This window comes from Lissotriton helveticus, chromosome 6, assembly GCF_964261635.1.
Source record: "Lissotriton helveticus chromosome 6, aLisHel1.1, whole genome shotgun sequence".
Lineage (NCBI taxonomy): Eukaryota > Metazoa > Chordata > Amphibia > Caudata > Salamandridae > Lissotriton > Lissotriton helveticus.
The window spans coordinates 1,771,049,655-1,771,121,743 of record NC_136067.1 but is presented as its reverse complement, the minus strand read 5'-3'; the positions used below and the strand labels follow the sequence as shown (position 1 = coordinate 1,771,121,743).

Sequence of the window (72,089 nt, the reverse complement as noted above, 5' to 3'; positions counted from 1 at the left end):
AATCATGCATGTGGTTTGCATTTGCCCCACCTTCAACTTTCAACGCAGGTGCATGCTCAGGTCAGAATGGAATAGGCTGGGAGTTCGGACCTATAGGCATGCCATCATTGCCGCCCTGTCTACGGATAACACTGTTTTAAACCTAAAATTTGCTAAATTTATCCAGCAAGCGTATCGTAATTTTAATACAAAGAAACTGTCTTGGCTTTGCCATCCACTATTTAGATCAAATAATGTACAGTAACAGTCTTTTTCACGACAATGAGGGCCGCAACTCAAATTGAAATTCTGTGTCGGGTATGCTTATGGTTCGACTTTATCATTTGAAAATAATGGGAGCCGCATGAGAGACGCTAGGTCATGTTATACAAAACTGTTTAAATTTTTATTATTTTATGTCATTTTTGTGTGCCAGCATGGGTTCTTTGTTTTTAACTATTTTATATGCAAAAATTGTACACAATGTGACTTGGGGAAAAACTTTTAAAGATATTGTTTTATATCTAAATAAAGATTATTATTATTAGTCATATATCCTATATAATTACCATGTAACATGTCAGTTACCATAGTAACCATCCTCTGCTACCAAAGAATTGATCCAGCGCCCCTATAGAAAATATGTCTCAACAACACTACCTCGATACTCACCATTAATCATAGATCACTCACAAGGCCCATAGACTAACGGGACAAATTTTTGGGCAACTGAATCATGTGACCTAATTAAACAGAACTATTCACAAACTATTTACACTTTTATATACAACTGCAGTATAACGTTTCTTACCATGATTATTATAAAACCTTTTTATTTAATTAAGTCACTTAGGCAAATGGATCAACTGATGGTAACAAGACCATGAATAAACAAGACCAGCTTGTCGTTTCAAAAATCCTTACGTGCTCCAACAAGTCCTTCAGCACGACACGCCCTTCAGGAATCGGAAAGTGAGAAGCACCCTCCTGCTCAAGGGGGCAATTTTTATACCTTTCTAACTAGCTAAAGTAACCAATTCTTGCATACTTTTCTGAAAATCCGAACTTTCGATTGGCTGAGCCCTGTCAGTCCACCATTAGGTCATGCACTCCTGACCAAGTCCGGGGCCTCATCATAGCCCTTATTGTTCTTAGTTTCTCCATCCTTTTTGCTTCCTCAAGAATGATACATTTGTCCGAGCACAAAACTTTACTTCCTAATCTTGGCAGGCCTTGCCGCATCCTGTCCTTGGAAATTGTCATCAAGAACACATTCAACTCGACCAAAATTGCTTCTGCATTAAACGTTGATTCTTCCTCAAACTTGTGCCACATAAAGACGAAAAGACATAACATAAGCAAACACAAATAAGCAAATGCCATTAAATTAACAGCCGCATTTAATACTGACAAAGACAATAGACAAGGTTAGTTCATTATTTTTCACGTACTTGCATTTGCAACATAGAGCACATATATTAGTCCCTTGTGTCGTGTATGCAATTAAATCTAGGTTGGTTAATACATTTCACTTCATGCTGATTTATATGATTATTATATTATGGAAGTTTAACTTTGCGAGTCAAAACAAAATATTTTTCTGAAGCTCGCTCCATCAACTGCATATATAAAATTCATGTTTGGCTTCCTTCGTACCGATTTAACTGTGGCCTGCAATTACTTGTATGGGTATCATGGAGGGAGGGGGCGTGGCTGACGTCCTGGAGATCTTCGGCACTGTGTTATTGAATTGCGCATGACAGACTAACAGGTCTCTGGACTCAGCCAGCCTGACATGCATACTTCAGAACTGTGAGTTATAATGCACTGTGTGTCAAGGTTGGGGGTTAGGGGTAGCAATTAGGGAGAGGTGTGGCGCCGCGGCCAGGGAGACTGACGCTGGAATCTGGGGACCACGGTTCGATCCCCGGCTCCGGCGGCAGGTTAGCCCAGCACCATGTGACTCTGGGCAATAGCTCGCTTAATCTTCCCGACGGCCCCCAGCGCCTAGAGACCCTTACGGGTGATTGTGCGCTTTACAAATGTGGACTTTACTTTACTTTACTAATGCTGCTCTCATTACTTCGCTTGGGCACTGGGTTGCTTTATTCAGTCAATATCAATGTAGTTCTCATGCCATTTAACATTCTAAACTCCATACGAGCTGCGTCGGCATTGGCTCTTTGCACAAAGCAGCCTCTCCAAGCTCAAACAATGTGGAGCCAGGGATATGGGAGCCGGAAGAGCACATTTGTAGGTGTGCCTTTATTTTGAAGTGTACAATTGGCCATTTGCGTGAGCTGGGAGATACCTGCTAAGAGGAACATGCCGACAGCTGAGCTTTGTGTGTTCCTAAGCACTCGTGCAGGCTTAGGTTTGGTTGCCTCGATGTAATGCTTCATTGAAGTGTGACTACAGACAAGGAGGCTACAGCCACAGTACTAAGAAACACAAAGTGGATGTTCGAAATTGCTAGCTCAGACTGCCATAATGACAAAAAACAGCGTGTAAAACAGACACATTGCGAAATCCCTTTTATATGTGTTCTTTCACATTTTTTTACCCAATTATTTCATAAACATGTACATATAATAGTCAGAAATTAGGCAGCAATTAGCAACATCAAAAACGAGATGCTTATGGCTCACAGATTAAGAAAGTGTTTATTTAGCTAGGGCATTTTGTGCCAGGGGCCAGAAAATAATGTGCACACTGCTGAAGAAACAAGATTCTTATGGAACTCTGCAGCAGAGCCAACATAAAGTGCCCATTTCTAAGGTAAGGACAGCCTTTTACATTTCAGTCAGAGGTTGTGTGCATTTTAAGTCATAAACATGTCACAAACTATTTCTAGTTATAGTTGACGTTAGTCTGTGTGCTTGAGATTTAAAACACCCTGTGGCATATTTACAAGCCTCTATCGCCACCACAAAGTAACTTTTTCAGGCGTTGTAGTAAGGATAGGGGCTTCGCCTTATTTACAAGGCAACGTTAAGCCACTTTACGTGGCTTAACACTGCCTTGTAAATAAGGCATCCTTTGAAGCTACACTTAGTGTGAAAGGGGAGGGCAGTGGGTGTTGTGGTGGGCATTTCACAGCAACACCCATTGATTTTGAGGCTGTCCCATATTTATAAGGGTGGCTTAAATATGGGGCAGCACTAAAATTAAGAACGGGGAAAACCTGGCCTTAAACTGGTGAAACGAGGAGAAATGCTTAATTTCTCTTGTTTTTGCTGTTTCGATGTGTGCTGCGTTGTGCAGCACACATAGAAACGGCAAAACACCATTGATTGTTTATTTCCAGGAAGGTGTCCCTTCCTGCACATAAACAATCATTGTATAAAAATTACATTTTGCATCTTCTATGTATGCTGCATTAAGCACAGAAGTTACAAAGTGCCATTACTTCAAAGGGACACTTTCCTGCACATAAACAATGATCCCCCTGCAACGCAGACACTCTTGCACTATGGTGCAAGGGTGCCTGCACGATCACTAGGCAGCTAATTTATCACCAGTGCAGGGGGAACACAGGGCTGCACCATATTCTTTTAAATACGGTGCAGCCCTGCATTTCAAAAGTGGCAGAGCATGGCGTTTAGCCAAGAAGGCTAACACCGCAGTCCGCTACTTTCTTGCAAATATGCCCCACTGTTTCTTAAACCAACTTTTAGAGTATTTGAGATGGACAAGTTGCTCCCGCTATGCCTGTAATAGGTATGCATTGAATATGCAAGTAGAAGGACACCACCCTAGGCATGTAGTAACTGGGTGAATTATGATAAAGACATAAAAGTTATCTACCATTTAACTATTTAGGCTGTTCAATATTGCTCTTCCTAACATTCCAGAGTTACGTTGTGAGTTTATGTTAATGTAAAGACAATCCCCAAAAATGTGCCTGCATAATGAATGTGGAAATATTGACCTAGAGCCTGCAACCTCATAGGGTCCATTGGTGCCACTTGCTTTGCTCACTCTGTGAAATTTGAAGATCACTTTTACGCCTCACCTCTTTCAGAAATCACCAGCTGCTACTGCAGGATGCTTAAAAATGTGAGGAATCTGCAGTTAAAAATATCCATCAGAAAGAAAGGCACTTTATACACTATAGTGCATCAACATCTTAGTGAGATAGGAAATAAAAGGAAAATGTGGCTGTGTCAAGAAGATTTCTGTCATAACTGTAGTGAAGTTCCTCAAGACCCCACTTCCCCAAGTTGAAAGGACTTTTGAATCCTGGCACTAGTTGAAATGGGTGTTGTGTGTCCCAGTCATCACATATGACTTGGAGGGGGTTGCCAGTTGCTTAAGAATCAGCTGCAGATGCATGTGACTGCTGTCTTGGCTGTAGACTCGATTATGAGTTTTTATATTTTCATTTCGTGGCTGTGTGGTGTCCACTGTGATGTTTCTTACTTAAGTTATAAGTTACCATTTCTAGTGGGCACTGGCTACCTCTATTAAATGCCTATTAGAGTTGCTGGTCACTGACTCAATGGTTGGCAAGCTCCCCAAGATATGGTACAACTTATTGTGGGCACCATAAACCCCCATCAGGATTATTCTGTCACACACAGATTTGTTTCATGTCCAGTAGAGATGGACAACTTTAGGAGAGGGGTCCGGGGCACTGGCTGTAGCTCACTCAAATCAGAAAGGTTTCCAAAAAATGCCTGTTTGCCTAATTGAGATGTAGCAGAAGATGAGCCAGGCTATTTCCTCTGGAGGGAGAGTGTATAAGGTAGAGAACGATCGTAAAATATGTTTGCAAAATCAGACTCCATGGGCAGGGGAGTAACAAAAACCACCGCAGCCCCACGGTGCAAGGGGCCCCAGGCTTAACCATAATCAATCAATCATTCAATCAGGACATTTGTAAAGCGCACTACTTACCCCTGAGGGTCTCAATCAATCAATCTATCAATCAAAGCATTTGTACAGCGCACTACTTACCTGTGAGGGTCTCAAGGCGCTAAGGGGTGGGGGAATGCTGCTACTGTTCAAAAAGCCAGGTCTTGAGGAGTCTTCTGAAGGTCAGTAGTTCTTGCGTCTGCCTTGGGTGGATGGGGAGGGTGTTCCATGACTTGGCGGCGAGGTGGGAGAATGATCTGCCGCCGGTGGTCACTCTTCCGATGCGGGGGACAGTGGCGAGGGCATGGTTGGCGGGGCGGAGCTGGCGGGTGGGGGTGTAGAAGCTGAGTCGGCTGTTGAGGTATGCTGGTCCGGTGTTGTGGAGTGCTTTGTGTGCATGGGTGAGGAGCTTGAAGGTTATACTCTTGTTGACGGGGAGCCAGTGCAGGTCTCTAAGGTGGGGTGTGATGTGGCTGCAGCAGGGGATGTCGAGGATCAGGCGTGCGGGGGCGTTCTGAATGCGTTGGAGCCATTTCAGGAGTTTGGCCGAGGTTCCTGCGTAGAGGGGGTTTCCGTAGTCCAGTCTGCTGCTGACGATGGCCTGGGTGACCGTCCTTCTCATTTCGGTGGGGATCCACTTGTAGATCCTGCGGAGCATGCGTGTGTGGTCGGTGGGCATTGGAGCTGTTCCTAGTGCGGTCGGCCACCAGGAGTCGTCCCAGGTCAAGGGGGTGGGTCCGAGGATGAGGACCTCCGTCTTGTCCGAGTTCAGCTTCAGTCGGCTGTTTCTCATCCAGTCGGGGACGGCCTTCATTCCTTTGTGGAGGTTGGTTTTGGTGTGTGGGGGTCTTTGGTGAGGGAGAGGATCAGCTGGGTGTCATCGGTGTAAGAGATGATGCTGAGGTTGTGCAGTCGGGTGACGTGGGCGAGCGGTGCCATGTAGATGTTGAACAGCATTGAGCTGAGGGATGAGCACTGGGGTACGCCGCAGATGATCTCGGTGGCTTCGGAGCAGAAGGGGGAGGCGGACGCACTGTGTTCTGCCGGAGAGGAAGGAGGTGGTCCAGTCCAGCGCTTTCTCTTGGATCCCGGCGTTGTGGAGGAGTGTTCGTAGTGTGCAGTGGCAGACCGTGTCAAAGGCGGCTAACAGGTCCAGAAGGATGAGGGCTGCAGTTTCTCAATTGCCTAGTAGGGTCCTGATGTCATCGGTGGCGGCGATGAGGGCAGTTTCGGTGCTGTGGTTGCTGCGGAACCCGGACTGGGACGGGTCCAGGATGCTGTTTTCCTCAAGGAATATGGTCAATTGTTTGTTGACGGCGTTCTCGATGACCTTCGCCGGGACCTGAAGCAGGGAGATGGGTCGGAAGTTCTTGAGGTCCTTGGGGTCTGCCTGGGGTTTCTTGAGCAAGGCGTTCATCTCGGCGTGCTTCCAGCTCTCCGGGAAGGTTGCTGTCTCGAAGGAGATGTTGATGGCTTTCCGGAGATGGGGTAAGATGGCGGTGCTTGCTTTGTTGAAGATGTGGTGTGGGCATGGGTCTGACTGGGATCTGGAGTGGACGGAGTTCATGATCTTGATGGTGTCTTCGTCGTTCATGTTGGTCCAGGAGATCAGGCGGTTGGTGCGGGTGGTTGTCGTGGGGGCGGAGGTCTCGGTGGTTGCCGGGGCGGTCGTGGCATTGGAGCTGTAGTGAATGTCTGCAATCTTGCGGTGGAAGAAGGTGGCCAGCAAGTCGCACAGGTGTTGCGAAGGAGGGATGTCGTTGGTATTGGAGCTGGGGTTGGGGGGTTCCTTCATGATGTTGAAGAGCTCTTTGCTGTTGTGTACGTTGTTGTCTAGGCGGTCTTTGAAGGAGGCCCTTTTGGCAGATCTGATGAGGTGGCGGTGTCTGCGGGTGGCGTTCTTGTGGGCTGCGTAGCTTTATGGTGTTCGGTCACTGATCCAGTTTTTCAGTAGCTTTCAGCAGGTTTGCTTGGAAGCCTGGAGATCTTCAGAGAACCAGCTCGCTTTCTTTCTGGTGTGGCTGTTGGAGGGTTTCTTGAGCGGGGCAAGGGTGTTGGCGCAGTCGTCGATCCACTGTCTAAGGTTGCGGGCGGCGGTGTCGGGGTCGGTCGGGTCTGCGGCTTGGCTCCAGGCGAGGGTGGTGGTTAGCTGGTCTTCGGTGACTTTGCTCAGTCCATTGGAGTTCGGTGGTGTGGTTGAAGAAGACGTGGGAGCATGCTGAGAAGATGGGGTCGAACGTGTGACCGGCGGAGTGGGTGGGTGTTGTGACGAGTTGTCTGAGTCCGAGGTTGGCGAGGTTGTTGATCAGGGTGGAAGCGATGGAGTCGTTGTTATTCTCGAGGTGGAAGTTCAGGTCCCAATCAATCAATCAAAGTATTTGTACAGCGCACTTCTTACCCGTGAGGGTCTCAATGCGCTAAGGGGTGGGGGAATGCTGCTATTGTTCGAAAAGCCAGGTCTTGAGGAGTCTTCTGAAGGTCAGTAGTTCTTGCGTCTGCCGTAGGTGGATGGGGAGGGTGTTCCATGTCTTGGCGGCAAGGTGGGAGAATGATCTGCCGCCGGCGGTCACTCTTCCTATGAGGGGGACAGTGGCGAGGGTATGGTCGTTGGAGCGGAGCTGGCGGTTGGGGGTGTAGAAGCTGAGTCATCTGTTGAGATATGCCTGTCCGGTGTTGTGGAGTGCCTTGTGTGCGTGGGTGAGGAGCTTGAAGGTGATCCTCTTATTGACGGGGAGCCAGTGCAGGTCTGCCATGTGGGGTGTGATGTGACTGCGGCGAGGGATGTCGAGGATCAGGCGAGCAGAGGCGTTTTGAATGTCCTGGAGTCGTTTCAGGAGTTTGGCCGAGGCTCCTGCGTAGAGGGCGTTTCCGTAGTCCAACCTGCTGCTGACGAGGGCCTGGATGACCATTCCTGTTTCCGTGGGATCCACCTGTGGATCTTGCAGAGCATGCGGAGGGTGTTGAAGCAGGAGGGCGAGACGGCGTTGACCTGCTTTGTCATGGAGAGAGTAGAGTCAAGGATGAACCCTAGGTTGCGTGCGTGGTCGGTGGGTGTTGAGGCTGTTCCCAGTGCGTCGGCCACCAGGAGTCATCCCAGGCCAAGGGGGTGGGGCCGAGGATGAGGACTTCCGTCTTGTCCAAGTTTAGCTTCAGTCGGCTGTTCTTCATCCACTCCACGATGGCTTTCATTCCTTCATGGAGGTTGGTTTTGGCAGTGAGGGGGTCCTTGGTGAGGGAGAGGATCAGCTGGGTGTCCTTGGCGTAGGAGATGATGTTGAGGTCATGCAGTCGGGCAACGTGGGCGAGCGGTGCCATGTAGATGTTGAACAGTGTTGGGCTGAGGGATGAGCCCTGGGGTACGCCGCAGATGATCTCGGTGGCTTCGGAGTAGAAAGGGGGAGGTGGACGCTCTGGGTTCTGCCTGAGAGGAAGGAGGTGGTCCAGTCCAGAGCCTTATCTTGGATCCCAGCGTTGTGGAGGCGTGTGCGTAGGGTGCGGTGGCAGACAGTGTCGAAGGTGGCTGACAGATCCAGGAGGATGAGGGCCACAGTTTCTCAGTTGTCCAGCAGGGCCCTGATGTCATCGGTGGCGGTGATGAGGGCAGTTTCAGTGCTGTGGTTGCTGCGGAACCCGGACTGGGATAGGTCCATGATGCTGTTCTCCTAGAGGTAGCGGGTCAGTTGTCTGTTGACAGTCTCCTAGATTACCTTCGCCGGAAACGGGAGGAGGGCGATGGGCTGGAAATTCTTGAGGTCCCCTTGGTCAGCCTTGGGTTTCTTGAGTTAGGCTTTGATCTCAGCATGCTTCCAGCTCTCCAGGAAGGTTGCTGTTTCGAAGGAGATGTTGATGGCTTTCCGGAGATAGGGTGCGATGGTGGTGCTGGCTTTGCTGAGGATGTGGTGTGGGCATGGTTCTGACGGAGATCCTGAGTGGATGGTGTTCATGATTTTGATGGTGTTGTTGTTGTTTATGTTGGTCCAGGCAAGCAGGGGTTCGGTGCGGATGGTGTCCGTGTGGATGGCGGTCTCTGTGGTTGTCGGGGCGGTCATGGCGTTGAAGCTGTCATGGATGTCAGCGATTCTGCGATGGAAGACGGTGGCTAGGGAGTCGCACAGGTCATTGGTGTTGGAGAGTTCCTTCACGATGTTGAAGAGCTCTGTGCTGTTGTGTGCGTTGTTGTCTAGGCGGTCTTTGGAGGGGGCTCCCTTGGCCCCTAATAATGTGAGTGTGAGGGGCCCCATCCGAACATCTTGTCGGGGAGACTCTTGACGTTTTGTTAGGCCACTGTCCATGGGTGCATTTTGGAGCACACATTTCTAAATATTTAGGTACAATATAGCATAAACGTTGTGTAATAATGTCTATTCATTTAAGGTAGTCTCATTCTTCATTGGAAGGGTCTAAGGGTGCCAATAAGTTACCTGAACCAACATCCAGGCAGCCCTGTCTTGGCTACTTGACAGAAATTATAAAATGTGCTTTTAAGGGAAAGAGACCTTTTGAATTCATCAAAAATAGCACAATTACCAGCAGTGCCTAGATGTAGAAGTCTTCAGCAGCCCATTTACTCTTCTATGCGCTCATGAGATATGTTGTTCCTAGCTAGATGGACTTCTGTTAGACTTGGCTTTTTAGGCAGGTTCACCCCCCACACTTTTTGCTTTTTGGCCTCCTGTGTTTGACCCTGTTTTTTGTTGGCTATAGGGCTCTGGGCACTCCACCACCGATGATTAGTGCTAAAGTGCATATGCTCTCTAGTTAAGCTGTGTTTATGGATTGGTGTTTCCATGATTGGCTACTTGATTTACCGGTAAGTCGGTAGTACAGTGCACTATGTGGGCCCAGGGCCTGTAAGTCAAATGCTACTAGTGGGCCTGCAGCACTGATTGTGCCACCCACACAAGGAGCCTTGCAAAAGGTTCTCAGAACTGCCACTGCAGTCTCAGCACACATAACCCATATTACCCTCACAGTATGTTTCTAAATGCTCCCTTTGGTTTCTACCACGCCCACACGTCACACCATACAGTGAATATATAGCTCCTTGTGCTTGAGATGCTTCTGCTTCAATAAAAACATCTCTATAAAGCACTTAACACTACTTAAGGAATGGCTTTCACAATATCAAACGAAATAGATATAGTAGGATAATAAGTTATATATTGAAAAGAATGTGGAATTTACAGAATCAAAAAAAATGTGTAAGCATGAAGATAATTGATAATAAATTATTAATCTGATATGAAAATCAAATGTATTTGTTAATCTTTAGTTGTAATTTTTATCTCAAAAAGAATGTCTTCAAAAGAGAGCAATAGTAAACCCAAGTAAAATGAACGTGCCTTGGTTTATTTCTGACCCACCTTGGAATATGTGTTCTCATCGCACACCCACGTTGGAAGGCACTCACTATACGTCATTCGTTTCTCCATTGTTGACAGTATATTTAAAAAATGCTTGTGATCTATAAAAAGGAGGCGGCTAGTTGTTTTTGCATCAGTTGGGCTTAGTTACCCTTTGACCCAGCCTCCCCTTTTCACCTTTTTCGTGAACTCAGTAACATAATATACCACAAAAAATATTCTTTTTTTAATTCAATATATGTTTTGTCAAACCGATTTTACATGTAGAAATGCTTAAAGTAAAAAATGCTCTTAATTTTCAGAAATGGCTACTAGATCTGGGTGAGAACAAAAAAAAGTGTTGTAGTTAGTAGCAAACAGTTGCTCCCTGATTTAATTACTAGCAGGTTTTGACTTTCTACCTCTTATTCAGCTACAATTATAGCACATTATCTGGGGGTGCTGTAGAACCTGTTGCACCCCTATATCTCTCAATGTACCATCAATCTGATGATTCACCCCTATCAATGACGGTGCATAGCTCCAACCATAAAAGCAACAATAAAAAGAGCATCATTTTTGGACAAAGAAAGAGGACACGTGGCACGTATGTGTGCAGCTTACCTTCTATTGGTTGTGTGCTCTCAATCCTATGTACTCGCGTGCTTGACTCAGGGAACAGTGAACAGGTTAGTGTGTTCAAACGCAAAGCGCATGTTGTCTCTGTTTACCTTTCTCTTTGTCCATTTGGGTTGCCTTGAAATGGCAGTGTACGATCAGTCGACCTGCGCGACTGCTGTCATGGTTTGAAAGAGCAATTTCAATCCAATCCATATCGTATTTGATGAAATATACTTTATTATGATTCGTATGAATTACACTATTTTGGAAACATATTACATTTTGCTATTTTCTGTCTTAGTAGTATGTTCTTGTCACAATTTATTTGTGATCGAATTGGCTTATCCACGTTTTCTTTGTTTGTATCTAAGCATTAGGGATTACATGTAGCAGTACTTTTTTCTTCTTGTGCTGTCTCTTTTTATTATTATTTATGTTTGCCTTTGTGTGTGTTTCTCTCTTCCTGTTGCCCTCTTTCTCTCCCTGTTTCTTTACTGTGCTCTTTCTCGGGTTTTCTATTGCTCCTTGCTCACTCGCTCCTTCTTGCGCTTTCTTTCTCCTCTATCGCTCCAACACTCTCGCTGTTTTTGTCTCTGTTTTTGTCTCCTGCTCTTTGTACATCTGTCTCTCTGTGTTTCTCCCTCAGGCTCTTGGTTTCTCTTTCTCTCTTTTTTCTATTTTCCTTTCTCACGCTCTTTTTGCTGTGTGTTCCACTCGCGCTCTCTCATCTCTGTCTTTTTCCCCCTCTTTCTTTCTGTCACTCAGACAATTTCTGTTTCTTTATTGGGCATCCTCTGTATTTCTCTCTCTCTCTCTCCATCTCTCCCTCTCGTATTCGCAATATCCCTCTCGATCCCTCTACTTCCCTTCTCATTTCATATCGTAGTAGCCTATTTTGAATAAAAATGGATTCTACAGAGACTCTTTGTTGCAAATGTTTTTTATAAGGCATTTTGTATAATGAACTTCTTTCATACAAAATATGCATCTGATAGCAAAAAGTGAAAACCTTGATTTATCGGAGTTTGGCAAAATTTCATGTTTGCATTTACTTGACATTCTATGTGCATCTGCATGACCCGTGTGTGACTAGTAAGGGCAGACGTCCAGAAAACCACGTGTTGCTGAAATGATGCACATAGCCCGCAGTAGTAAACACGTGATAAGGAAGAAGGCGCATCAGAGCAGCGACTAGCATCTGGGCTGTGGAAATGGACAACACGCACGTTCTGGTAAATGTCAGAGTGGAACAGAAATGCAGCCATGTGTACGAGTACCCGGAGGCCCTGAGTGACACACCCTAATAACAGCCAGTACCTACGAGGCAGTGGTAATTGCACGGTTCCTCAGGCCGCAGCGCTGAAGCTGTCACCCTGCAGAGAATACGCGGGTCCCGCCGTGACGCAAGTGTGTGACAGGACCTGGAGGCAGCTCCTCTGAGTCACTTTTGATTGATCCTGTTAGTGGCAACTGCATCTGCCTGTGTCCACAGATAGCATGTCCTTGCGGGCTATAAATAGCTGATTTTGCAGCGAGGTGACGTTTGAACCCCTTGGACTGCTCACCCTCTCCCTTCTCAGCTAGGTTTATCCGTCATGATTTAACTGAACATGCGAATTTGCTAGTAAGTGCGCTCGAAGTTGCAATTATAGATCACAAAGTGTATACATTTGCGGAAATGTGCTGCGTACAGAATCTGGGTATAATGGATCAGCCGACTGTTGGGTTAAAGTGCCGCATGATGCTCAAAGCGCTCCGAAATGGCTGTTTCAGTGTTCTTTTCGGTATGAATACGTTTAGCCAACGCTATCACGTTGTTGTGATAGCGTGATCACTAATCACGTATTCCAACCCGTCAGCAAGTAGTTTTATATTTAATTCTGATTCTTTGGTGCAAGGTTTTAGGAAAATTGCACCCTCTACGGGCGCCCTCTAGTGAGCAGTATTAGTAACCAATGTAATACTAATAATGAACTGAACATTTGCTTCCTAACGCCTAAGTAGCTCTCTTCTCATTCTCTTTACTGTAACTTCAGTTTTTGCTGCTCTGGTTCCATGCTATATTTCTAAACTTCCCCTACAGGTCCCATTGGGTTTTCTGGTGCTTACCCGCGTCCAGCATAAGTCTACATCTTTTTTTAGGTGTTGGCTAAAGATAGCTTTACCTGTCTCTAGGCAGACCTATTGTTTCCAGTATGTAACATAGGCGTACAGTAGAATCTGTAACAGGCCTTTCCTTGTGATTGGACGTCTGTCTTGTGAATCTCACAGCATACCTTCTTATTTGCTGGCATTCCTCCCTATTCTTGTGTTTGTCCAATCCTGAAACATTTTTGTCTCATAGTGCCTGACTGGATGAGTTGTTTCCTTCAATTTTTCTATTTTATTTTCAGCACTCCATTGGAGTGCATTTTCACTTTTCCATAGCTTCAGCAGGAGCATTCTTTCCCTCTCAAAAGTGAGCAGCTCTTTTCTTTCACTTCCACCAGCCACTCTCTTCACTTGTGGTCAGTGCTGTCTCTTGTCCTCCACCCAGCTCTCCTTCTTCAGTGCACCCAGCAGTTTCCTTTCACCTGCTCTCTTCAATTGAGGCCAGCACACTCCCTTCTTTTCACACTCCTCCGATGGATTGCTCCTATTTTATTCAAAGAGCATTTGGGAAAACTCTTCCATAGGAAATTGTTTTTTTTTGCCTTGCTAATAACTTTGGAGTTGTTAAAAGAATCTTCAGGAAACTTTCCAAAAAAGTTAATCTGCCTCATCTCCTTCTTGGAAAGTTTTGGGGTGATCTTTCAAGCAGGGTCCGAGAAACGCTGGGATCCTTTGACCTGTTTTCCCCATGCAATTTCTCATAGGAAGTTTAGACACAGAGCTACAGCCAAAATGGCTAAACAAAATGTAACCAAGTTTGTCAGAATGTTAGATCTTTAACCAGAAAGTATGCTTTTTGTGATTTTGCATAAATCTGTTCAGTAGTTTCAGAGAAATTAGGGTTAAAAATGTATAAATATCTAGAGACACTGGAGTACCACAGGACTGTCATATCAAAAGTTAAGATCTGATTGGCTTCCTTATGTCAACAAAAATGCTTAGCGGTCATTTTGGAACTCAGAGAATCAGTCCTGTGTCCAAACAAAATAAAATTACATATGGCGAGGTGCATGATGGGCATACCCTTATCACCCTAAGCCCTGTAGTAGCCTCTGGGACAACCCCGAACTCCTGGGGCCAGTCGTGCAAAAATATATATTCTTAAAAAGGCCCGGACCGCCCTTTACATTATAATCCCTCGGGGCAGACCAGGGCCTGGGAGGTAATTTTTCACATATGGGGTGGCGGAATGTGCATCCTCCCCTTCCTGAGCTACCTATTGGCCCCAGGGACCCCATCCACAGGCCACGATGTCAGGTTGTAAATGGGGGAGTTCACCCCCCCGAGTGGCAGTGTGCCGCTCTAGCTCCCTGAGCCTGTTTCCGGGAGCAGCAGGTCTACCACTGTAGGCCAAAGACCAATTCCTCATGAAGTAGGCAGGGAGAATAGAGATGCCTACTCCCATGCCAGTAATCAGCAAAGTCAGCCTGGCAAAGCTGAAGTGGAAACCCATGGGCTAGAATAAATTATATGTTTTTGAGAATAGGATCCTTTGGCATGAGTGATTGGACATAATGTTTGAAACTGCTGTGTATTGGACATACAATTTGGATATGGTCCCCATATGACCCCCATTTATTTCCGAGAATAGCTTTCAGGTGTTGTAAATTAGCATTTTCAAGCATACATGAGCCTGCCCATTCCCGTCTCACGCATTCATTAATCCATCCACCCACTCATCCATTCATTTACTGTCTTACAATTGGGTCCTCCTGTCAGCTGTTAAGCTGCCCATTTATCCAATTTATCCAATTATTCCATTCACCCATTCATCAATTAATGTTCAACATTTCTATTGTCTTTGCATGCCAGCCACCCATTTAGCCATTCATCCATCTACTCCCCAAGTTGTACACCTGCTCACAATTTAATCCCCCCATTGACCTCACTTAGACCTAGCACCATTGGCGTGGGTCTCAGTTCCATTTTTTGCTGTTGCCTCATGTATTTTTGCTGGTGTTAGATGCTTTGGGCACTGTGCCACAGCTTTCCAGTGCCACAGTGCAAGTGCTCCTTATTGTAAATTGATATATTATTCAGTGTTTCCATGTTTAGCTATTTGGTTTACTTGTCAGACCCTAGTACAGGGCACTGAGTGTGCCCAGGGCGTGTAAATCCAAATGCTGCTGGTGGGCCTGCAGCACTGGTTGTGCCACCCACAGAAGCAGCCTTGTTAAATGTGTCTAAGGTCTGCCATTGCAGAGCTTGCGGCAAGTCTGGTACTGTCATGCTGACTGGGCAAGTGCACTCACTTGCCAGTCCCTAAACCTTCCCTTTTACTTCATATCAGTCACCCCTATGGTAGGCCCAAGGGCAAGGTGCATTGTAGGTATAAGGTAGGACAAGCCCTGATGTGTGTGGCATGTCCTAATAGTGAATTACAGCCATTTTCGTTTTTCACTATTGTAAGGCTACTTGTTCTCCATAGGCCAGAATGGGCTGTTAAAGTTATTACATTTTAAAATACTAACTGTCTCAGTGAACATGGTAGAAATTCGAGTTTAGTATGCCTGAACTCAGAATAATAAAATACATCTTTTAGTGAAGTTGATTTTAATATTCTGTGTTTGCAAATACCACTTTTAGAAAGTAGGTATTTGCTTGTCTAACCATTCAAACCTGCCTCTGCTAGGTTGTGTATTCCTATGTCTGGTTTTGTGAGTGACAGGGCTGGGGAATTCCAGAAGACAGGCTGAGTCACCCGGTGGAAAATATAGAGATCTGCATCTAGATGGGAGGGAGGAGTTGAACCTGAACCTTGAATAGGGCTGTGCCTTCCACAATGCTGGCTCCACCCCCTGGGGAGCGGCGGATGTCTCTGCCCTGCACACTGAAAGAAGAGGAGTCCTGTAAACAAAGTGCTCCAGGACTGTACAGGTCGGAGCGTGTCGCCATCGCTATACCTGCCGTCGCAACTCCGAAAGACGGTATCACCGCTGGAATTGTCGTATTGCACCGCATCGACCAAGAGCACCTCACATCCTCGAGGAGCGCGCCGCCGTAGGATCTGCTGCTGTCGCATCTTGGATGTTGCTGCTGTAGTTGTCGCATTGAGCGGAAGCTTCACGCATCGTGGGAGAAGAGCGTCGCTACTGGAGCTGTGGTCGTCGCATCGTAAGGGTGTCGCCGCTGCAGTCCCCTCATTGAACCGAGGACTTCTCGCATCCCCGAGAAGCGTGCTGCATCTGGAAGATCTTCCCGTCTTTATTTCTTTGTATCTGAACTTTGCCGCATTTCCCATCACTGCGACATTGCTTGTCGTGGTAGTGCAACGCAACCTAAGGTACATTGACGCAGAGTATCGCATCTAAGAACTGACCTGAACTAAGCTTAACTCCTCCATCTTAATGTAATCATAGTGTGTATTTTTGTTGTTTATGGTCTTGTGGTAACTCTATATAAAGTCTACTTATTTTTTATATAAAACCTGTGTGGTGTCCATTTGTAGTGTTGTCACTGGGTTACTGTATGTGGTCACAACTGCATAACTTACAGCGCCTCTGAAGTAAAGCCCTTCTGCTCGTGCCAAGCTACCAAGGGGGTGAGCAGGGGTTATTTTAGGAGTGTAATCCCCTTATCTTGACTAGACGAGAGGGTCCCTATTTGTCACAAGTACCTACCTGTGCCAACTAGAGACGCCCAAATATAACATTGTTGGCAGTGGAAGGATTCTGGATTTGCATTTGTGACTCATGTACAGTGACTGGTGAACACTACTTAGTGAGTGCAGACCATAACGATACCACATACTTTTTGGTAGATTTCTTTTTGGGATTTTTGTTCTATTTTTGAAAAGATGCCTGATTCAGTTGTAGTAGAGAGAGCAGAATCCGTAGCCTCTGTTGATCTTGAATGGGAAGAAGAGAAATTGGAAAGCTACAAAGTTGCACACCTGAAGTACTTTTGCAAAAATTTCAATGTTTCCACATCTGGGTTCAGAGTAAAGGAAGAATTCTACAAGGCGCTAAGGGGCCTGGGTAGAAGCAAGGTAAACCCCTGCAATTGAGGAGGGGGATGACTTGGCAATTGTGCAATAGGAAGGGCCATTGGGCCCAGGAGGAAGGAAGGCACCTTCCCCCGCAGGTAGCATTGGTTCTAACAAAAGTCTGTCTCCAGAGGAGTTGGAGGACGGAGAGAGATCAAGAAGGCATGAAATGGAGATGACCAAGTTCAAGGTGAAAAGGCAACTGGAATTAGAAAATAGAAGATTAGATCTTGAGGAAAAGAAAATGCAGTTTGAGCATGAAAATGTTTTGAGGGAGTTGGAGTTTAAAACCAAAAGTTTAGAAGTTACTCCCTCTGGTGGCAGCATACCATCAGTACATACAGAAAGTAGAGTGTATATTCCCAAGGATGTGGTGAAGGAGTTTTACAAAAATGATGATATTGGTCAGTAGTTCAGAGCCTATGAGGTAGTCATGTCTTCCCACCGGGTCCCTGAGAGAGATTGGGGAGCGGGGTTGTGGGGAAGGTTCCTTAGTGAGGGACGGGATACATTGTTAGACTTGCCTTCTGAAGTCCACAATTCATACAGCCACATGAAAGATGCATTGATGTCTAGATATGGTTTGACCACTGAGCTCTAGAGGCAGAGGTTCAGGAAATGCAGAAATTTAGAAAACAGTACTTGGGTTGAATATGTCACTTTCTTTTGCAGAGCATTGGATGGTTGGGTAAAGGGCAGCAAGGTTAAGGATTTTCAAGGTCTCTTTGATTTGATTGCATTTGAGCACTTGTCTGAAAAATGTTTTCCAGAGCTGCGCCAGCATCTGATAGATAGCAAGCTGACTAACCCTAGGAAGCTTGCTGAGGAGGCGGACCGCTGGGTGAGCACCCGGGTCCACAAGGGTCACGTGGGAGACTCAGCCAAAGGTGGGCAGGGTCCCCAACAGAAGAGTGGGGGGGACAAGGGTAAACAGAAAGAGCTCCGCAAAGGGCCCCAAAGTAGTCCCCAGGGGAACCCCGTGAAAGATTCCCAGCCTCTCCCTGAGAGAAAGCAGGAGGCCCCGACAGTGAGTCCTATTCCCCAGGGGCCCCTGAAGTGTTACAAGTGTGGCGACCTGGGTCATAAGGCGAATGATACCAGGTGCCGCCTGTTTAGTAAACCAGCACCCACTGGTGCTCCGCCCCGGCAGATGGCTAGTCTAGCCTTGGGGAGGAGATCAATGTCCAAGGTGGGTGGGGTTCTGCACAGATGATCCTAGTTTCTTCAGGAAACTGTGAGATGGTCTCAGAAGCTCAGATGCCCAGGAACACTAAGACATATGGGTAGCGAGCGACCATCAATGGCCAAAAGGTGGAGGCTCTTAGAGATACAGGAGCCAGTGTGACAGCTGTCAAGTGTCACCTGGTGTCTCAAGAGCAGATTGTCCCTCATGCATTTTGCCGAGTTGTTAACGCCGACAACACAGAGAGTCATTGTCCAATGGCTCAGGTTCCCTTTAAGTGGGGGGGCCTCTGGTACTCTTCAGGTAGCTGTGAGGCCCGCCATGCCTGTAGACTGTTTGCTGGGAAATGATTTGGAGAGATCCCGTTGGGAAAAGGTGGAGAAAACAACTCACTTTAAGATGGTTGGAATGCCTGACTGGGCGTGCGTGACCACCCAGTCAATGTCAGCCAGTAGGGGTCCTCAAGAGGACCTGGAGCCTGAGAGGAAGGCCCAGGAACCTGCCGAAGAGAGAAGTGGCGGGGCGCGGGAAACCGGCCCCTGAAGTTCCCACGGCCCAAGAGGAGGTAGACCCTGAGGGGGATGCCCTGGAGCCTACCGGGGAGCAAGTAGCTGGACTGGGGGACCTGCCTGAGCTGACCCATTGGCAGCAAGAAGGAGGCGCCTCCAGGGAGGAATTTTGCAAGGAGCAGAGAGAGTGCCCTTCTCTTGTGGGCTTGCGGCAACAGGCTGCAAGCCAGGCAACAGGTGATCAGTCAGGGTCACACTTTTATTTTATTTTATTTTACAGGATTTACTGGGAGAATTGTCTCCTGTATAGTGAGCCTAAGGTTGCTGAACCTGGGTCAGCCCTTTTGCTGGTGGTACTCCAGAAGTTCAGAGCCTTCCTACTGGGGCTGGCTCATGATGTGCCATTAGCAGGACATTTAGGGCAGGACAAGACATTTGAGAGGCTTGTCACCCACTTTCATTGGCCCCAAATGCGCAAGAGTTCAGATGCTCATTGCAGGACTTGTCAGACTTGCCAGGCAAGTGGAAAGAGTGGGAGGAAGCACAAGGCTTCTCTCCAGCCATTCCCTGTGGTCAGTACCCCCTTTGAGCAGGTGGGGATTGACATTGTGGGGCCACTGGACCCCAAGACAGCCATGGGCAACAGGTTCACCCTGGTCTTGGTGGACCATGCCACCCAGTACCTGGAAGCCATACCTATGAGGACAGTGACAGCCCCCGTGGTGGGACGAGCACTGATGGGAATTTTCTCCCGATGGGGATTCCCTCGCGAGGTAGTGTGGTGTAACCTACAAGTTCACCACTCCTTACCACCCCCAAGGAAATGGACTGGTTGAAAGGTTCAACCAGACCCTGAAGGGCATGATAATGGGTCTTGAAGAACCCATGAGGCGTAAGTGGGACATCCTCTTACTGTGCCTACTGTTTGCATACCGTGAGGTGCCACAAAAATCTCTAAGGTTCAGTCCCTTGGAGCTTCTCTATGGGCACCCAGTCAGAGGACCTCTGAGTTTGGTTAAGGAAGGCTGGGAGCAATCTCCCAGGAAACCTCCCCAGGATGTATATAGCTACATGCTGGACTTCAGAAACCAGACTAGGCGTTTCAAGCAACTCGCTGAGGCGAATCTGGAAGCCAGTCAGGAGGAGATGAAGCGCTGGTATGACCAGAATGCCACTCTGGTAGTGCTTCAACCTGGCCAGAAAGTGTGGGTCAGGGCCCCAGTGGAGCCCTGTGCGCTCCAAGATAAGTGGACCGGACCTTTTGAGGTTGTGGAGCTCAAGAGTCTGGTTACCTACTTGGTGGTCTCTTAGGAACCCCTTGAGGGTCCTACATGTCAACCGCCTTAAGCCCCACATAGAGAGGTCTGAAGTGGGCATGCTCTTGACAACAGATGCTGGGATGGAGGAGGAGACTGAGCCTGTCCTGACCTCCTGTCAGCCTCAGAGCAAGATGGGTCAGTGGATGGTGTTAACCTCTCTTCCACCCTGACCCATGAGCAACAGAATAACTGCCGCCAGTTGCTGGGACAGTCTCCTGATCTGTTCTCCCTGGTTCCTGGTGTCACAGATTGGTGCGTCCATGATGTGGACACAGGAGACAGCTTACCTGTGAAGCACAAGTCTTACAGGGTTACTGACAGGGTGAGGGCTTGCATCAAAGAGAAAGTCTCCAAGATGCTTGCGCTTGGGGTGATTGAGTCCTACAGCAGTCATTGGGCCAGCCCAGTGGTCTTATTCCCGAAGGCTGCAGCGACGGGTGCCACACCTGAACTCTGGTTCTGTGTGGACTACAGAGGGCTCAATTCAGTCATGAAGACTGACGCGCACCCCATCCCCAGAGCTGATGAGCTAATTAATCGGCTAGGGGCTGCACGGTACCTCAGCACGTTTGACTTAACGTCTGGGTACTGGCAGATCGCCTTGACTGATGGGGCAAAAGAGTGGTCAGCATTCTCGACAACAGATGGACATTTCCAGTTCCGGGTTATGCCCTTTGGGATAAAGAATGCCCCTGCCAACTTTCAGAGGTTGGTCAACCAGGTGTTGGTTGGACTGGATGAGTTCAGTGCCACCTACTTGGATGATATCGCAGTGTTCAGTGCCAGTTGGGAGGAACATCTGCGCCATCTCTGGGAAGTGTTGATGGCGCTGCAGAAAACAGGCCTCACGATCAAGGCGAGTAAGTGCCAGATCGGGCAGGGTTCCGTGGTGTACATGGGACACCAAGTTGGGAGCGGCCAGGTGGCGCCCCTACAACCCAAGATTGAAACCATCCTATCCTGGCTTGGGAGCCACCCAAAACCCAGACAGAGGTGAGAGCCTTCTTAGGTCTCATAAGGTATTACATGAGGTTTGTCAAGGGGTGTGGCAACATTGTTGTACACTTGACAGAGCTGACTTCCAGGAAGCAGCCCAAGAAGGTGATCTGGACTGACACCTGTCAGAAAGCTTTTGAGGCCCTGAAAGCTGCCATGTGCACGGCGCCCGTGCTTTTGGCACCCAACTTCTCAAGAGAGTTTATCGTTCAAACAGACGCTTCAGATCATGGTGTGGGGGCTGTTCTGTCACAGATGAATGAGGAGGGCCTAGATCAACCTGTAGCCTTTATCAGTAGAAGATTACATCAACAGGAACAGAGGTGGAGTGCTATTCAGCGTGAGGCATTTGCTGTGGTTTGGGCACTGAAGAAGTTGAGACCATACCTGTTTGGGACTCACTTCTGGGTTCAGACAGACCACAGGCCCCTCAGATGGTTGATGCAGATGAGGGGTGAGAATCCAAAGCTGTTGAGGTGGTCTATTTCCCTACAGGGTATGAACTTTATGGTGGAACACCGCCCTAGTACAGAACACGCCAACGCTGATGGTCTGTCCAGATTTTTCCGCCTTAGTAAAGAGAACTCCCAGGAGTTAGGGTATTTCTCCCCACTTTTCAGTAGGAGGGGACATGTGTTAGACCTGGCACCATTGGCGTGGGTCTCCCTTCCATTTTTTGCTGTTGCCTCATGTATTTTTGCTGGTGTTAGATGCTTTGGATACTGTGCCACTGCTATCCAGTGCCACAGTGCCAGGGCTCCCTATTGTAAATTGATGTATTAATCTGTGTTTCCATGTTTGGCTATTTGGTTTACTTGTCAGACCCTAGTACAGGGCACTGAGTGTTCCCAGGGCGTGTAAATCCAAATGCTGCTGGTCGGCCTGCAGCACTGGTTGTGCCACCCACAGAAGCAGCCTTGTAAAATGTGTCATTGCAGAGCCTGCGTGCAGTCTGTTACTGTCATGCTGACTGGGCAAGTGCACCCACTTGCCAGTCCCTAAACCTTCCTTTTTCTTCATATCAGTCACCCTTATGGTAGGCCCAAGGGCAGGGTGCATTGTAAGTATATGGTAGGACAAGCCCTGATGTGTGTGGCATGTCCTAATAGTGAATTACAGCCATTCTAGTTTTTCTCTATTGCAAGGCTGCCTGTTCTCAATGGGCTGTTATAGTTATTACATTTTATAATCCTAACTCTCTCAGAGAACGTGGTAGAAATTTGAGTTTAGTATGGCTGAACTCGGAATAATTAGTGAAGTTGGTTTTAATATTCTGTGTTTTCAAATACCACTTTTAGAAAGTATGTATCTGCTTGTCTAACCATTCAAACCTGCCTCTGCTAGGTTGTGTATTCCTATGCCTGGTTTTGTGAGTGACAGGGCTGGGGAATTCCAGGAGACAGGCTGAGTCACCCGGTGGTGAATACAGAGATCTGCATCTAGATGGGAGGGAGGAGTTGCACCTGAACATTGAAGAGCTGCGCCTGCCTTCCACAATGCTGGCTCCAGCCCCTGGGGAGCGGCTGATGTCTCTGCCCTGCACACTGAAAGAAGGAAAGGAGTCCTGTAAACAACGTGCTCTAGGACTGTACTTGCCTTCCACAATGCTGGCTCCACCTCCTGTGGGGCGTCTGATGTGCCCGCCCTGCACCGTGAAAGGAAAGAAGAAGTCTGGTAAACAGAGTGCTTCAGAACTGGTTTGGACTGGGCAAAGGCCCCTCTCTCCTCAGAGAACAAAGGATTTTGGGGTATACATATTGGGACCCTGATCCCATGAAATTAGATCACTTTTGGACTACAAGAAGAAACCTTTACTGAGGAGAGGAACCTGAAGAAACTGAGGGGAGACTATTCTCAAGCTGAAGTGCTGCTTGGGGGATTGGCCTGCAGTGTGGTTCCCTTACTGCCAAAGGAAGGACATAGGAACTTTGTGTACTTTGCTTTCAACTAATGAAGGATCTCCAAGGGCTTGGAAAAGAGCTTGCCTCCTGCTGAAGTCTCAGGGACAACAGACTTCGCCCCCCAGCTCCCCAGAGTTCTTTGAAAGTGCCGGCTGCTGTTTTTTGCCTTCTGAGGGACTGCGTGTCGCAAGGAGCTGGAAGTGCGACTCAACGAGAAGAAGCGTGTCGCCGTCGCTGTGCCTGCCATTGCAACTCCAAAGGTGGGTGTCGCCGCTGGAACTGTCGTACTGCATCGTATCGGAGAGAAGCGTGCCGCAACGAAGAAGAAGCATGTCGCTGTCGCTGCTGCTGCGGTCGCAACTCTGAAGGAGGGTGTTGCCGCTGTAGTTGTCGCACTGCACCGCATCAGGAGAAGAATCTCGCAACAAGGTCGGAGCGTGATGCCATCGCTGTACGTGCCGTCGCAACTCCGAAGGAGGGCTTTGCCGCTGAAATTGTCGCCTTGCACCGCATCGACCAAGAGTACCTTGCATCCCCGAGAAGTGCGCCGCCGTCTGAGCTGCTGCTGTCGCATCTTGGATGCCGCTGCTGTAGATGTCACATTGAGCGGAAGTTTCGCGCATCGTGGGAGAAGAGCGTCGCTGCTGGAGCTGTTGTCATTGCATCGTAAGGGTGTCGCCGCTGCAGTCCACGCATCAAACCGAGGACTTCTTGCATCCCCGAGAAGCGTGCCGCATCTGGAAGATCTTCCTGTCTTTATTTCTTTGTACCTGAACTTTGCTGCATTTCCCGTTGCTGTGACATTGCTTGTCGTGGAAGCGCAACGCAACCTAAGGTACATTGACGCAGTGTCGCATCTAAGAACTGACCTGAACTAAGCTTAACTCTACCATCTTAAAGTAATCATAGTGTGTATTTTTGCTGATTATGATCTTGTGGTAACTCTATGTAAAGTCTACTTATTTGTATATAAAACCTGTGTGTTGTCCATTTGTAGTGTTGTCACTGAGTTAATATATGTGGTCACAACTGCTTAACTTACAACGCCTCTGAAGTAAAACCCTTCTGCTCGTGCCAAGCTACCAAGGGGGTGAGCTCGGGTTATTTTAGGAGTGTAATCCCATTATCCTGACTAGAGGAGAGGGGCCCTATTTGTCACAAGTGCCTACCTTTGCCAACCAGAGACCCCCAAATCTAACACCTCACTACTGAACTATTCATGCACACACTAATCCATCCTTCCACAATACAGTCAATCACTTGCCCAAAATCTCACCCATCCGCTAATTAAATCATTCACCCATTTCTCTATGTGTCCACCTACCTATTGATTGGCCTTCCTCATCCATTAAATTATGTATTTACATATTCACACACCTCGGATTACCTATTCATCTGTCCACTCATTTCCCCTGACAATCCACTAACTCCCCTATCTACATACTAATCCACCCACTAGCCCAACTGCTCATTCACATGTTCATCTATCCATCAACTCACCTGTTCATGTATATAATCAGCATGCCATCTAGACTCTTAACCAGCAGCACAACTATAACCCAAAACAAACTCACTCTTTAATATTTTCACAAACATCAGTAATCCACAGCATGCTTCACCCATACACAACACAGTTAAACCAGGGACCAACTCAATAATTCATAAATACATCCGCCTATCCATCAACTAACTTTATCACCCATTCACCAATCAATTTACTCATGCATTCAAACATCCTCCTATGTAATTCACTAAAGTATCTGTTCACCCAACTTCTCCATTCATCCGCTCTCCATCAAGCCACTTGGTCATTTACTTCCACATATAAAGACATCCTCACACACAGACGCACACACAAACACACACACACTAACAAATCCATAAATTATCACATTCAGATGTGAGCTTCAAAACTAGACAAACTATGCCAGATATGGCGCCAGATCTGAATCCAATCCGCAGAATTTGTGGTTAGAACTAGACATAATACACCAGTCATGAATTACTCATTAGGACATAACACTGTACATAAAGCCTCTGAATTGGATAGAATACCAGATAATTGCCCCCGTAATTGAACACATGCCTCCAAACGTGGTCTCCAGAACCGGAAAAATATAGACAATGCTCTTGGTGGGGCTTTCAGAATGGGACACAATATAACATAAGCCAGAGCGTGAAGCAAAATGACTGAGGTGGCTGTAAGAGCTGAAGCAATATGCCACCTTTATTACTAGACACAATATTCAAGGTAAAAGCTCCATAATTAGATGCATCCCTCCAGACTCAGTATTCAGACCAAAACATAATAATTCTTCATTCACCGCTTTCCCAATTGTTCACGCCACCATCTACCAACATATACACAGACAAGCCCCACAAACATAAAGGCGCGTTTGTGTGCGCATACACACACACACAAGCACACACACACACACACAAACACACACACATGGATTTGGTAGAACTCCTAATAGGTGGCTCAAGAGTATCATAAGCTGTGCAAATTACCTGTAACATATATTATATTTTCAGATAAGAAGTACTAACCCTTAGCCACAGGGAAATAAGATATTTTAAAAATGTAAAATGTGGCTTCCTGGCTTCAGAATGAAGTAGACTGTACCTAATGCCTAGGATGACTTGAATACTAACCGATGAGCCATAAAGAGAGTCCAAGAATGTCTGTAAAATAAGGGACAAGAGAGGCAGAGCACAGCAAGCTACAAACAGTATAAAACTCCTAGAAGAAATAGGAAAACCCTGACGTAAAGGAAACAATCCAACCTAATTGAGGTAATCAAAAACAGATGAGAGGTAGCAACTGAAGCAATGGTCAAATAGCAGCTACAGTTGCCAGATGCTGAGTTACATGTGGCAATTCAACTATTGATGACTTTTCTCCTGGTGATCTGGGCATGGATGTGTAACCTTCAAGGGTTTCCTGTCTGAGCTAGACCTGGGCAGTGACCGCTGCTCTGTTCGTGGTGTTTTCCACATACCGCGCTCCACGGACCAAGCGGAGTTCGCAGAGCAGCGTTTTTTACTCACTTGCGCTCGCCACTGTTAAGTTGGTGAGCACGAGCAAGGAAAGTCTAATGCTAGACCACCTCCTAGTGAGATTTCTCAACACGTGCGGTCCCATTCGCTTTGAGGAAGCTGCAGCTCGGGTAGAAGCTACTCAAACGTCAGAAAGAAGCAGCCCCCTCTTGTGCTGCACATGGTGCTGATCGTGCTGATTTTCCAGAATGGGACAAACACCTGATGCTAAAAATCAGCGTGACCTAACCACTCCAATGCTTGTGGAAATCACTGGCTAAACAAAAGTTCAAGGGGCCCTCCTGCAAGGTACACAGAGGGGCCCGCTCTGGATTTAATCTGGAGCTCTCAGGCCTGAGTATTGTGCTGAGGAGGCACCCTGCAGCTCGGCCCCCCTGCACCGCGGAGGCCTGTGTTACACCCCTGGTGGAACTCCGTATTGCGCAGCAGAATTTTTGGGTCATGAACTCCACCCAGGCTTTGTCTGAGTCATACCTTCTCCTGTGCCCCAGATGTCACTGTCTTGTCTGCCACTTTCTCCTACCTAGTCTAGTGGTGTATAACGCTAGAGAACTTTCGTGTCTTGACGTGTCTGAAATGCATTGTTTTATAGAATCATGTATATGTCCCAATGTTCTTGGCAATACACACCTTAATGTGTGACATCCAGAACTGTTGAGTAAATGACATATGCCACAACATGAGACAATATGAGTATCAATGCATGAAGACCTTGAGAAATATGCCAGAGTTGACCTCCATTACTAGGCACACTACTCCAGGAAAGTTCTCCAGTAATGGACATAATACCCCAGATTTCGTTTTCAGAGCAAAACACAATACCCCAGATGCGGCATTCAGAGCTGGACACAATATGCCACAGATTGCCTGCAAAATTGGCTAGAGCATTGCATGCATGGCCCCTAGTACAGTACATCATATGATAAATGTAACATTTGAAATAGTAGGAATATTCGTTGGTAACCTTCCAAGAACCGGACACCACATTCCAGGTGGGAAATCAAGTACTTCACACAACTTCCAGAGGGTAATTCAACAACTGGACACAATACTCTACATATAAAGTCTACAAGTGCACACACTAAGACAGCTAGAGACTGGTATACAGTATTGCAACCGGACACAATACTCCAGATACAAAGTCCAACAGTGCACACACTAAGGGGTCAATTAGGATGGTGGAGGGTGCACATGGGGGGTACCTATGGTACCCCCCTGCAGTTGCATGCACAATGCGGCAGGCACCGCGCGGTGCCTGCCGCTTTGTGCATGCATTTTTAACATTGCGGCAGGTGCTGCTTAAAGCAGCACCCGCCGCAATGTTAAATATACGGGATGTGACCGCCAGGGTGGCGGTCACATCCTAATTCCAATGGAGGGAACGCCGCTGCCCCTGCGGATGGTCCCTCCACCTCGGGGGTGGCGGACGGACGCAGGTCTGTCCGCCATCATAATCGACCCCTATGACAGGAAAATTGGTATCTAGTATTTTACACAATATTCTCTATACGACTTCTGCTGGGCACAATAAGGATATGATACACCTAATTGGCATCCATACCTAGATACAATACTCCAAACCGGTATACAGTCAAAATGTTGAGTTAAAAATATAGAATTGCAGTAATATCGAGTTAAAAATATAGAATAGACAAAATATCGAATGGACAGAATATAGACCACAATAATTATCGAATTTAATGGACAAAATATCGAATGGACAGAATATAGACAACAAAAATATCAAATTTGAGGTAAGTAAGTTAATATCGATCTACATAAATATACAAAGTCAAAATATCGAAGTATATAATAAAGGTATTAAATATATCAATTTTTTAATAATATCGAATTTTCTAAAATGTTTTTTATGTTAGTATATGTGTGCAAAGTGTATATTTATTTTATAATTTATGTAATGAATTTTATGGTATTTAATTTTGCGTAATTTAATTCTGTAGCGGGTTGTGGGTTTATAGGGGAATAGGGTGGAAAGTAATTTAATTATAATTATTTAAATGTTCTAATTTATTTATTGGTATTTATCTTGAATTAATTGTTAATTAATTTTTTATTGGTAATTAATTAAATTATAATTGGTAATTAATTTTTATTAATAGATTATTGATAATTATGTTAATTTGATCAATTTCTTTTCTGTAGCGGGTTGTGAGTTTATAGGGGAATAGGGTGGGAAGTAATTTCATTGTAATTAGTTAAATTATTTAATTTATTTATTGATATTTATTTTGAATTAATTGTTTATTATTTTTCAATTGCTAATTAATTAATTGTTAATTGGTAATTAATTTGTATTAATAGGTAATGATTTTTAATTAATACTTTTTATTTGTATTTTTAATTGATTCATTATTATATTATATTAAATTGGTAATTATTTTTAATTAATTTGTAATTGGTATTAATATTTAATTTATTTTAATTAATATATGTATTATTTACTTTCCCTACTGTTGCACTCACTGGAGTGGGAATAGTAATTTTTACCCCTACGCTATCGAACGCTTTCCCTACTGTTGCACTCACTGGAGTGGAAATGGTAATTTTTACCTCTAAGCTATCCAATGCTTTCCCTACTATTGCACTCTCTGGAGTGAGAATAGTAATTCTTACACCTACGCTATCCAACGCTTTCCCTAATGTTGCACTCACTGAAGTGGGAATAGTAATTTTTGCATCTACGCTATCCAACGCTTTCCCTACTGTTGCACTCTCTGGAGTGGGAATAGTAATTTTTAGTCCTACGCTATCCAACGCTTTCCCTACTGTTGCACTCACTGGAGTGGGAATAGCAATTTGTACCCCTACGCTATCCAACGCTTTCCCTACTGTTGCACACTCTGGAGTGGGAATAGTAATTTTTACTCCTACCCTATCCAACGCTTTCCCTACTGTTGCACTCTCTGGAGTGAGAATAGTATTTTTTCCCCTATGCTATCCAACGCTTTCCCTACTGTTGCACTCACTGGAGTGAGAATAGTAATTGTTACCCCTACGCTATCCAACGCTTTCCCTACTTTTGCACTCTCTGGAGTGGGAATAGTAATTTTTAGTCTTACGCTATCCAATGCTTTCCCTACTGTTGCACTCACTGGAGTGGGAATAGTAATTTGTATCCCTACGCTATCCAACTCTTTCCCTACTGTTGCACTCTCTGGAGTGGGAATAGTAATTCTTACCCTCCCCCATCCAACTCTTTCCCTACTGTTGCACTCACTGGAGTGGGAATAGTAATTTTTACCCTCCCACTATCCAACGCTTTCCCTACTGTTGCACTCTCTGGAGTGGGAATAGTAATATTTACCCCTACGCTATCCAACGCTTTCCCTAATGTTGCACTCTCTGGAGTGGGAATATTAATTTTTACCCCTACGCTATCCAACGCTTTCCCTACTGTTGAATTCCCTGGAGTGGGAATAGTCATTTTTACCCTCCCGCTATCCAACGCTTTCCCTACTGTTGCACTCACTGAAGTGGGTATAGTAATTTTTACCCCTACGCTATCCAACGCTTTCTCTACTGTTGCACTCACTGGAGGGGTAATAGTAAATTTTACCCTCCTGCTATCCTACGGTATAAATATTGTTTTTTTTATCAATATTATGTTCATATATATATATGTATTAAAAAATCAAATTGTATGCTTTTTTTTAACTTACATTCATTATTTATTAATTTTAAGGTTATTTAAGTATTTTAAGTATGTTTAAGTTAATTATATTTATTATTTCATTGATTTTTAATTACTTTTAAGACATTAAAAAACAATTATATTTTGACTAACTATATTTTTTACAATGATATTTTTTATTAGATATTTTTGTACTTACCTGTTTGGAGATAGGAATTCAATATTTTTGCATTCTATATTTTTTCCTCGATATTATGGTAGTTCTATATTTGTGTCATCGATATTATGTCAGTGATCCCTCCAAACCTCTAGAACTACGGAACCCTCAGAACTATGCACAATTTACAAGTTGACTGCCAGAACTAGACTCAACACTTCAAAAACACTTGCCACACACCATAGCACCAGCATCAGTGACCCATGCCTCCTCATCAGGATCCCTCTGCATTCTCTGACACTATTGAGCATCAGAGCTTACTCGACAACATTTTCACAAGAACAGGTTTTGGTGGCATTGTACTTCAGCAGCAGGAGCGACCCTTGACCCTTCTAGGTAGGTTGCTCCCCCTCCGCACAGCACCGCCTCTGCCCGTTCTCTCCCTCGCTGCCCCTGTGTCTCTCTGCCCGGTTTCCCTTCTGTTCCCCTCACTGCCCGTGTCTCTCTGCCCGGTTTTTCCTTCTGCTCCCCTTGCGGCCCCCGTGTCTCTCTGCCCGTTTTTGCCTTCTGTTGCCTAGCTGCCCCTATATTTCTGTGACCTTTCTGCCTTCTGTGCCACCCGTTTTTTGTGACATTTCTGCCCTTTCTTGTGACCTTTGTGCCTCTGTGCCACTTGTTTCCCCCCATTTTTTGGGACCTTTTCTGCCCTCTCTTGGAACCTTTCTGCCTCTGTGCCACTCGTTTCCCCCCATTTTTTGTGACTTTTCCTCCCTTTCTTGTGACCTTTGTGCCCTCTGTGCCACTCGTTTCCCCCGTTTTTTGTGACCTTTTCTGCCCTTTCTTGGGACCTTTGTGCCCTCTGTGCCACTCGTTTCCCCCCGTTTTTGTGACCTTTTCTGCCATTTTTTGGGACCTTTCTGCCTCTGTGCCACTCGTCTCCCCCCGTTTTTTGTGACCTTTTCTGCCCTTTCTTGTGACCTTTGTGTATCTGTGCCACTCGTTTCCCCCCGTTTTTTGTGACCTTTTCTGCCCTTTCTTGTGACCTTTGTGTATCTGTGCCACTCGTTTCCCCCCATTTTTTGTGACCTTTTCTGCCCTTTCTTGGGACCTTTCTGCCTCTGTGCCAATCGTTTCCCCCGTTTTTTGTGACCTCTTCTGCTCTTTCTGTGACCTTTCTGTCTCTGTGCCACTCGTTTCACCCCATTTTTATGACCTTTTTACCCTTTCTTGTGACCTTTGCGCCCGCTGTGCCACCCGTTTCCCCCCATTTTTTGTGACCTTTTCTGCCCTTTCTTGGGACCTTTCTGCCTCTGTGCCACTCATTTCCCTCCGTTTTTTGTGACCTCTTCTGCTCTTTCTTGTGACCTTTCTGCCTCTGTGCCACTCGTTTCCCCCCGTTTTTTGTGACCTTTCTACCCTTTCTTGTGACCTTTGTGCCTTCTGTGCCACTCATTTCCCCCCATTTTTTGTGACCTTTTCTGCCCTTTCTTGGGACCTTTCTGCCTCTGTGCCACTCGTTTCCCCCCATTTTTGGTGACATTTAGTGCCCTTTCTTGGGACCTTTCAGCCTCTGTGCCACTCATTTCCCCACATATATTGTGACCTTATCTGCCCTTTCCTGGGACCTTTCTGCCTCTGTGCCATTCGTTTCCCCCTCAATTGTTGTGCCCTTTTGCCTTCTGTTTCCTTTGTCGCCCCTCACCGCTGCGTCCCCGCCCCCTGACTGCCCATTCGCTGCCCCCACCTCCCTGCTGCTCCTCCCTCCCATCCCCCATATAGGCCTTCTGCTGCGCGGTGAGGAGAGCGACACTTGACCCTTCCAGGTAGGTCGCTCCCCCTCCGCACAGCACCGCCTGTGCCCGTTCTCTCCCTCGTTGCCCCTGTGCCTCTCTGCCCGGTTTCCCTTCTGCTCCCCTCGCTGCCCCCGTGTCTCTCTGCCCGGTTTTTCCTTCTGCTCCCCTCGCGGCCCCCTGTCTCTCTGCCTGTTTTTGCCTTCTGTTGCTTAGCTGCCCCTGCATTTATGTGACCTTTCTGCCTTCTGTGCCACTCGTTTCCCCCCGTTTTTGGTGACATTTCTGCCCCTTCTTGTGACCTTTTGCCCTCTGTGCCACTCGTTTCCCCCGTTTTCTGTGACCTTTTTGCCCTTCCTGTGACCTTTTTTCCTTCTGTGCCATTCATTTCTCCCTGTATTCTTGTGACCTTTTCACCCTTTTTGTGACCTTTCTTCCCTCTGTGCCACTCGTTTCCCCCTCAATTGTTGTGCCCTTTTGCCTTCTGTTTCCTTCGTCGCCCCTCACCACCCCCACAACTGCGTCCCCTGCAGCTCCGCACCCCTGATTGCCCATTCGCTGCCCCCGCCTCCCGCCTCTCAGCTGCTCCTCACTCCCACCTCCCCACACATGCCGGCCGATGTGCAGTCATGCCGCTGGCGCGCAGCAAGCCTGTATGCACGCGCCCGCGCCTGTACCGCACCAAGTGCCAGAACCCCTGGCCTCCGCACCCGCCACCACTACGACACCAGCACTCTGCACGCTCTCAACCCCGGACGGACCCACAACTGCTTCAAGGCTGCCCCGAAACGCACACACAGTCCCTTCACCTGCCGGAACTGCAGCTACCCAGCCACAGAGCCGACAAACCACCCGCCAAGGAAGACCTCAACCACCTCCGATGCATACTCCTGAACACCCGCTCCGGTGGAGCAAAATCACCGAAGACCAACTACATGCAAACCTTGCTCTCAGCCCACCCACCGAACCCTCCAACACCGACGTCGCTGCCCACAACATCAGATGCTGGATCGAGGACTGCGCCAATATCCTCACCCCGCTGAATAACCCCCCCCCACCGCGACACCAGCAAGAGGGCCATCTGGTTCACCCCAGAACTCCTAGATTCCAAGCAAGCCTGCTGGAAACTAGAGAAGAAATGGCACAGTGAACAAACTCCAGACAGCCACGCAGCAAACAAGGATGCCTTCCGCAACCACCACCACCTCATCAGGGCTGCCAAGAAAACCTCCTTCAAAGACCGCCTCAAAAACAACGCACACGACAGCAAGGATCTCTTCAACATCGTGAAGGAACTCTCCGACCCCAGCTCCAACACCAACGACATCCTGCCGCCGCAAGCCCTGTGCGACTCCCTTGCCACCTTCTTCCTCCGCAAGATAGCAGACATCCCGACAGCTTCAACACCCAGACAGCCCCAACAGACAGCAACACAACAGACCGTCCGCACACTATCGACCACATCCCCTTGCTAGCCTGGACCAGCGTAAGCGTCGATGACCCCATCAAGACCATGAGCACAATCCACTCCGGCTCACCGTCAGACCCATTCCCGCATTACGTCTTCAACAAAGCAAGCAGCTCTATCGCACCCCACCTACGCAAAGTCATCAATCTCTCCCTTGAGACCGCGACCTTCCCAGAGAGCTGGAAACACCCCGAGATCAACGCCCAACTCAAAAATCCCAAGGCAGACCCAAGAGACCTCAAGAACTTCCGACCCATCTCTCTGCTCCCCTTCCCGGCCAAGGTCATCGAGAAAATTGTTAACAGACAGCTAACCCGATACCTCCAAGAGAACAGAATCCTGGACCCTTCCCAGTCAGGGTTCCGCAGCAACCACAGCACAGAGACCGCCCTCATCGCCGCCACCGACGACATCAGGACCTTGCTGGACAACGAGGAGACTGCAGCACTCATCCTCCTAGACCTCTACGCCGCCTTCGACACCGTCTGCCACGGCACACTACGCGCACGCCTGCACGCCGCAGGGATCCGAGACAAGGCTCTGGAATGGACCACCTCCTTCCTTTCCGGCAGAACCCAGAGCGACCACCTCCCCCCGTTCTGTTCCGAAGCCTCCGAGATCATATGCGGCGTACCTCAAGGATCCTCCCTCAGCCCGACACTGTTCAACATTTACATGGGCCCGCTCGCACAAGTCACCCGACAGCACGACCTCAACATAATCTCCTACTCCAACGACACTCAACTGATCCTCTCCCTCACCAAGGACCCCATCACCGCAAAAGCCAACTTCCATGAAGGAATGAAGGCTGTTGCCGACTTGATGAAGATCCGCCGTCTGAAGCTGAACTCAGACAAGACGGAGGTCCTCACCCTCGGCTCCAACCCGTCAGCCTGGGACGACTCCTGGTGGCCAACGGCACTGGGGGCAGCCCCGACACCCACCGGCCACGCACGTAACCTGGGAATCATCCTCGACTCAACTCTCTCAATGACCAAGCAAGTCAACGTCATCTCCTCCTCTTGCTGCAACACCCTCCGCATGCTCCGCAAGATCTACAGATGGATCCCGACAGATACAAGAAAGACAGTCACCCAAGGCCCTCGTCAGCAGCAGACTCGACTACGGAAACACCCTCTGCGCGGGAGCCCCGACCAAGCTCATCAATCGACTACAACGCATCCAAAACGTCTCGGCACGACTGATCCTCGTTGTACCAGGACACGGCCACATCACCCCCACCGGAGAAACCTACACTGGCTCCCCGTCAACAAGAGGATATCCTTCAAGCTCCTCATCCACGCACACAAGGCACTCCACAAGACTGGCCTAGTCTACCTCAACAGACGGTTCTCCTTCTACACCCCCAACCGCTAGCTACGCTCCACCGACCTCTCAGTCGCCACCGTCCCGCGCATCCGAAGAACAACCAGCGGCGGGAGATCCTCCCACCTCGCCACCAAGACATGGAACACCCTCCCACTGAGCCTACGACAGACCCAAGACCTGCTGATCTTCAGGAGGATACTAAAGACCTGGCAGTTCGATAGGTAGCGGCCTCCACCTCCCCTCCCCCAGGGCCTTGAGACCCTTGCGGGTATGTAGTGCGTTTAACAAATGACCGATTGATTGATTGAGCAGTGGGTATTCTACCTGAAGACAGATCCCCGTTCCTCAAGATGAAGACTTCTAATCGCAATGCATGAATGTGATATGCATGGCCCTTCTAGGATCCATCCCACCTCCATTTGTCTTCAACATTTACATGAGAGTACTGGGAGCTCCCTGGCTGATGAGAACATCAAGATCTATCAGCATGTGGAAGACACCCAACTCAAAGATTTACTGACCCTCTTCAAGGCCTGGATCCCAAAGGTGAACTGGAAGATCAACCCTCTGATGACAGAGTTTAACCAAATGCAATGTGTGCATCAATGACTCCCCGCAATGAAATTTGATGGCATCATTCCAAATTAGATCAACTGCAGCAACACCCTATGAATCCACATCAACAACACTTTCAGCGTCAGAAAGTACATCTAAAAAAGGACAGAAACCACCGGATACCAACTCAACGTGCTCCCTAAAGTGAAAGCTTATCTCATTAATGCATTCTTCAGAAGAGCCTCACAAATCCTGGCCCTTTTTCAATAAATCACATTTAACCCTCTGAAAGGTGTCCTTTTGTACTACCATCGAATGATCAAGGGTCTAAGGAAGTATTAAATAATTTCACCCACCATCAAAGAATGTAATTGTCTCCCTCCACCTGCTTGTGTAACCCTGAAAGTCTGCTGCCCTGACTACAAAGAGGTAAACTGCAGCACTCTATAATATCCAGCAATCAATATCTGCTAAAGGTTATGTAAAATGTGCAGCAGCAAAACCATCAGGACTGGAAAGAAAAATTCAAGAAGGAAAAGACAAGAAGTGTACTCTTGTAATTCTTATAGGATCTGCACATCCATTCCTATCCTTATGATGCATGCTTCCTCTCTCCTGATGATCAAGAAGGGATCGAAGGCCTTCTTCTTCAAGCAACAGCTCATATCCACTGATAACTCCCCTTGTACAGCCTGCACCCCTGCCTATTGCCCTCATTCATCTGTGACTGGTTTGTGTGTATGAGGGAGGCTTCCTTTGCTACTGCCCATGTGGTCCCTGTGTTGTGTGTTTTAGCGAAGTTTGGTATAACTTTTTGATTGTATGTTCACAATGCTTTTTGTGTGTTCAGTTCAGCTAATTTTTATTGTTGATTCATTACAATCGTACAATATTTTCTAGAAAAAAGAAAAAAAAATGATTGATTCAAATTTTAAAAGCAGTTTTCAAATACTTAAAGAAACTATCAGCATAACGGGAGTGCAATCATATTGAAAGAGCATGCTAAATATGCATATGCTTACTACTACATGAATGTCTTTTGAGGATTTTCTCCACTACTCATTGCCAATCTCAGAGCCTCTTTCACTGGGCAGCATCCTTTTTCGATAACGACCTAAGCCATTTCCGCTTTTCTGATGGAAGAGTTGGACAAATTAACAATTAAAAAATGAGTAATTTTTGGTTGTAGCAGCACAAGCAGCAACAGATAGAACAATGTTTTTAAACTGTCCTTTATTGTGTTGCCTTGAATTCTTTCCCCACAACATAACTTATCATTTGCTCAGGAGGGGTTTTAACAATAACTTTGGAATTTATTTGTGGACTATTTCTACCTTGTTTCTTTATTTCCGTAACGTGAGTTGTCTCTCCACTCTTGAAGCTTCTGAGGATGTTTTCTTCTCATTTGTTTCTAGAATTTGCAAGCCATGCTGTTGTCTAGTCTACGCTATCAAATACCATTAGCACCCCACATAAGTCCCCTTGAGGGTAAGATTGAATGCGTTCAATAAAGTGGTACAAAAATGCACAAGAACAAGTGCTTCGCTTGTAAACATAAATAAATAGGTGTAGGGGCCTTAAGCTTTTCTTAGGACCCCATGGTTACTTAACATCAGTGTTCACCTGTCTTGATGCCACCTTCCTGTTTCTTTTCTCATTCTGATTTCAATTTTGTCAATATATTTCTATCTTTCTTTGCCTCCTTTTTCCCTTTCGGGCTTTTCTCTTGCTGTGGGTCTCAAGTCTGGTGAGGCAAAAATAAGTCCTGTTCTTCAAAAAAACGAGTGCCAGCCACCTACATTGGCCTGGATAAAGTAAGAGCTGGTTAAAAACTTTGGGCCTCATTTATGAGAAATGACGCATCGCTGCGTGAAAGCAGTGATGCATCACTTCTCATTGCGCACTCCTTGCGTCATGATTGATGCTTCATATTTATAATATGACGCATCATGTCGCAAGGAGTTACAGATACGTCAGTATTTCTAACGTATCTGTAGGCGCAAAAGTGACGCATTGCAGGAGTGTGTCACAAAAGTGACGCAACTCCAGCAATGTGTACTTTCACATGGGCAAGTCCCATGTTGTTAGTGCCTGCGTCAGTCTTACGCCTGCCATGATGCAGGCGTAAGATTTTGACGCATTAGCGGCCAAGAAATGGCGCAGTGAAATCTTATAGATTTCACTGCGTCACTTCCATGACCCTTTCTTTCGTCAAAACGCCCCCCCTTGCATACATTATACCTAGAGCAGGTATAATGTGGCGCAGGGGTTTACAAAGTGACGCATCTACCTAGATGCGTCACTTTGTAAATATGGCGCAACAAGGCGCATTTTTTACGCCACTGGTGCGTCACAAAAAGTGACGCACCGCTGGCATAAAAGTGACGCACAGCCTCATAAATGAGGCCCCTTGTTTTTTAGGTCGAGCATTCGAGGCCTCTTGTATATACTTTGTAAACACTTATTATTGTCAGAGATGGGAACATTTTCGCTGGATTAAATTCCCCTCTTCATTCCAATTTAGTTGGGATGCTAAATGTATGTCTTTCTTAGTAATAAAATCCGTTCCAACCTAACTCTGAAGCCTACGGTTCGCGCGCCTGACCCGCAGCGTTCTTCTGAAACACAAGAAGGGAAGTCTGAAGCCTGCACACTTCTAAAGATGCTCAAGGTACTGCCAAAAAAACAACCCAATCTTTCGAAAAAAATGCATGAAGCATGGTAATAATACTTTTACAGGATTGCACACGGAGCCGTCATGCCACGATGAGACAGACTGCCGTCTCATTCACGTTTAAATGCGGCATACTATTCACAATCATGTGCTTACGACAGGGCGCGTGCGTCTGCCTTCCTAGGGCCTTTTATGCCAAGTCTGTCCGCGCCACAGGGGTCCCATGGTCAACCAACAGCATCCGCGAAACAAATCAAGCTTTTCAAGGCTGAAAATCTGATGATCATGGTAAAATGAAAAATGCGACACGTTAAGATTTGTTTTGAAGAGAAAAGAGGAATATCTGTGCTGTTAATGCAGGAAGCATGGCTGATTGGTTCCAGAACGAGATCCCGTCATCAGGAGTCTTACCTTTTGTCCACCTACGCACTTCCTGTCTACAACGACGTTGATTCAGAAAAGCTGCAACAGTAGACAATGTGGTATATCACGCCCTGTTACAAGAACCCTCCAAGACGTCGCAAGGTTGACCTCGTGATTCCCCTTTAACCCCTCAACATTCTCGTTTTTTGCTGGTAAAGTGCTAGGGCGGGAGGGCAAGGCGTGGAAATACGAGAAAAACCACCTCTCTTGGTTTCTCTTCTTGGTGTTGCCTACATGCGCCCTGAGGCCTAGGGTATCTAAAGGTAAGTTCGGGGTAGCAGCTGTTACCCATAGGGACCTCTAATGTATGTATTTGCTGTCTCCCAAGATTCCTTTAAGTGTGGAAAGTTCCTTGTAGGTACGCTGGACCAGTCTTGGAATTGTTTTCAGTTAGGTTCAGTGAGAAAGAAAATACGTGAAGCCCTTTATCAGGCATGCAGAGCCTTTAATAGTCATTTTATTGGGTCGTACTGCATTATTAGATCAAAGTTCGCTTTTGTACTTAGGCAAGCTCACTGTGTTGCTCATCTGCTGAGGTTATCTGCATATATTCTGGTAAGTCACTGGTTTAAAACTTAGTAGGGAGAAATTCTGCAATCCTTCCCTAGGTTACTAAAATAACCACCATTGAGCTGTGTCGTAATAACACATATTATTTTAGTGCCTACATGTAAAAGCCAACTCCAGAGGCTCATCTCTCCGGGAGGGTGCATGTAGCCATGGATTAGCACCATTGACACAAATATACACCAGTTTAGGTTTGTGCTAGATGTGCCAAGAATATGCTCTGGTGTGCTAACATGGGTTAGTTGTAAAGGAAGACATTGAAGCATATCAGAATCTGGAGATACACCATTGTAACTGGATATAGGTGGAAAGCTTACAGACTGCAAGGATGGTGTAATAATTAAACACAGGGTTTTTTTCACCACTGGCACTGTGGACCTTTTAGTGCCATTGGAGGGACAAAAATTAGGCTGGAAGAGTAAAGCATATAATTATAATCCATTACGTTTTGCTTCCAGAATTTGAGATAGTGGGTAACGTTTAGCGGAAACCTTGGGGTCGGGGGAAGTTTTCTTGAATGTGGGTTTGCTCTAGGGCAATTTAGGATAGCATTGATATGGCCATTGAAGACGCTCAGATAGCAAAGAGGTATTAGGCTGGAATCAGAACGGAACTTAATTGAAGTGAACAGTAGTCATTGCAAACATCCAGCAATGCACTGTTTGTCCGATGAACCATTCTTTGGGAGTGAGAATACTGCTCGGTCTCGACAGAGATACAAGGCTGGACTGAACGTTAATTGAACTTCATGTTTCTTCGGAGGTTTGTTAAACGTGTTTCTGTGGAGTGATCCCTCGTTTCAGAGTGACAGCATAGGAATTCAGTTTCTGAGTGTATTTAAACAACAGAAGATCGTCTAAACTTCAGAATGTTCTCCACTTCCTTAACTTCTGACGAAGAGCTGTTTTCTTGACAGACAATGTCTTAAGAGCATCTTCTCTTTCTGCCTTCCTTTCAGATGGAAAAACTTTAGGCTTGCGTCAGGGAGCCAAGCAGTTCAGTGATTCACTTTGTGAAGTATTTATTGTTCCTTGATGGAGTCTCAGTGGGAAATTTAGGGCTGAAGCGCACTTCAAACATCTATGGGGAGAAGGATGCTTTAGAATATGTAATTGAATGAAGCTTGGTGGAGGAGATCACGGGATGTGCAATGAAAATCAATTATTCAGTGATGCACCTTATAACCATAAGACCATTTGTGGATGGACTATTTTCAGTGAGGGAAGAGAGGTGGAACCTATGGTTGCACTCTGCAGTATGTGAGAGCGTACAGGCCATATTTATATTTTTTTTACTCAACGCATTGCAGCAAGACACCTTTCTGCACTGCGTGAAAGAGAGGGCAGGAATGCTCCATATCTACCAAGATATGGTGCATTACTGCTCTCTCTGTGCACTGGCGCACTTTTGGGTTGCCTAGCACCAATGAAGTCACCCTTGCACCACGGTGCAAGGGTGCCTGAATTGCAGACACGATTGTTTTTGTTCAGGAATGGGCACTTTCCCGTGCAAAAAAAATAATTTGAGGCTTTTTCTTTCTATGTCTGCCGCAGAATGCAATAGATGTAGACAGAAGGAAGAACAGAGAGAAATGAAGATATTTTTCCTCGTTATGTCCCCCCTGAGAAAGTGTAGCAATATAGCACATTTCCAGATCTACCACTCACGGTAAATTTGGAAATGCACCAAAATCCATGGGTGGGTGCTTGAGAATTCTCCTGTTGCACACATGGAAGGTCTTTCTGGTGAAGAGTAACGCAAGGCAGTGACTTGCACAGATTGCATTACTCCAGACTTACCAAGCATTGCAAACCTTGCTTGGCTTGGTAAATCTCATCTAGGTTTTACATCTCCCGTGTGGTACCTTCTGTGGCACAAGGGTGACACAAAAATTTGATAAATATGGCCTTATGTATCCACTGACGAAGGCAAGTTGAGGTGATAACATTAAAGAAAAAGGTGGAAGAGGGCTTCTTCATGAATATATTGAATGTTCTAGTTTAAGTGATACATGAATATTTCACTAGATTCGTTTGGATCCTCCTTGATCCACATGGCACAGGTTTCCCTGCTCTTCCCATTGCTCCTTATAGGGTCTTTCTCGAGAGTGATATATGTGCCTTTTGGAATATAGAAAAACAATACATAATAATAAATGTTAATGATAAGTAAAGGGACTCTGGACCAACCCCCTTCAGCCACTGCTTTATTCCTGTGTCATTCACTTTCTCAGTTCACCGTCAGTTAGCACACAAAGGCCATGGTTATTAGTGCTCAGGAAAATTGTGATCGCTGGGCAATGACTTTGCACTGGGATTGCAATTATAACTGGTGCGATGTTTATGCACTAGGTAATTACCAAGAGCAATGCAGTTTACATCCTCATTAAACCATGCCATATAAGCCAAGTGTATAGACCAAAACTATGGAATAGGCACTCAATAAGTCTTCATACATGCACTATGTCACTCATGTTTTCAGCCAAGCATCCATTCATTCATCCACTAGCCTTTTTCCTGCATTCTTCTTTGACAAAACCACTATAAAACCCCACCCAACCTCAAAAATATATGCAAGATATCTCAAAGGGACACAAATAGAAAAACAAAACATGCTGCTGTATAACCAAAGTGGGCATACATTTGCAATAACACAACTAAGCAGTGGCTGTCTGTATAGCAGTGACATTGTAACCAGTTGTTGTTTTAAAGCTCCAACATGGCTGCCTCATTGAGAACGAATGTCTTATCCACCTTGAAATGGTACAACAATGATACACTATAGACAGCAGCATTCTGTATTGTTCTGCTGGTTTGAGGAAGTGACCTGCAACTAGAGTAGTTGCTCTGATTCAATCTTAGTCAAAAATATACTCACTCATTCATGACCTTCCATTGAGTAACAGTACAAATGATATCAGAGTATCTATACACACTCATGAGTGTATAGATACTCTGATATAATTTGCACACATTTCTAAGCTTTATTAAAGGCCAAAGCATTGCATCCCTAAATGTGTGGGCAGATGAAAACAGGACCATTGACTATCTTCCCTCTCACCTTTCAGACCACTCGGCGGTTGTGATGGAATTGGTCCTCCATACTAAGAAGCCCCCCGGTATGTGGTCCTTTGACTGTTCTTTTCTTTCCCATCCTGAGGACATTCTATATCTAAAGTCGGAGACCCACAACCTTTTTATATCTAACAGTGGCTCCGCCACAAATAGAATTATTTGGGATTCATTTAAGGCTACCTTGAGGGGGCTTATTACGGGTAAAATCGCCTATCGTAGGAAGCAATACAGGGAGGAGATTTCTTCCATTGAAGCAGATATAGCCCGACTTCAACAGGAGATAGATATCAACCGCACAGCCTCACAGTCTGTTTTAGATCCTCTTCAGAATCAACTGTTGGTCTTAAAAGGTAGCCTCACCTCGGTCTTAAATCTTAGAGTCCAACAGAGATGGGAGGCCAGCAAGTTGGCACATTTCCAATATGGCGAGGGTGCAGGGAAACTACTGGCGTGGAAGACCAAAATAGATCAGGTCCGCAATAATATAGCTGCGATCACAGTAGAAAACAACACCCTTTCATCGGACGAAGAAATAAGGAGGGCCTTCAGGGAGTTCTTTCAAGTTATATATGAAGAGGATAAGGTAATTCCAACAGAGTCTATTGCAGCCTGGTTGAGTAACATTGATCTTCCCTCTTTTTCCTCTGAGCAGTCTCAATATCTGGATAGCATTATTACGGAGGATGAGGTGAGGTCAGCCATTAGGAAGGGAAAGAAGGGGAAGGCGTCCGGACCTGACGGATTGCCAGCTGAGGTATACAGGGCCTTGGAATTAGAAATCGTTCCCTTCCTCACTATCCTTTTCAATCAAATCCTTCTTGAAGGACTGCCACCTCCGGTGTCGTGGGACAATGCCTCTATTACCCTTATTTTAAAACCTGGCAAACCTAAGGAGGCCTGTGGGTCGTATAGGCCCATTTCTATATTAAATGTGGATTATAAAATCTTTATCACAGGTTTTGTCAACTAGGCTGGCCTCGATTGCGCCTTTGGTACTTCATTCTGACCAGAAGGGCTTCCTGAAAGGAAGACAACTCTATGAATTGACTTATGATTTAATTGGCACAATGGATATGGCAACAACAAGCAATCTTCCGCTGGCCGCCTTCACGCTGGATGCAACTAAGGCCTTCAACAGAGTTAACTGGGTGTACCTGTCGGAGGCCTTGGCCAAATTCGGCGTGGGTGCGGGGTTTCGCCTGGCGGTAAGCTTGCTGTATAATAACCCATCTGCGCGCCTACTAGTTAATGGAGACCTGTCGGACCCCTTTTCTATCTCTAAGGGGACCCGGCAGGGATGACCGCTCTCCCCCCTGCTTTTCGATTTTTATATCGAACCCTTCGCGCAACAACTGAGGGAGGAGGTTACCATCAAACCATTTTTCTATCAGGGGTGGATGAGGAAGGTAGCATTATACGCTGATGATGTGCTTATCTTGACATCAGAGGTTACCACCGCACTCCCGGCTATCCTGAAATTGGCTCATATATTTGGACAAATCTCGGGATATGAGATCAATGCGGCAAAAACCGAAATGCTGATCTGGAATGATGATGACTGTGTGACAGAGTTTCAGGCAGGCACCTCAATGCGATACTTGGGCTTGACGATTGTTAAGGACATTAATAAACTTGTCCAGGTTAACTTATCAGTAGTTGTTAAAGAATGCCGTAAGCTTCTCCAATCATGGTCGCACCTGTCACTTTCATTATTAGGAAGGGCCAACCTAATTAAAATGTCGATCTTGCCCAAATTTTTTTTTTATTCAATACAATGCCCTTATAGTTCGATCAAGCTATCTTAACTAAGTTTCAGTCTAACCTTACATCTTTTATCTGGAATAACAAACTTCCTAGAATAACATGGAGAAAATTACGTCGGTGAAGGGATAAGGGGGGCCTGGCGGCTCCAGACTTGAAGATTTATGCATGAGCCTTTCAACAATCCCCCTCCCGAATGTTGCTGAAAATGCCTACCGATTCCGGGGTGGGCCCAATGTTTGCTGCTATGTTGGATGGGGAAAGTGTTAATCGTTCGGGCTTTCTTTTTAAATTTGGTAATCCCAAGTTTACAAAAAAAATTAAACTAAAGGTTCTACAAGGTCTTGCAAGAACATGGGCTGAAGTTATGAAATCTACAAAGCAAGGTTACCTTTGTGAATAAACACAGCTGTGGGGGTTACCTGAAAGCCCTGCTTGGCTTGAAGACAGTTTAGCTATTCCTCTGAGAGAGGCAGGCCTGGAAGTTTGGGGAGACCTCTTTTATGAGGGGGATCTCCTCTCGTGGGAACTTCTGCAGGCCAAGATCGGCCCCAACCTCTCACGGTTCAAATATTTGCAAATGGCTAGCTGGGCTCAAGCTTATTAAACCTCTTCCGCTAATAGGAGCAAGTCCAGGCTTGGAGGACAAAGCCCACTGGTATCTAACCTGGTAAACCTCGGTCCAGCTAAAAGAGAGATATCCAAGTGGTATAATCTTATACTGGATGAGTCGGATGGTGACTTCGTTTTGCCGGAGTCGCTGTGGGGCTCTTCACTGACGGACCACAATGTACAGGATCTTTTGTCGGCTTCATTTGGACTCTTGTGGAACATTGTGAAGCCTTCTTGGCTACGCAGGAATCACATCTTCACCCTGCATAGGGCATATTATTCCCCTCTTAGGCTGTCTAAATTCTCCGAAGGCGATTTAGTGTCTTGTGCTAAGTGTGGGCTTGTAGCAGCATCAGATGAACATATGTTTTTCAAATGCCCTCGCTTAGTCACATTTTGGGAGGAGATTGGCAATTCCCTCACAACATCATTGGGAGCCCCCGTTACTATAGACTTATCTCTTGTGATATTTGGCATCCTGGAGGGTGTTCAGAGTTCAGCCAAAAGCCTAGTGTTTTTCGCAATGCTGTTAGGAAGAAGGGAGATCTGCAGGAAATGGAAGGACTCTTCATCTCCTACCTTCAGGGACTGGCAAGTCTCAGTCCTGCAGACCTCACGCATTGATTTGGCCATGGCGGGCAACCAGAGCAAAAGGGCTTTTTGGCACTTATTATCATGGCCCATTGATTTGACCGGGGTTTTTAAAAAACATTTTTTTTACCCCGGGTCCAATGATTGATCTGCTATGGTGCCCCTGTTGCATGCACCATTGGTGCAGCCGATACCCGGTCTTAGTCCGGCCCGATTTGGCTGTCATTTACACCAATAGATACCATAGATGGGTAAATGGTGGACGTTGTGCCTCTCCGGAACGCTGACGACAGCTGGGGGATGGATGGCCCCCACTACGCTTGTGTCCCTTCCAGTTTCCTGATAAACTGAGACAGCTGATCTCTGTTAATCCATTCTGGCATTACGTCTACATGGTGGTTATGAGGACAAAAAAAACAAAAAAAAAACAGTGCATGTGTACAACTGGTCACAACCGTTAAGGCCATTACCAGATAGGCAATGCCCGGTCTCATCCCACAGCAGCCTTGATCATTCAGCATCAATAATGTCCCATTTGAGAGTAATCTAAAAGCCGGACGGATCAGAGCAGCAGGAGAACCCTTTAAATAACATGACAAATTTGCCTTAAATGTATTACATGTGCTATGAAGCGAAACTTCCCTGCAAACTAAGAAATGTCCTAAAGTACTCTCGCAGCCAATACTGCTATAAAAAAACCTGTCTCCCTATTCCGAAGTCAAAATGTAAAAGGTAAGATCCATGACTCATGTACATACCCGTCCCCTAGTGCCACATATCTGCCCATTTGACGGTGTTGTAAGCAGTATTGGAAGTGAAATGTTGAAATTGGCAGAGAAATAAACTTGTGGCTTATCCAATCCTCAGAAGGTGTTTCTGCAACAATGAATGGTAATTTCTCTAACTTTTCTATGCATAACATGATGTATGTTGTGTCCTTCTTTACCATGATGGTTCGTTGTTTCATGAGATTTTGTGATAGAAACAAACTAGTGGCATTAAGGTTTTTCCAGTGAACGCGACCAGCCCAAAGTGTCTGTAAAGTACAACTCAGTAACATTATGACCCTAAGCTGAAAATGCGCATGTTGTGAAGAAGACATGTCATTCTGTATGATGTCAATTACAAATTAGACTATGTTACCCAGAGAGTAAATCCTGGTGGATAGAGTGGTCATACGATTATCTACTACTGCAAAAGCCCTTCCTAGATTTGCCCTCTCAATTTCGCGCAATCTCTCAGCAGCTTCCTGCTGTGGAATTTTCCATACTTCATTGTATATTGCATACAGAAAGCTTAGTAAAAAGACCTGTAATCCCATGTCATCAGAAAGAAGGGACAAGTGTTGTTTCATCTGAGACAGTGTGAATTGTTTAAGCCAATCAAGGCACATCTTCCCGACACTAGGCAGAGGTCTTCAAACTGTTGGGCAGGCCACCGTTGGAGTGCCTTAAGTGATCTCGGTGGGTGAACCAGGCTCTGGCCAAGAAAAGCATTATGCTTCATTTTAAGTGATAAAAAACTGAGCTTCAGTTAAACATTTTGTAATGGGCCATCACTAACAACTTTTGTCATTTATATCCTGACTGGGAGTATGTGTAAAAGGGGTAAGAGAGTTGAACTGCAATGTTTAAATATGTTTAGACATATTTAAACATTGCCAATGTAGCAGCATCAGTGTAAACAAATTGAGGTGAGGGCCCGATGTTTTTTGTTTTTAGCGGGGACGGCATTAAGAAGTTTGAAGACCAGTGCTGTAAGGTGTTACCACATGGTGTCCAATGTTTCCTCCATGCAATTTGTGAATTGTTGCCAGTTCACAAATTGTGCAAATGTCAAAATGTTTGGTGCGTTTGAATCTTTTATCTTGGGCAGGCCAAGACAGGATGTTTGCTGCACAATTTTGCTCAGAAAAATCATTTGTTGTGATATAAGGCATACTCTAAATCAAGCCTTGTTCCCCTGAACCTGCCAATCAGCATTATCTTTCCAAAAGTCAAACCCTTGTACAGACAGATGCAGAATGAATCAGCTTAATGTCAGTTAGCATAATCTTCTTAGCCTGTGCATGATGTTATAAGGAGTTTGTTGTTGTGACATAAAGAAGTGATACTTCTGTGTTAGGTGTCTCCTAGAAGGGAGAAGAAGCTTCATCCCTGAGCAAATCTTCCATAGGGACTTCCTGTGGGGTAGTGAAAGGAGGCAAGTAACTTCCCTGGGAGCTCTTTTGGCCTACTATGTAGACCCGCCACATAGTGTAGTTTGACAAGATCTATTGACATAAAACTCTTGTTTTTTGCAACCAGCAAGGGACGGTAGAAGTACAGTTCGCGTAGCTCCAATGACAAGGACAGGTACAAGTGTTTTGTAAGGTGACCCAAATTCATTCTTTTCCACAATCTTTTCCCAGAATTCCTCACCAATCTTGGGGATCCAACTAGAAGTTGCAGTTGCGTCCTTCACTTCTCCAGGTGTGTAAGGTTTCTGCTGGACGTTGCTCTGAGCTCCTCGAAAGTTGTTCAGATCCTGTAAAACACGAAAAACATTCATTGATGTCAAATGGTGTTTCAGCCACTACTGTACTGGGACTGTACTGGGACTGTTGAAGTCGAGAACCCACACCTTAACCCCAAACAGGATTTCATAGGGAGTCCGACCACCAAGGGATTTTCTAGGCAGATTGTTTAAGGCTCTCCTGACCTTGTACAGTTAATGAACCCAACTGCAACCTGTACCTAATACCCTCAATGTTAAAGACTGCTTTAAGTCCCAGTTCTTCCTCTCGACTACTGCATTTCTCTCGGGATGATAGGGGGAAGAGTACCGCACAGTCACACCCAATTTTCCCATGGTGTCTCTGTAAGCCCTGGAGGCAAACACCAGACCCAGGTCTAAATGGAAAGTGGCTACTGCGTATGTCCTGATAAGGACTTGTAGATCTTTTTTAACATTTAGGGCATCAGCAGATCGCTGTGGCCAACTCCATAAGAATCGAGAAGGAATCCATTGCTACTAAGATGTATTTGTAAGTCCCATCAGATTGTAAAGGTCTAAATAAACACAAGCACAAGGCTTGTCTGGGATCAATAGAGGTGTCTGTCATGGACACGCTGTGTTGGAAACCTTCATCTGTTGACAGATATTGCATTTGAGAACAAAGTGCTTTATCTGTTTATATAGACCAGGCCACCAATAGCGTTGCTGCAATAATGAAATTGTAGCTGCCACCCCACTGTGAGCAGATGTTAGGCCCCATGTGCTGCTATGATTAACCCTAATATGTTGTCTGAATTTGGTATTTCTCAATCCCCCACTCCGGGAATCTGAGCAAATCGGATGTTTTACACACTTAACTGGTAGATGCATTTCGTTTCAAAGCCTTCTGGCAGGTAGGTTCCGTTGCGCACAACGTTGGCAGCCACCGTGATGTCTCCATCTATCCTCATACTTGAACGAGTGGTTGCAGCAACTGCAGCAGTTTGCAATGTTGCTTTTGTGGTTCCGTCAGCAATGGGATTTCCTACAAAGTATATTTCTGCACGATAATGTCTCAGCGTGTGTATTACATTAGTCTGTGGCATACACTCTTTGAGTGTTGCTACCTGCCCTCAAAGCTGTTTGTGCTTTATGGTATACCCTTTGGAATCTCTGAATCCATTCTGGCCCCAGTAGTGGAAGTACTCCTTGCAAATCCGGCCACAAAAATATGACTACCAAACAATAAGTGTGGGGAATCCGGGATCCGTATTGTCAAGTGCCAGAATTAGAGCTCTAAATTCAGCCAGCTGTACTGTGCAATCACCTAGTGACTGTGTGTAGGTTTTACCCTTAACAGCGCCACACGCTGCAGATTATTGGTATTTTGTCCCTACGGGAGGCTGTGATGAACTCTCAAAATAGATGGCGTAATCATACTGATCTAGAAGCATGTCTTAAATAGACAGGGGCTATTCATTTTCGTATTGCAGGTATGCCTGTGTTGTAGTGTTGAGTCGAATCTGTTGCGGTGAGAGAGTTGGACCACTGTGTCCAACTTGGATGTAATACTTTCATGTTTGGAATGCTGGCTTTTGTGACAGCCCCAAAGACTGGGACTGGAGTCACAACAATAATGTGTTTCCCCCGAGCCAAAAATCTTTCACTCACCACAGCAGTCTGTACTACCAGAATCTTTTCTGTTGGGGCAAAATGCATCTCAGTATTGGTGTATATATTCAATTTATATGCAATTGATACAGCGTCTCCTTCGTTGAATGTGATATAGGTGCAGCCTCATGCCCCTGCAATTAAATGGATCACCAGGTTGGTAATGTTTACACATGTGTGTAAATGTTTGGAAGCTAGTATGTCAGCTTGTGTTGAATGGAGTATTTGTGTGTGCTCAATTGTCCAATGTGTACCTGAAAAGTCTGGATGCATTAAGTCGTAGAATGGTTTAACCCGCACTGCGTAGTATGGAATGTGTGTTTGCCAAAGTTCAGGAAACCCAAAATTCTTTAGTGTGTTTGATGGCTGTAATGGCATACACTTCTCGAAGAAATATGTTGCTAGGCTTCTGTCTTCACTGGACAACTCGTATCCTAGAAATAGGACATTGAGGGGGTCTATTTTTAATTTTTTTAAATTGAATCTGTAACCCATCTGAGCAAATCCCAAAACAATGCCTTCTGCTCTAGCCAAGTGAGTTGAAAGGTCATTTTCCATTAGGTATATGTCGTTGACATAGTACAATGCTTGGTCATCATAATCTTGAAAGTTTCTGTAACCCAGGGTGAAAACCACCCTGGGATGTTTGATACCCCTAGGGCAATCAACAGTACTGCTTTTGAGAACCCGGTGCACTGAATGTAGTCAAGTACCTGCTTTAAGATGCTATGTTCTGGCACAAAAATCCATTTGAAATATCAAAAGTTGTTTTGTAGTTTTTCCACACAATGTTATTCATTAGTGCCACACTGTGCACATTCTGTACTTTGAATGTGCATGTTACTGTGTTCTAGAGTCTGTAATCTAATACTAGATGATATGAATGGTCTGGTTTCATTACTGAAACAACGGCTCCTTGGTATTCAAGTTGTGTTTAATAGGGTATTGTCATTGAGGTTGTGGTGTTAATCTAACTGGTATAATGTGATAACAGGAACTATCATCCCACACCACATGTTTGCAGTAAAACGCGGGTGCTAGTGCTAAAGTCTACTTCCTGGCATATGAATGTTAGACTTCATTTGGGGTATATGTTATGCTATGTTAATCTATATTTGTATAACGCACGGCTACTCCCAGGTGTGTCCCGGCACTGGAGCACAAGTGTAGACCCGATAACATCAGACCATGCACAACCTTCCTCCCTGAAATCACAACTGAAATAGACACGTTTTCAAACTTTTTGTAAAGATGAGGAGGTCAGAAATCTGTCTGATAGCAAAAGGCAGGCCGTTCCATAACCTGGAGGCCGTTGCATGAAAAGATCTGCCCCCCCCACCCGGGAAAATTGGACCTTAGGGACAGTAATCAGCAGTTGGGAAGAAGATCTCAGAGTGCGCTGAGGAAGTTAAGGTTGAAATCTGTCCCTAAGGTAAGGTGCTCCAATCTTGTGGAAAGCTTTGAAGACCAGGACCAGGGCCTTGAAAAATATTCTTTTCCGCACCGGGAGCCAGTGCAGCAAGACCAGAAGTTGGGAAGTATGGGTTCTAGGCCCAATCAGGAAGATGGCCCTGGCCGCTGCGTTCTGAATCACTTGCAGTCGGCCCAAGAGATAATCCGGGAGGCGGACATACAAGGAGTTCACAAAATCAAGTCTAGAGAGAACCATGGCCTGGACAACAGTTTTCCTGTAAGGAATTGAAAGCAAAGAAAGAAATTTACGCAACATTCTCAAAAGTCCAAAACAGACCCCAGCCACAGTCTGAACTTGGACTTTCATTTAGAGGGTTGAATCCAGTTTGATTCCCAGATTTTTCACGGTAGAGACCGAAGAGATAGGAGGGGGAGATAGGAGGGGACATGTCTTGTGGCCACCATGTATGCCAGGCTACGGGGGAGCGTGGCCCGAAAAAAATAATCTCGGATTTCTCGGAATTGCATTTTAAATGATTCTGACTAAACCAGGAAAAGACTTTTGAAAGACAAGAGTTAATGAGAGTGCCATTGAAATCAACGCCCTTCTCACATGTAAACAACAATTGGGTGTCGTCAGCGTAAGACACTATTTTAGCCCCTGCTCCCTCCAAGAGGGGGGCTAGTGGGGCCATGTACAAATTAAATAGTGTAGGGCTCAGATTAGAGCCCTGGGGGACACCCACGTTCAAAAAAGGAATCTCAGCAGCAAAAGGAGGGGACCATATGGTTTGGTAGCGGTTGGCCAGAGAGGATGTGAACCATCTCAGTACCGTGCCACCAATACCGTTCTCACTGAGTCGATACAGTAATCGATTATGGGGCACAGTATCGAAAGCTGCAGAGAGATCCAATAAAACCAGGACTGCATTACCCCCTCTGTCCAGAGTAGCTTTGATGGTGTCAGCCACCTCCAGTAAAGCTGTTTCAGTGCTGAAATTGGCTCTGAAGCCTGACTGGCTAGGGTGCAACAGGTGATTGGTTTCCAAAAAGTTCATTAGAACTCCATTAGCATATTTCTCTATAGCCTTAGAGAAAAAGGGCAGAAGTGAAATAAGCAGATAGTTGCTGGCAACCTCAGGGTCTGCCGTAGGTTTCTTAAGTAGCGGAAGGATTTTAGCATGCTTCCATGCTGATGGCATCATCGCTTCCCGTAAGGGATTAATCACTTCCGCGAAGGCAGACAGAACTTTGGCTGGGCAGGGGTCGGAAGTCGAGCCAGATTTCAAAGATTTCCGAAGTGCCAGAGATTGCTCCTGGGAAATCACCGGGAACTCAGTGAGTGAAATGGTAGGGGGGGGGGTGTACATCTAAGAGAGGTGCTCCGGCATCGTCTTGGCTAGGGAGTGACCAGGGGCGGTGGGTGACATTTTAAAGTGGTGGGGCGCAAAGTGATTTGCATACAGCACTTAGCGAGCGAGCGCAGCGAGCGAGCCCGAACCCCAAAAGGGGGTTTTGGGGGATCACTCCCCCCAAGAAAATTTTGAAAAAAAAGAGGAAAAATCGTGCATTTTCAAGCAAATTTGAGAAAGCAGGAAGGTTAATAAAGCAATTGTGAAAGTGCAGCTATTACATTAATAGATGGCATAATATAGGTAGCTGCTTATTCAGTATAACCACAGAGCTTCATACATTCCGTCCTAATACGCTCAGGTGCTGAATTCAGACTATAAGACTTTCATGAAAATCTCAGGGAAGGTGCACTGGTAAAAACAACTACTGTCTCTAGAGTCACCCCTCCCCGAACTCCTTCTTTAAAATAACAACACACAAGAATTAAGATTCCCATGGATTATTATATGAATATATACAGACTGAGACCCAAATGGGAGGCCTTGACCAGGGCTCCCAACCTAAAGCAAAGTGAGGGAAGGGACATTAGTCAGGGTCAGGCGTGAGGTGCTGAGGGAATTAGCTGAAGAGGAAGAGTATGGGGGAGGTACAATAAGACCTCTCCCTGTATGTCCTTATGCATCACAGGACACGTGCCAAGATACTATTATGCCCCACATTCCTTAAGAACACTTAACACTGTAATAGAGCAGATACTCCTGGAACTTGAAACCTAGATCACATGAAGATTTAAGATATCAGAACCAAATAAAAAAAAAGCATTCAATAGATGTGCCAAGCTTTAGAATTAAAATGGAATGATATCTCACAGAGAACAGTGGCAATGAAAGTTGATATGCAAATGTTTCAATCTTTACTCTTGATCACTAGCCGCTATACAGGTTCTGGATTCTACTTTCGCTTACCTTACCTTTTTCTGATCTTCTACAGCTTCCGCTTGTCTAAGCACATATTCTAGTTTGCCACTTCACACTGCACATTGTTCCTAAATTGTACCCATTATTACAGCCTGATGTATTGTTAACCGTGTGTACCTCTACATGATTAGTAGGCATTGCCCAATTTGTCTGTGTTTTGTATGATGTACTGCACGTTGTAACCAGAATTTTGATAAAAGCAAAAACCGGTTTCTAAAATAAAAAGTGCAGCGAGTGTCCTGCTATGTAAACTGCAGTCAAAATAATTGAGAGATTCAGTGTGACAATGATTTCTGCTACCTGTTTGTTATTTGGAATAACTAGAGAATGAAATCAGTCACAAGTATGATTTCGCTTGAGGGTACTTACGTGGTCCTGGGCAGGTCTAGAATGTCCTCCGGCTAGATTTATGATAAACTCAGGTGACGATGAGTGAATTGCTGTGACAGCTGGAAAAATGGGTAATTGGGAGTTTGAAGAAGGAATAGTTTGAGTTAGGGATGTCTATCCAAGCCAATGGCTCGAGCAGCACAGCTCCCATTCTGTATTTTGTTGAGAGTTTATAATTGGCAGAGGATGCCCAGAACTCCAGCTGAAAACCAAATTCCTGTCCACTCCTAGACTGAAGCATTTTCCTCCTCTAGCCTCATGATTTTCATTTGAATGTTTGGCCACAAAGTGTGGAAACGTTTTTCAAGTTTATATTTTGTGTATCAATAATGATGATTATTATACAGTTTTTCACGTGTTTTTATATATAAAGACCAAATTAACCTCATTGCAATTGAAACACACGTTCTATGATGAGTAGAAGTGCGTTTATTAAAGTGTTTTAGTTATGTCACATTTTTGTGTAAAACGCCATTCTAGACAATCTAGATGACATCTCTGTCACTCACTCCTGCTCCCCGCACACATCCTCACCCCACAGGCTCCACAGCACACAAACCGAGGTCATATTAGGTTTATTTTCATTGTTGTATTGTTTTGCTAAACATTAACTTTCTATGGTGCAGATGTAATATTGCTACAAATATCTATGCCTTCCGTTCCTTCAATGGACCTGGTCACTAAGAGAAAGTCTGACAGTAAAATGTTTCATAGTTGTTCAAAACATTTTCGGATGACATTAGCATAGAGGGTGTTGAATAATTATTTAAAGTGTTGGGATAGTGCCACTTATGCAAATATTAACCTTGATCCTAATCCTATCCTTTGGTCGTATCCCAAACCTTACTCTAACCCTAACATTAGCCCTAGCATACCCTTTCACTTAACACTTCCCATAACACTAACTACACTAACCCTAAACCCTATCTTTTAACCTAAGCCTAATGTTAACAATAACATTAACCCCTTCGGGGCTGATGACGAGCTCGGCTCGTCATGAGCGTAACCTGCCGTGCGCTCATGACTAGCAGAGCTCGTCATGTAAAGCGGTAATTTTAAAATTGCCGCGTACAGTGGGAAAAGCCGCCGCAGCGATGCGGTTAAATCTTACCCTAAAACAAATGTGAAGCCTATCCATACTCTATCCACCTCTCTTACCCTAATCCTCTTACCCTAGCTATCAATGTAGTGTTGTGTAGGTCATGGTATAATGAAATCAATGTCATGGTAAGTGTCAATGTAGTGATCTCTAAGCCATATAAATGCTTGGCATGTCCATCACCTCCAGAACTAACTTGCCCGAATGCATAAACAACGTAGCAGAGTGGATGAAATCCAATTGCCTGAAACTCAACTTCGACTTGCTGAGAGTGTTGATTTTCGGGAACAGTAACTCCCATGTGACTCCACCTGGTAGTCTTCAGAGCTTGGACCCATACCAACCAACCATGCAAGAAACCTGGGAATCGTCCTAGTAGACAAAATCAACATGGCAGCACAGAGCAACGCAGAGAGTGTCCCCTGTTTTAACATACTCTGCATGCTCCGCAAAATCAACAAATGGATTCCCCCCAAAAAAACAGACGCCATCACATAAGCAGGTATCCGAAGCAGACTAGACTACAGCAACACTACGTCAGAATCCCCAAACCACCCCCTCCACTGACTCCAAATCATCCTTTAACTTCAAGGACCCATCCCCCATCACACCAAATCGCAGAGAGCTCCACTGGCTCGCCAGTGTGCCAATTCAACCTCCTCATGTACACATATAAGGCACTGCACAACATAGGGCCTTCATAACTTAAAAGACGCCTTAATTTCCATCAATCCACCAGACACTCACCTGTGCTCAACCTCACTCTCAATTGGTCACATCCCGTTTCCAGAAAAGCTGAACGGGATGCCTGGCATTCTCTCCCACTGCACCCAAAAACGTGGAATGACCTCCCTTTACACATCAAGGTGACCTCCTTGCTTCTTGAATTCTCCAACAAGCGAAAGACCTGGCTCTTCGACTAAATACCAGAGGCTAGCTCACTCTCAACACTCTATATACCCACTCTAGACCTAGATACCTTATCAGGTGATAAGCCGCACTTTACAAATCCACTTAACATAATATACACCGGAGTTATTTAATGACATCGGAAACATTGTTTAACAACATCACAGTAGAATACGAGTTACCTAAAGGCCAAACTCCATCTCATTCTATAGTTTGACTTGATACTTTATGACCATTAATGAGCCCTCTACTAGTCGGCAACTCTGCTGGTGGCTCATGCAGCTGGATAAGCAAATGATCACAGTTGCTTGAAGGACAAGCACTTTTTCTGCTGGAACATACAACTTTTGCCAAATTAGACGCTATACTCAAGCGAGCCAACATCTGGGTGGAGCTACAGTCACCTGCTATGCTGTACCACTGAAAGATTTTTTTTTCTCTTGATCCCATCCGATAAAGACACCTGCTCTGTCTAGTCAGACCTAAACAAATGGATCTGCACTTATGTCAGTCATATGGGGAACCCCAGCTTTGAGAAGTCTTGAATGTTATTATTGGCGGGGTACTTCCCTCTTGTGCAAAACACCTAACTAAACGGAACAGCAAGCTACCCAGTACATTTGAGATGGAGAAATGAAAGAAAGACCTCTATGTAAATTAGCACAATCTTAATTACCCTTTAGGTTCAATCAGGCTCGAGAAGAAACTTAAAGCGGTTTCCGTCATATTAGCCTCCACTTAACATTGCTACTGTGTTAAGCTGCCAGTATTAAAACATTTAATCTAATTTCATCTCTCCCTGTGACACTGCTGTGAAATTGCCTTTGCTCAAACCAGTATATTTCCTTTTCCCCTGCATTATTCCGTTCAAAGCTCACTCGTCACGTGTGAAGGGATGACTCACACTATGCTGAATTGCTTCTAACTGGCAGACAACCACTTTGCGCACAGTATGACAGACCCGGTTTCTCATTAGCAACGTTGATAGCTTTCCTATCTAATACACCAGGACCAGTCAATATTCACAAGAAAGAGTCAATCACACACCAATATTCAGAGAATTATCCACCGAGTCGAAAATGTGGAGATAAAGAACATTCCTGCAATACTAGCGTCACCGGATGCAAAAAAGGCCATCAACCAGATGGATTAGCACTTTCTATCAAAACATTGCATACATTTGGTTTGGCCCCTCTGTCACTGCGTGGCACCGGTGGCTTACCAACTTGTGGTGGAGGCCGGCGTGCTCAAGGGCTGCCAGTGCCAGTGGGGTGTGTGTGGCAGCTTTCCCTCCACCTATGCCTCTTTCTGACTAACCTCCGTGGACCGCTTCTCTCTCCTGCCGCCTCCTCGCTGGGGGTTGATGGATGCCAGTCTGAAGAAAAGCAGACCCACGAGGAGAAATGGAGGCGTCGCATCCGGGTGCAGCGTGACGTGAGCCAGGTGTAGCCAATCCTGGCGCTGGGGGTGCACATTTGCTGCTCGCCCTGTCGCCCCTTACAAACCCGGGCTACAGCAGGCAGAGAAGTCCCCTCAGGGTCCCACTGGGGTACTGTAGTGCGCATGCTTGCGAAAGTTGGAAACAAACTCGCACTTGCGCGCTACGGTCTGTCTACTGCAGCCTGAGTGTACTGTCACTCAAGCTGCAGCAGGCCACCACCCCCCTTGCGCATTCCGAAATCTCCGGGTGTGTCCCGGCGGCTGACTCGCAATCCTTACAATAAATTACTCTGTACTAGTACAGAGTAATTTATTGAATGGATTGCGGCGGCGGCCGCGATGCGGGTCCATGTGGCTGGTGGGGCTACGCCCCTACGCCCCAATGGACGCACCGCGGTGATTTTTTTGTAAAAGAAACAGACCATCCTCTCAGTCCAGTCACTTGAAGGAGAAAACGGGCGACAAGTGGACTGGGAGAGGAGAAACTTTTTACAATGTTAAAAAGGGCTAAACTTTTGTTGGCTGCCGAGTCAATTTTTGTTACTAAAAAAATCCCCCTCCATTTGGAGTTGCATCTCCTATAATCGATGCAGTACATTCACTCTCACATCCAGTGTTTCCACCTGGATATAGTCACTCAATGCTACTGCTGCCAGACAATCCATCAGGCTCCAGTGAACTATCGTAACTTCTTCAGTGCTGTCCTGTATGGTCAGAGCCCACTCCCCGCCCAGAAGCAGTGTCCTCAATATCAGTGGCGTGCCAGCCACCTTCTTCTTTTTTAATTGATGCTTGGACTGTTTTAGGTTTATCTTCCTTTTTTTATTATGAAGTTAAAGAGCACTGTGATTCCTTCTTCAGTTTCACGTACTCTTCTGATCTGTGCTATGATCTGTGCTATGACGAACGTTTTTCAAATTACTTCTGAAAGGAACAAGATTAATATGTATCAGATTCCTGATACCTGTCAGACATTTTGATATCATCAAAGTTAAGCAAATTATAGCTCTTTTCAATTGCTTCCTGTTTAGGAGATCTTCCCCACAATTTAGTCTTTCCTTTATGTTTCTTATTACCTTACTTCTTCTTAGAGGCAGAATCTGATGCCTGCTTCAAGTTATTCTTTTCAGAACTACTCTTAATTTGTATTTTACTAGGTCTTGCTCCCAAATGATCTCTACCTATTGTTGCAAAGGTCTCCTCAATAATATTTGGTAACTCATGCCCCTATTCTCTCTGAGTCAAGTTTAAGAGTTGTTGCCACACTGTCAATTCTGCTGCATCCCCTTAATGTTATTTAGCCTTATGGTGGATACTGTGGTCAGGTTTAATCCTCAAATCCAGGGCAGGGGCTGCCCAGTACTCATTTTGGATCACTGTAAGCAAATCTGCCAAATCAGCTAATGAGGGTGTACCTTGTGTTTTGGTATATACTGCAACAAATACTGTACCCCAAGTGGAGCAGTCTTCCACTGGGGGAGCCATCCCCATTGGCAAGCATATTGTAATAAATCTGTGTTTTTCCTGAGGTCCCGTATGGGGAAACTCTGCCTCAAACTGATTTGTGTTTTGTGCAACCAGAACTGAATTTTCCCCCGTCTGACGGGAATTTTACCCATGACTGCATTGACTTTTGGTGGACTAATGTCAGGTGTAGCCAATTGTGGCTATGTGGCTTGAGCAGGCCTTGCAGGACTTATTGTCATCATTCTCATGACAAATTGTGTTAAACACCTATATGTTTTAACCAGATCTGCGTATAATGTACGTAGCTCTGGAGCTGTCAGATTATTTATTTCTGGATATGGTGTGTAACCGGGTAAGACTGGCCATGTTGCTCCTTCATTGCTAAAGTGGCCTAGTCTAACATTGTTGTATGGATGTGGTAGGGTGCCTTAAAACCAATGTTATTATGTTCTTGGTAAGTCAGCAGTATTTCTAGTGCTTCATAAGCTGTGTAGTTTACAGGCACTTCATCTTCAGTGTATGTGTGAAAAAGTCTTGATTGTGCGTTTGCTGTTGGAAATGTAACCCATGAATAGAATAGCTCTGTCTTATATGCTTCGTGGGCCTCAACCACGAAGGTAACATCACCACCCATAAGAGCCAGTCTACGTTGTTGGAGAATGTATGTAACCACATGTCTGCAGTTAGCTGGTATGTTTATTGCTCCTTCTTCCTCAGTCATTTTAAATGTGTGGGTCAGTCCATTGAAAGGTTCAAGCTTGAACAGCCTACAGCTAATAAATAGTGTTTACCTAGTCAGCTCAGGAGGATTTTTTCTCTAACACCATGGATGTCTCAGATTAAAAGGTGAATAGGAGTCTCTGGGTATACAAAAGAAAACTACTCAGGTGATCCATTAAATAAGAACCCAAGCTAGAATGCTGGTGGCACCATGTCGTACAGCTTATACTTTGCCAAGTAAAACTGTTTATTTGTTGGACACCATACCATCCGAACTGTGCTTTCTCCTCAAGGAAATCATGGTAACTGATCTAGAACCCTTTTTCATAGTCACTTATGCATATCCAAATCAATAGAAGGAAACAGAATAATGTGATTAGCATTACTAGAATGATGAAAAAGATAAACAGTTAAACTGTTTTGCTAGTTACAGAGAATATATGCTTGAATACAAGTACTGTAATATATTGTACTCCTACTTTGTGCATTTTAAATTATAAGGTCTAGCATGAGTGAATCTGCCAAATCTCTATAGGGTAGTCTAACTCCCCATTATCTGTGGGTGTCATCAAGCTGTCTGTCTTGGTTGAGAACTGAGCAGCATTCCTCATTTGATGTAAACAGGAATCAGCTGGGCTGAAATTCCTGCAGAGGTCAACCTCTCAGAACCAGCAAAATGCTACTCTTTCTAAACAAAGGCTTGTTGTTGTATATATATTAACATCCCCCATATTACCATGTTGAAGCCCCAGTCAGGCCACTATTGTTTATTCTATTGTGATTAGGAGTGGGTGGAGCTTGCGATGTTCTGCTTAAAACACTCCGCGAGGTACGAGGCGTTCACTGAGTGTGCGGAGTTACTTACGTTGCCCGTTTGTGTTAAGTTTTCTGCCAAATGCAATGCGACATGCGGTCTTGCGTTGGACATCGCATGCGAACCACACCACATGGTTTGCATGGGCGTGGCCATCTCGGTTTTTCTCTGTTTATGGAGCTGGGCCTATTTTTCAATCTCCTCTTAATCTTCTTAATCCTACCTCTCGAAAAAATTCTACCCCTAATTTCTTATTACATCCTTACCCTGTGTCTTTGTTTTTTTGTATTGTACGTGTATTTCAAATTTTTTGGTGTTTTATTGCGCAAAGTTTTGCACTTTATTTTTCTCTTTACTTTCTTTTTCCTCCGTTGCTTCTTTTTCATTTTTCTACTTTCTTATCTTCCCCTACCCGTCACCACCATGGCGAAGCAGGGGAGTGGGAGCACCAGGCCCCTCCAAACCACCAACCACCTCCAGTGCGGTAGGCCCAGCAGAGAAGGGGTACAGTCCCACGCACTATTCACCAAGGTGGAGGAGGTAGAACTGTTCTTTTACGTACAGCGCCACCTCCCCTCCACCCTGGAAGCAGGCAGCAGGTCTGGTAGTGGCTACAGCCTCCAGGAGCAGAAGCAACATTGGGAGAGGGTGTGCCCGACTGTTCGCGGCAGTTCAATAATCAAGCGCACAGATGGCTCTGCTGGGCCCAGTAAGTCCTCCTGTTAATATTATTTATTTCCCTATAGCCTTCTTTTACCACTCCACATTTAGAATTCTTTTTTTCTTCCTTTTTACTGTGCCTGTCTTCTAAAATGTTTCCAACTCTACTTCGATCTGTTTCCAAAATCCTTCCTATCCCTACATTATCCTATTTATCACTTACCTATATTTCAAGTTTCTGTACTTGACTAGCTGTACTAGGCTGTAACTTCCTTTTCCTTCTGCCTTTTCAGTAAGCTTTCCCTTTCCCCTTATAGACTGGTGGTTCAGTGAGACTCAGAGAATCCATTTTAGGTTACGTACTCTAATGTGAAAATTGCATGCAGTTAAGGTATTCAAGGTTGAAAAGGCTTTAATTTTCTTGCTCATGTTCAAACATTCCTGTAAAACAAGAGAGTGGCCATGGTCATGGTGGAACCCCCCAGTGTTTTGCATGTATTATTGGTATACCATTAGGTAATAACCATGCAGCATGGTTGGAACTTGTAAGTATGATGAGGATGATGGCCCCATTTCATTTGCCAACTAAGACCATATGCCCTTTGTTAACGAATTATTGAACCACTTCTGCCCGTCTAGCTTTAACATCGATTGGATGCTTGCCTGCACCCCCCTCCGGAGAACCTGCCCTGGGCCTCCCCGAGGATCCGACTTCCTGGTTCGAATCTGAACACACCACGTGACGGTTACTCCATCCACCGTCTCCCTTAACCTCTTGTGTGCAGTACCGTTCTGAAAATGGCCGCCGCACTGCTTACATCAAGAAATTGAAGTATCCATAACTTCTTGAGTACCCCCGCAGACCACCGGCCGTGCTTTCTTTATCTATTACCCTCCTTATTTACCCCTTGATAGCCTGCATTATTCCTACAGCTTCTCACCGCCTGAATCTTTGTTTCTACTTACCTCCATTGTACAGATACCCCCACCTCTGTCTCCGAGGAGACACGTGCCCTGATGAAGGTGAGACCTCCAATAGGTCGCACACCGAAAGGTACATCGGCTCCATGACAATAACCTGGCAAAGCCTATCAGAATTGCTTGTTTATTTATCGCCTCATTTGTATTATCACTTGGAGGAAGAAACCCTCTAGTGCTTATTATTGTATCGTATATTCTGTGATGGCATACAGTTTGTTTGTTTCTTTTGTATTGTCGTGACTGTTATTCGCCCGTGAGATGTAACAATATTGTAGCCAGTAGGATTTCCCAGTTTCCTGCTTTTCTTACCATTTAGACCCATATGTCTTCGCCCTTTGTCACTTTTAGATTTTTACTTAGCTCGAATGAATGGATCCTTTCAGGATCAGAACGCATGTGGCTGAATGAGTATGTGTTGGAGTGATTGTTTGAATGACTATCTTCCGTGGGGTTTTACTATTGTTTTTCCACTGTGTTTGTTTTGTCATCATATGCATTGAAACCTATGAATTGTTTATTTATGAATATTGATTAAAACGTATTCATGTACTTACATCCTATGTTGGTCTGTTGATCTACTTTCTCATGGGAGGGAGACTTATATTAGTGACTTTACAAGCACTGATTGACTAAGTACAGGTGGAGATTTTTGTTGTCTTATTACATTGTTCCCTTCCCCTGCATCTCCACCTATAGCATTTCTCAGGGGTCCCCTTGTTTTATTGGAACCACTTCATTGGACGTCAGTAACTCAGATTCATTACAGCTCTGCCCCTCCTTAATTGCATTTTTTTGGGGGGCTTGAAAAACTGGCATGTTATCGATTGCAAACCAACAAAATGCCCAACATGATGTTTAGCATTGTGATGTTTCGTTTTCTGGTATCTACTTTGCTTAAAGAAAACCAGGGGAGATGTATCTGGCCTCTCAAATTATAAATGTGTAATTTTTTTCTAGCTGCACAGACCACCAGTGCCGGGGATGGTGGCGCAGGGAATGTGGCTGAAGCAATCACAAGTAAGGGTAGTGGTAAGTCACATTGCTTACTTATAGACAAATAGTATTATACTCACTGACTCATGAACAGCGCTTTAGCAGATACAGTGGGAGTTGAGTAGGTATTATGTCCTCTTCTATCTGCAACTCAGTAGACAAAGGTTCATGAATGAACATTAAGACTGACTGGTTGACGGGAAAGACAAAACAGGATGGAAGGAGAAAGGATGGGTGATATGTATGTATTTTATGAGTGAAAGTACACATGCGTGAAAGGAATGATGCTAGGTGGGTGATGATGATTTTACTCAATCTGCATGGGTGGGTGAAACTAAGGAATCCTTGGGTGGGTTAAGGAAACAGCAGGATGGGTGATTGGATGGGTGAAAGCAAGGATGCGTGTCTGGGGAAATGGATGTTGGTGAAAGATTTGTTTTTAAAGCTGAAATGGTGCATATCATAGCCAAGGGTGAAGATTAAGATTACTAGAAGAACAATGCAATGCTGAATGTATAATGAAATTCGATGAACTTCTTTGGATGGCGTAGTCTGTGACAAACATGCCAAAGCAATATATCAGTCCTTCATCCTTTCACTGATAGAACTGTAGTGCATTGCTATTTCCACTGTATTCTTCCTCAAAATGGTGTAAATTATAGCTGAGGGAGTTAAAGGATAAATTGGCATGAGGTGATAACAAAACGAACATGCACATAGCAACATAAGGATTCTTGTTTGGCAATCTCTGTTGACAGCTTGTATGACCAACTATTAGGACACAATCTAAATACCTTGACCCAAGATCCAACAGGCTTCCGAAACCTCGCAGACGGTGAGACAAATGTCTGATCACTTTGGACAGCTTGTATTAGACTGATCTCCTGTAAAAAAAATATGCAAACAAAAAAGTCAGACCAGAAATGCTAAAAGAAAATTCAAGTTGTCTGATTATATTAGAGTCATTATTGTAGCTAAAACGAGACCATTCATTAATGAATGGGCCTAATTTGTGACCCCGCCCCCAAACCATATAGGCACTTTACTAGGAAATCTTTCAAAATAAATAAATATAGCAGTTTTATCAAACTGGTGTGTTGCTGTGTTCATTCTGTCCTAATTCCTTTCAGACAGTTAGAGCTTTTGACAATTGCCTTTAGTTATATGAAAGCAGGTAATGGTGGCTGTAACACTAATCACACCAAATCTAATAGCCCTAATGGACCATCAATGTACTGCTACTTTGCCACCCACTAAATAATTGTAAGCATGTTTCTGGCACAGAGTGATAGAGCATTGTTTCAATTTGTCTTTGTTTTTCTTTCTAGCTGCTTCTAGTCACCAGGGTGCCAGTATGCAGCATACCGGATGCAGCAGCAGAAGCTGGAGGCAATGCGGGCCGAATACCAGCGGCTGGTAGCCCAGGAGGAGCAGGAGGAGGCAGCGGCCCAGGGCTCGAGCCAGGCCCCAGCACCTCCAGCTTCCCAAACCATAACATAGGCGTTACAGTCTGCAGGAAGCTGCCCACCATCTAAAACCACTCACTGCTGTTCCCCTCTCAGTCTCAGACCGCACCCTACTGCACCATGTCCTGTCAAGGCTGGCACGCACGGAGGCCTGGCAGAGAAGATTGAATCAGCACCTTTATTTTGGTGGGAGAGACATGTTTGTTGTTGCAGGTGGGGAGGGTGGGGATGCGGGATTTGTGATCGGAATTTCTGGACTTTCTTTTTCACAGACAATGGTTGGGGACGGGGATGCTATATCTGTTTAGGGAGAGGGATGGACCAGTTGGGGGTTTGTTTGACTAGAATTTTTTTATTTAGGTTTCTTTATTTTTGCCCGAAATGTCTCATCTTTGGGGTAGTTTTACTTTTCAAAGATGTCGTTTAGCGCAACTTATTTGTAAAATTTGCCGATAGTGTGTAACAACAATTAGGTATGTTCTAGGCCTATGTGGTAAATTTGGCCTACTACTCCCCTAGTTTCTGCAGTCTGCAACTATATTTACCACTAATGGGGGTGTGAGGGTTTGCCATTGCCTTTCCTACAACAACGTAGTATATCAACAAACCAAAGTTCTCTTACCAAATATAAGAAGCAAGGGTTTCCCAAGGTGCTGTGGTGGTAGTAATAGCAGACTAGTGCAATAACAACAGTGCAGGAATCAGAAGTATGGTTCCACTCCTACCTAGATGAACTCTAACTGTAGGATTTTAATCAGAAGGATTATTCATCACAGGCAACTAAATATAAATGTTTAAAACTGTGCTACTGTGTTATGTATTATTAGCTTTACAAGCACTTGAGACCAGACAGGCACACAGCAAGGAATACCTGATGCAGAATAACAAACAAGAAACAATACTAAATGAGAGCAATGGTAGGTGAGCTAGTATTTTGAGGAAACAAAAGTGACTCTTAGTCTTGCATTCTGATTTGTTAGAAGGACTTAAAATATGGAAGGCGTGTTTTTTTTTTTATTCCACAGTATATTAACTACCAAAATACATATATCCATTAAAGTGTCAATCAAGTACATCCATATGATTGGCAAATGATCCCCATATACCAATACCAATCTTACGTTTCCTCACCCCTTTAACTGCATATAAACTAAACTCAAGATTAAATAAACTATACATTCTATTCCTCCATCGTGAAAAAGATGGAGCTTCCGATTGTAGCCAGTCAGCCGCAATACACAACCTTGCTACTGTCATAGCAATGAATATTAAATGACGGTGTTTAAAGTTAGAACCACCACTCATGAATTACGGCCCTGACCCCAAAAGCATAATTGCTGGTGTTATAATAATCGGGTTCCCGATTATTTTGCTTAAACATTTTTCGAGGCTAGCAATAAAGTTTCCCAAATGTCCACAACTAAAAAAGATATGTAACATATCAGCGTTGTCTGCGCTACATCGAAAACATTTCCCATCATGACCAGATTTCCACTTAGCCATATATGCCGGGGTATAGTACATGGTTATTGTTCGTTAAGCATTTAGGGCACCACACAATGCCTGATTGATTATACCAATGCCTGATTGATGTTCTTCTATAACTAAAATGAGGGCCACTTTTATGCATGGGTGGGAAAATGGGGCCAGTGTGGACTATTGTTTCAGTGATAGGAGTAAAACTGAAGATCCTTCACTGAGTTGGTGTTGCTTTCACCATATCTACCCCACCAAGTGTGTGGTCCATTGATGGTTTAAATTAAGCCACATCTCAATAATTCACACAACCCAGGGGAAGAGGGTTAGGGGTTTTTGGTGAATGATGGGTAGGGGATGTGGTGGGTAAAGGTTTGACAAAAGCAAGCACTACACAAGGACAAAAGTAATCTGGGCAATTAACAGCCAACCATCTGCAATGGGAGAAAAAGGTAAAATGAGTACAGGTAACTTAAACCAAATCAAATTGGCCACCTGCCCCAGAGGAACCAATGTTAGATTACATATTTAAATGTCCTGTGTTACCTAGCTTTGAAAGATAGCAAATATATTACAAATTATATAGTAGTCAAGCAAAGAACACACACAGTTCTAATGATTATTAGAAGAAAGAATTATACTGTATGCCAAATTGGGAGTAGCATCTGCATGTCTCTTGGACTGTCAGTCAATCTTTGGTGCCTAGCGGAAGTGGTCCGGTAAGGTAAGGGTAAGTGTAATGTTGCTTTTACAGTTTGGCGCAAGGTAAGAGGATGGATTGAAAAACAAAAATTATATTGTAGAATCAAGGAGGAAGAAAGAAGTTAAACTTCATAAGGAGTGCACCGAGAAGACTCAATGGCAGTGCAAGAGAAAAGAGAAGAATAGGCCTTTTAGCACTCATTCATTTTATGACTGATGTGTGAACAAGTAGGTGCGGTCAATTTAACAACAACCAAAACCACACAAAACGGGCCTCATTTAACTATCAGTTTCGGGTGATCAAACTCACAACTGTCATGATCATCAATTCATCATGATGAATCATAATATTATGTGCCTAACAGCACATGCATAATGTGATGATCATTCATTACCTAATGTCTGTCTCCAGTTAAATACAACAACAGGCCCCCACCCAAACACGACTTAGCTTTAAATTTGAGCCAGATATCACTGAGCATACACATCCAGCATCATTGCATTTTCCAAATAAAGTAAAATCAACGCACTGCTGTCACCACTCACAACCACTGCACAGAGTTGCGCAGGCCAATTTAACGTCACCACCAAATCGATTAGTTTCAGCGGAGTGGAAAACTTCCTTCGTCTATTGGCAGTTCTCAAAGTAGTCATGCTCATGCTCTGAGTCATTCTATCATCCCTGATCCACCTGACTCTGATTAAGGTGTCCAACTTCGTACTGACTGTGTCCCGACTCAAATGCAATTGATCGACCTGTAGTACAATGCTGCTGATGCACAACAAGAGAAACAATGAGTCATTCCAAAGGGACTGGTCAGGCCCGACTATTTGAGGAGTATAAAACAGAAAACAAAGCAGTGTGGAGTGGACCCGGCATCGGAGAACAAATCTCACTAGTTCTCAAAAGGGAAGGAAAAAAATCACTTTGAGAGAAAAAATGATCGGCCGTCGGCAGGCTACCAACATTCCAAAACATCTCAAACACATTTAAGCATAATAGTTACAGATAAACACACAGTGTCACTGCTCCCTACCACATGAATCCTCTCAACACACTCACACACAATTACTCAGCATGCAATGCATGCCATTTACCTGTTTTTTGCCCCAATTTTTTATATAGCATAAATTTGACCCAAAGTTATCAGAGCGCTTTACGTGAGCACCAGTTATGTTACAGACGGACACATTCATTTTTTGTTAGGCATAGGAAGGTTACGTGATTTGCCCAGAATCACAGGATGTTGAGCGTCCTTGCCGAGACTCGAACATGGTTCCCCTGCATTGACGTTGACTGCTCTAGCCGTAAGGCCACATCCTCTCTTCTAATTCAGGCATAGTCGCCTTAGTACATTGTTGATCCACTGTTCATGAAACAGGCATTGGCCAGTCTAAATCAAATAATGTGGTGTAGTCCGGCTATGGAAATAATAAACTAGGAAAGGATAGATAGTCATGTTCCAGGGTTGGAGGCAGGTACAAATGTATTTGTATCTCTAATGTCCTTGAGGGAAATGGATGGGGGGGACTTCTTCACTGCACACTGTTGCAACTCCAATCCGGCAATAAAATGTGTCTAAGAGTAAGACGGTGGGGCTGAATTGATCAACCAGATGCAAACAAATAAAATTAAATAAAGTTTTTGCCGTTGAAAAAAGCAGATCAGTGATAGTGAGAGAAACTTCTATCGTTGTTGGCCCAGGCCTAGTAGTCACGGAAGTAGAGCTCATCCTCAAACTCAAGTGGTTCTCCCAGAGGTAGGTCACCTAACACACTACTTCCATGGCCTGAGTCTCCCTCATATTTCTCCTGTCACACTTCAGGTATGGATTAATCCGGTGGTAAAAAGTACTGATTCATTTTAATCATGGTTAATCTCTCTACTTTTTGGTATGATAAATTGGACTTTCTCACTGTGACAACAGCACCACCATCACTGAATACATGCTCAGCACTATCTGGCTACCGGGCAAGCCAGATAGTTTATTGCCAACCTGCTGAGCACTAGCCTTTGGCGCCTCTTCCCATATCAATACACTAATGGATGTTGATAGGCCTGAACCATCTGCACAATGGTCATTGGTGCTCCACCTTGCTTGACCTCTTTTGCCTTTGCCTTTGCACTGGACTTAAGCCCTGCCAGTAGAAACCATTCAGTTCCAGATTTTGGAGCTGATGCTCCTGTTCTTGTTGTTAATGGTGTTCTTGTTGTTAGTTTTGGCTGCTGTAAGACAGCAACAATGCCCCAAGCTCTGAACTTGAAGGTTGCCCTGCAGAACTTGTGCCCTGGAGGAGTGGGCCTCTAATTCCCAGCCATTCTTTTTCTAAATCACTGGCTTGCTCAGCTATCCATACTTTATATTTTGCAACATCCCTGTCTCAAAAAACAATGAAAGTGGACAGTAATGGTTTGTACCATGGATCAAGAATTGTGGCATATATGTTATGTATGGATAACACAATGTCGCTTTGCACTCTTGCATTAACAGATATGTGAAGGACTAAGCTCTCCACCAACTCATGCGCATCTTTTTTTCCTCCACACCTGCTCACATTGCAGACACCTCCTTTAGCTGTTCCTGTAGCATGTGCAACAATGGGATAGCTTGGCCGATGGTACTGTCCTCCTTGCTGAATTCCTTTGTGAACACCTGAAAAGGAAGCAGCATCTCTGTCAAGCATTAGACTAGGCCTCATCGGTCCATCTCAATTAATATGCCTTTCACTGTTGCATCCCCTCTTTGCATGACATATTCATTGATCGGTCTGTACTGCTCAAGCAGACCACAAGCATGTAATAAGTCAAGCTACAACATATTGGCACCTCCTGTATGAGCACTTTAACTTACATTCTATATCACCCTGAATGACCCTCAGCTGTTTCTGGCCTTTAAATGAATGGCTGAAATGAGTGCAGGACGACAGTAAGTTGCTTACTTGGTCTTCTTTTTTGAGAAAGTCCTGTACAATGATGTTGATGCAGTGCACCAAACGCCACCATTGGACATGGCCTTAACTATATTACTGCCATTGTCTGTGGCAACAAATACAATGTTAAGCCCTCTCGGTCGCAGCCTTGCTGTTAAAGTCTTAAAAAATGTTTGCAGCAGTTTGGGATTTCTCCATGGTCAACGTGGCTACTGTTGCATGCTTCAGAGCTCCATTATACATCTTAGGAATTTCAACACCTGCAGATATCTTTTCTCTAATCCCCCCAAAAGAGATCCAGTGTGGGGTGATGCACTTCAATTTCAATTTCAAAACACTTTATTCGGTTTTAAGTTTTAAAACCATAAAAGATACATAATTAAAACATATTAAAACAGTTTGACAGCAGTATACCAGGCATGTAAATTGTCCCAAAAAGACACAGCATAAATTATACAAATTGATATAATGTGTGGTGATGCACATGTAATCAGTGGCTTGGCAACTGGTCCACATGTCTGTTGTCAGGTAGAGAGTGTGAACAGCACTCTGCTGTAAAGCCTATTAACTTGGCACGAAAGAGGGAGTTAGGTCCTTGGTGGGACTGAGGGGGGGGCTGGACCGTTTTATGCTAAATAGACAAAAGAGATGCCCCACCTCCTCATGTCAAAAGTGTTTAAGTTTGGTTATGTGATGTCATAAATGTTCACATCTTTTTTTGCCTAGAAAAAAACATACACTTTCTAAAAAAAGAAAACTGATGAGTGATGGGTATAAATAAAAGTACCTGACCAGGTTTGATTAATTTACATTTGGTCTTGTGATAATAATTGCACCAATAAGACACGAGGAGGTGGGGCATCTCTTTTGTCTATTTAGCGTAAAGCTTATTAAAGCAATTCCAGCACATCATGAGGGAGCGCTAGAACAGCATCTCTGGTAAAATAGGACCACCTGGGAACCTTCCATATTGGGCAGAAATTCAAGAAATACCCACCCTTCCACAAACGAAAAATTGAGGAGGTTCAGAGTTAACATCTTAGCCAGCTTTGAGATGTACAAACGTGCCGATGGGTGGTTGCGTTCATACTGTGCCTCTTGCCTAAACATGCCAGGAATAGTATTCTTCAAAATGGAGGGTGCACCAGAAATTAATTCAATATGGCAAAGTTCAGTCCATCATCTTCTTTTATTATTGAAAATCGTTGCATATGAATTAAAATCAGGCAATGTGTTTCGTTCCTGTCACACTAGGAACTTCATAAGGGCTGAAACAATCACATAAAAAACTGTATAAATCACATACATAAAAACATGTATAACTGACATTACATATTTACATATATACATACACAAAACTTCTTAATCCCTATGAGTTCCATAAGCATCACATTATTAAAGTACAGATATGACGCACATGACATATTACATCAAAAAGTCACACTAAACGTAGTTTGTCACTAGACAGCCCCAAATACACATACATTAAAAATATTTTATAATCATAAACACAAGAGGGAGAAACATAAAATTGTCCACATATACACAGTCTATTTCAGAGCAGTATTTAGTAGAACATGCTTACACAGTGCTTATAGTACTGATTGACTATTCAAAAGAGAAAACTCAAGTGAATAGCTTGAATTATTTCTACACTTTAAAAGGGGTGAGTTGAGCCATTAGATAAAGAGGATGCTCCATATCCTGTTTCCATATCAAATAATATGAGAGTCTCACCTTCATATATTAAATAGAATGGGCACCATCAGTATAAAAATGTTGGCAGTGCAATCCTCAAATTCCTATTTCTTACAATTTTCTCTGGCCCCAGTGGCGCCAAACTTTGGCAAGTGCGGTAAGAGGATGCACAGGACAATTAATGTGACAAGGAATGAGGTGCAGAACCTACAGTCAGCCGCTGTTAGCTTTGTGTTTAGTTAATATTGTGGACCATTTTGCACTCATTCATTGGTAACAGTTTGGCAAATATGCCTAGATTTGCTGATGGTAGAGAAGAAATGACGCAGAATTTATTCGGCATAAGTGTTTCTAAACAGCCCTTGGCTCAGGGGGCATCTAATAATGTGGGGTTGAGAACTCTATTCCTAAGATTGGAATGTCTCAAAAAGCAGGAATTGTCCCGCTGGTGGGATGGGGTGACACTCCCAATGGTATATGGATAATAGTAAAATGCCGAGAGGGTTGCGAATTTTAAGATTTAAGTGCAGGGTTGCTAAGGGAGTGGGAAAGCAACCTCAAAGGGGCTTCCCAGGTTATGATGCAGGTTCTTGTAAGACATACCAAGGCGAAGGGGGAGAAACTCCAAGCAGAGATTGAGGCTACTGAGAAAGAGATTAATGATATTGATTCAAAGGATCTTATTGAAAAAATATATGCAATTCTAAAAAAGAGTGATTGAAAATCAACAACAATATTTGAAAGAGAAGAAACTTATCGCGAGGGATGTATTTATACCTTTGTGTAGAAATTTGACAACATCCAGGGTATGGAGGATAAGAAGAGGAACAGGGATGAGAGCGATGAAACACGCTCAGTTAGCAGCATCTCTATTTCTTCACAGAGCAGTGCAGCATCTGGTATTACACCGCAGGATTTCCCTTTAGGGGATGGTGCCTCTTCCTTCCAAAAGGATCTAGCTATATTACTTATAAGCAGAAGATTTCAACAAAAAAGGAACAATTAAAATGAGAAGGGGCGGGAGGAGGTCCAAGGGGAGGGGCAACAGACAAACTGAGTGTGGTAACCCGATCCAAGAGAGTCTGAGGTATGTGTTACATGACATTGAGCACTTGGATGTTCACATTGATATGGAAAATGATAACAGGGATCTGAAAACTGTAAATGTCAAATATAATCTCGGACAAAGATGAAATCAAGGTACTGAGTATGAGTTTGAATTTTTGCCCCATGCAGAATGGAGACCTTTCCAATGTTCACATTGATTGATATAAATTTGTGAGAGCTCTTAAACTAAAAGATTTTTTATATAATATGGAACTCCCCACTAAATTTGTGCTACAAATTCATCATAATATCTCCTCGAAGGATAGACAGGCATTGAATAGATTGCGTATGGACAGCGACATTGTGATCAGAGAGGCCGACAAGGGCGGAAACGTGGTGGTTATGAACCATTCTGACTACATAAACAAAATCGACCGCCAATTGAGTAATATGTCATGTTACAGCGTGATTGAGGGAAATCCAATCAAAGAGTTAACCACATTGATCAATATTAAACTGAGTGAGTGGAAAGATACCTGTTTACTAACGGAGGATGAATTTTGTTATCTATGGGTGGGATATCCCAAACTCCCCTTTATATACATTCTGGCCAAAATCTACAAGGGGGGGCCCTTTCCGCCAGGCCAACCCATTATTTCGGGGGTGGGCTCACCCACCGAACTGATATCAGAATTTGTGGTTCCTAGGCTTTAGAAGCATGTTCAAAATGTACCTTCCTACATCAGGGACAATAAAGACATTTTGGTGAAGTTTAAGGACTTCAACTGGTCTGATGAGCTCTGTTTTGTAACATTTGATGTGGAAAGTTTATATACCCGTATTCACAATTT

The 72,089-nt window shown here is 44.8% G+C and overlaps 1 long non-coding RNA gene across 1 annotated transcript; it reads left to right on the top strand.

Moving 5' to 3' along the window:
• Nucleotides 1-12,397: 12,397 nt before the first annotated feature.
• LOC144761894 (uncharacterized) lies at nt 12,398-63,438 on the top strand. The gene is made up of 3 exons (XR_013595936.1): nt 12,398-12,423; nt 61,883-61,954; nt 63,247-63,438. It is a non-coding gene; the product is annotated as an uncharacterized LOC144761894 (long non-coding RNA).
• The last annotated feature ends 8,651 nt before the right edge of the window (nt 63,439-72,089 follow it).